The sequence below is a fragment of the Strongylocentrotus purpuratus genome, unplaced genomic scaffold (genome assembly GCF_000002235.5).
Source record: "Strongylocentrotus purpuratus isolate Spur 01 unplaced genomic scaffold, Spur_5.0 spur5_scaffold_1, whole genome shotgun sequence".
NCBI lineage: Eukaryota > Metazoa > Echinodermata > Echinoidea > Camarodonta > Strongylocentrotidae > Strongylocentrotus > Strongylocentrotus purpuratus.
In genome coordinates this window covers 51,340,509-51,412,597 of record NW_022145594.1, presented here as the reverse complement: position 1 = coordinate 51,412,597, position 72,089 = coordinate 51,340,509, and the positions used below count along the sequence as shown (strand labels likewise).

General features: G+C 37.6%; 1 long non-coding RNA gene across 1 annotated transcript; it reads left to right on the top strand.

The window, feature by feature from the left end:
* Positions 1–16,330: 16,330 nt before the first annotated feature.
* LOC115921210 lies at positions 16,331–45,628 on the top strand. The gene is made up of 4 exons (XR_004062812.1): positions 16,331–16,932; positions 17,808–17,925; positions 31,714–31,836; positions 45,516–45,628. It is a non-coding gene; the product is annotated as an uncharacterized LOC115921210 (long non-coding RNA).
* Positions 45,629–72,089: the final 26,461 nt, after the last annotated feature.

The window sequence follows — 72,089 nt, the reverse complement described above, 5'->3', positions numbered from 1 at the left end:
AGAAGGGGCACTTGTAAAAATTAATAGGGGCACTTTTAAAAGTAAAAGAGGCAATTTGCATGTAAAAAGGGGCCATTCATACAAAGCGAAAGGGGCACTTTTCCTGTGTAAAAAGGGGCACTTTTGGGGTTCTTGAAAAGTTGGGGGCACTGTGCCCCCCCCCCCCCGCCCCCCAGGAGTGCCCTCTGAATATATGCATATTGAAACGCTAGATGGCGGGGGGGGGGGGAGGGGGTAGGTTGTTGTTCTCTTATGTACCTGACTGGTCTGTTCACGATCACGATTTTCACAAATACGGCGCCTCTAATTTCAATGTACGCCGCTATGAAGTATGCAATCCCTGATTTTAAAGGCAGTATCTGCTATAAGGTGAACAATTACAATTGCTTCAAAAATTGAATTCTTGATATCAAGAAATAGGGATAAAATTAATGTTAAAACGGCTTGCCATGGACACGCAAGATCAGTGGACGTTCACGCCGTTCTCGTCCACTCAATCTAAAAGTCCCTAATAAAAGGGTTTGATCAAACTGTCTGGTGTTCTAGAGGATGTTTCAATAATTCCCATTTTATTTGTAGATTTGAAAACATGATAATTAACATTTGACGTTCTCAAGCTGAACGCTCCTTGAAGGAATGAAGAGTCGCCTGCCTTGTCATTATCTTCGGTTCATCTTGATAACAATTATTCAGTCATTTTGACCACGTGACCAATTTGATGTTGTATGCTTCATGTTGTATTCAACTGAATGGAGGTGGCGCAGATCGGTTAAATTTGGTTATCCTTGTCTAACATTTTATAAACAACACTTTGATTTCTTGATGGATTAAGATGATGAAAATTGTGCAGCAAAAAATATAAAAATAACAGCTTTCGTCAAAAGCAAAATTTCTTTTTTTTTTTTTTTTAATTAAATTAAAAAAACGTTAATGGACATTTATATATATATATATATATATATATATATATATATATATTTGTGTGTGTGTGTGTGTGTGTGTGTTTTATGTGTTGGTTTGTGCGTGTGCGTTTGTGTGTGTATTTTGGACAAAGGTGTGAATTAAAAATTGATTTCTGATGTATTTCTTTATAGCTTACATGCTTAGTTTGTTTCATTTCTTGATAAAGGATATAAATCAAATTTATATTGTACTTTTTTCGAGGCACATGTACAATTATGGATCTTCAGAGACTGGTCCCTCAGAAACAAGTGCTAAGTCAGTCACAGAGAATTTATGATTTCAACTGAACCCTGTCAGTGCATGGTAATTTGTTATTTGTTTTTCTTCACATTTCATTTTGGAATCTTTCCATATTTGATCAATATGGTGTATTGGCATATTGGCGACGGGTGCGGTGAACAGCTTCAATTCCAGATAGATACAAATGCAGGTACATTAAAATGTGAAATAATTAAAGATCAATGATAAATCAATTTTTGACGTTGATTGATACGTTGAATGTGGTCACTTGTTGATTACGAACGGCAAGCTTCGATATCTTCTCAATCTATCAAATTATACGAAATCTAGCTGAAGTTAATACACAGACAAGAAATTTTTTAAATAAACTTTCTAGACTGACTGACTGACTTCTTCTTTTCTTTAATAAAAACATACATAGAATGAGCTGTAAAGGGTACTTTCTTAAAACTGAAATATTAAATCACCATTTAAAAGGGCCGAGAAGTGAAACTTTTTCAAAATGGTAGATTGTTTTTATTAACATGCTAGATTCAACCTTTATAGTGTTTTATCCAGCATGTTCAAAGTGGGAATCTACCATTTTGAAAGAGTGGTCACTCCTCGGCCCTTTTAGATAGTGATTTAACACTCAGTTTTTAGAGTGTACATGAGCATTTGTCTAAATCGATAAACCACTTCTTGTGATGGCCGAAATTAAACTGAATGAATCTTTGCGCAGCACAAAACGTACAACCATTCGGTACAAGGGTCTGAAAATCAGACTACTTAATAAAACGACTGCAAACCTTAAATTAGATTCGACAACTAGCATTCGTTATTTTCCCACAAAAAGACATTTTAAAGCCCTTTCATTTTGATGAAAGTTCTAATTTGGTATTATCTTTCAAATGCCATTGGAATTTAACCTTTTTATTTTTGGCCTGCAAATGGGACAAATTAGGCATACTTTAAACGACTACATGATTTTAAGATCTAGTTTTCTAACAATAACAGAAGTAAGCTTTGTCTACTCTAGAAAATGTAATGAAATATAATAAGAAATCATGGTGGAAGTAGGATTTACTTTGCTTTAATACATTTATCAAACATTATAGTCATATTGACTGATATGAGAGGCAACGCTGTGTCTATAAGCTCAGGGGGTGTTAAATCCTGCTATCGACCCGAGGCGCGCCTGGGCGGGTAATGCACATGACAGCCATTATAGAAACAGCATATTTATAATTTATGTTTTACTGTTCTTATTTTATTTCTTATTACATAAATTTCCAAGGAATTTACATGTTTTGTTAATTTCGTTAGTAATGTTAGTAATGTTTGATCTTCTTGGTAATTTAAGTAATGTTAATTCGTTAAGTTATGTTAGAAATATATTTTATCTTCTTGTAAATTTAAGTAATGAACATTTGTTAAGTTATGTTAGTAATATTTTGTTTTCTTGGTAATTTGAGTAATGTTAATTCCATTAGTAACATTGATTTTTTGTTTGAAGTAATTTTGATTTGTGTACATGTACAGCGCTTTGAAACTTTTGTCACAAGCGCTATATAAATTTGTCATATTATTATTATTATTATTATTATTATTATTATTATTATTATTATTATTATTATTATTATGTTATTATAGTTGTAATTTAGCATATTATAATATTGTATTATGTTTTACTGTTCTTATTTTATTTTCTTATAACTTTGTGTTATTATATTTTAATGTACTGGGTATAATTTAGCATATTTATAATATTGTATTATGTTTTATTGTTCTTATTTTATTTCTTATTACATTATGTTATTATATTTCTAATGTACTGAGTGTAATTTAGCATATTATAATACTGTTTTATGTTTTACTGTTCTTATTTTATTTTCTTATTACATTATGTTATTATATTTTTAATGTACTGGGTGTAATTTAGCATATTATAATACTGTTTTATGTTTTACTGTTCTTATTTTATTTTCTTATTACATTATGTTATTATATTTTTAATGTACTGGGTGTAATTTAGCATATTATAATACTGTTTTATGTTTTACTGTTCTTATTTTATTTTCTTATTACATTGTGTTATTATATTTTTAATGTACTGGGTGTAATTTAGCATATTTATAATATTGTATTATGTTTTACTCTTCATTGTTCTCTATACGAGGGAGGTATTACTTCCTGATAGGAAACCGTTTCGTTCTGAGAACGAACCGTACAACAGATTTGTGTATATTGGACTCACTCTTTTTTAAGTATTCCATTATTTTTACCGGTTGAGATTCGTTTATTTCTGTTAAAAACATAGCCCTTTCTATAATATAGGAGTAGGGCAATATACTAAAAAGTGTTTTATTGCCTCTATTTCATGGCATCTATTACAAAAACCAGTAGCATGAATTCCCAATCTGAGGAGATCCCGATTTAGTGCAATGATTCCAAAGCGGAGGCGATGAATGACTGTTGTATTCTGTCTCTCTAATGAACATATATATTGTTTATTAACATCTTTTTGAAATGTTTTCAAATACCAGTTTGTTTTATTCCACTTTTCTTGCCAAAGGAGTTTGGAACTTGTAATAATTAAGCTTTTCATTTCTGACCCCACCATTGTTTAAACATAATAATTAACATTTGACGTTCTCAAGCTGAACACTCCTTGAAGAAATGAAGAGTCGTCTGCTTTCTGGAGGAAAGACTACGCTCTATACCCATGTTATTCCACATGAATGAGATGGTGAGGTCTTAGTTTAAAGATTTTTTTTTTAAATAACCGAGTCTGAAGTAAAGACTACACTCTAATCCCATGCTTTATTGCCGGGTCTTAATTTGGAAGATGGAGGGGTCTTAGTTTAAAAGGTTTTTTTGTTGTTTGTTTTGTTTTGTTTTCTTGTTTTTTAACTTTTAAGTAACCGGGTCTGGAGGAAAGACTACGCTCAATACTCTTGTTCTTCCACAGGAATAAGATGATGGGGTCTTAGTTTTGAAGATTTTTAAAAAGTTTTGAAATAACCGGGTCTGGAAGAAAAACTACGCTCTAAACCCATGCTTTATTACCGGGTCTTAGTTTGGAAGATGGTGGGGTTTATTTTTTTTAATTATTTTTTACTTTTGAATAACCCGGTCTGGAGGAAAGACTACGCTCGCTTCTCATATTATTCCACAGGAAAAGGATTATGGGGTCATAGTTTTGAAGATTTTTTAAATTGTTGAAATAACCGGGTCAGGAGTAAAGACTGCGCGATATACCCATGCTTTATTACAGGGTTTTAGTTTTGAACAAATTCGACAAAATATCCCTTCAAATTTATTTAATTTGTGGGTAAAGTCATTATAACATTTGTGGGTGATTCAAAATTATTACATTTGTGGGTAAAGTGGTTATTACATTTGTGGGTAAGTGTTATTACATTTGTGGGTAAAGTGTTATTACATTTGTGGGCGTTATTACATTTGTGGGTGTAACAGGGGGGGGGGTGGTAGTGAGCACTACTTTTTTCATTTTTTTTGCTCCCGCAAGTTGAAAATCGTGTATGTATAACTCCGGAGAGTCTTTGCATTTTAGAGTTCCTAGATAATATGCTTTCCATAAGACTCTCATTACCTTAGCCCGCTTATACACTCTTTCAATTCAATGGACTTGAAATTTCTCTGTGCATTAACCTGTACAACTATAATTACTTCAACCTCATTTATCTCTCATCTTTTTTTTGAAGAGCACCTAAAAAGATTGTAAAATAGGTGTTTGTAGTAATATTTTAATCATGAAGTTTGTATCGTTATGCACATAATCAAGAAACTAAGGTTACCTGTTTACGATTCTATTCCATATGGTGTTTTAATTATTATGATAATCAGAAAGATTTGATTGCCGTGCACTAATCAAGAACCCAAGGTTACCTGTTTACGATTCTATTCCATATGGTGTTTTAATTATTATGATATTCAGAAAGGTTTGATTGTCGTGCACTAATCAAGAACCTAAGGTTACCTGCTTACGATTCAATTCCATATGGTGTTTTAATTATTATGATAATCAGAAAGGTTTGATTGTCATGCACAATTTTTTAATCAAGAACCTAAGGTAACCTGTTTACGATTCTATTCCATATGGTGTTTTAATTATTATGATAATCAGAAAGGTTTAATTGTCGTGCAATAATCAAGAACCAAAGGTTACCTGCTTACAATTCTACTATTCCGAACGGTGTGTTTATTGTAGCTTGTTTTATATGCTATTAATCCACCGGAGTGAAAACATGATTGGAATTAGTACATACAATCCATGATTGTGCAAATCGATATCTGGGGGCAGGCAACGTTCGATCAGATTTTAGCTTTATATTCAAACAACGTTTTGCGTAACTTTTTAAAGTTTTGTTAACAAAAAAAAACCTATAGACGCCCTGCATATTATTTGAAATGTTGGTTTATTTTGCTGAGAGAATATAAACAAATTGTTGCTGAGACATGTTGAAGAAAAATGGTCTAATGGAAAAAGGAATAGATTACACTTTCCTGCTCATTATTGAATACAGGGAGGGGAAGTCCACCCTGATATTAAGTTAGCTTCATTAGAAGCAGAACAATAATTTGGGTTTTCTGTTGTACGCAGAATTTGTTTGTATTCTTTCATCAATATTCGACATTTAATAAACGCATTTGTTTTGAAAACCCTCGCAGAAATATGTCTTAAATTAGACCCTCTTTCACATTATGATACGATTTGAGTAAAGTTTTACCATCAAACTTTGAGGCTCCCAACGCTTGAGAAGCTCTACACCAGGCGCAGATCCAGGATTTCTTAGGGGGGCCCAAATTTGAAATTATGCGACCCAAATATCGGTACGTAATGGTGACCTGCATTGACGTAGTGGGGGGGGGGTGCAGGGAGGGGCGATTTCCCCCTCCCTCCTCCGCAAATCGCCGAAGCTTTGACGTGTCATTAAATTATTAGACAAAGAAGACGATTCGTTGTACCATTCTCGAAAATAATCCTCGTCTGAATTCAGTTTACCCCTCCCCCTCCCGCGCGAAGCACCCAAGTTTTTACGTTTCATTAAATCATTAGAGAAAGAAACCGATTTGTGGTACCGTTCTCGACTCTTAATCCTCGTTTGAATTTAGTTTCCCCCTCCCGCGCAGAGCGCGGAAGCTTTTACGTTTCATTAAATCATTAGAGAAAGAAGACGATTCGTATTACCATTCTCAACACTTAATTTTTGTCTGAATTTGGCTCCCCCTCCCCCCCCCCCCCCCCCCCCCCCCCCCCCATTCCTGCGCGAAGCGCGGAAGCTTTTACGTTTCATTAAATCATTAGAGAAAGAAGTCGATTCGTATTACCATTCTTGACTATTAATTCTTGTATGAATTCAATCCCAATCCCCCCCATCCTCCTGCGCGAAGCGCAGAGGCTTTGACGTTTTATTAAATTATTAAAGAAAGAAGACGATTCGTTGTACCGTTCTCGACTCTTAATCCTTGTCTGAATTTCAAAAATGTTTTTTTGTCTGCTCATTTTTCTTTCTACGTCCTCTTCTTTTTCTCCCCTCTTTTTTTAGCCGGTTTTTTTTTTTTTTTTTTTTTTTTGGGGGGGGGGGACGCGTCTGCAGTCAGATGAACATATTTTGATACCTTGTCCGCTCCCGGAAACTCAGGGGATTAAAGCAATATATTACGGTCAGATAAGCATTCAGGGGCCCGCCTTAGGGATCGAGGGTGCGGAAACCCTGGAATCGCAGGGGTTTTAGGCATTTGATTAACAGTCAGATGAATATATTTTTATACCTTATTTGTGACACTGGCAGGACACTGATTGGCGTGAGGTCCAGCGGGCGGAGCCCCCAGAGGCTCAGGGGTTTTATGCATTAAATTACCGTCATATTAGAATCCAGGGGTCCACCTTCGTGCCCTAGGCGGGGTCCAGGGGGCAGATCCGTCGGAAGCTCAGGGGTTTTAGGCATTGATTACGGTCAGATGAACATATTTTTATACCTTATTTTTGACACTGGCAGGACACTGATTGGCATGGGTCCAGCTGGCAAAGCCCCCAAAGCCTAAGGGTTTTAGGCACTAAATTACGGTCAAATGAGTATCAGGGGGCCCGCCTTAGGGCCGTTGGTTGAGTCCAGGAGGCAGAGCCTCCGGAAGCTCGGGAGTTTTAGGCGTTTAATTACGGTCAGATGAACATATTTTTATACCTTATTTGTGCCACTGACAGGACACTGATTGGCGTGAGGTCCAGCGGGCGGAGCCCCCAGAGGCTCAGGGGTTTTATGCATTAAATTACCGTCATATTAGAATCCAGGGGTCCGCCTTAGGGCCCTAGGCGGGGTCCAGGGGGCAGATCCCCCGGAATCTCAGGGGTTTTAGGCATTGATTACGGTCAGATGAACATATTTTTACACCTTATTTTTGACACTGGCAGGACACTGATTGGCGTGGGTCCAGCGGGCGGAGCCCCTAGAAGCCTAAGGGTTTTAGGCACTAAATTACGGTCAGATGAGTATCAGAGGGCCCACCTTAGGGCCGTTGGTTGAGTCAAGGGGGCAGAGCCCCCGGAAGCTCAGGGGTTTTAGGCGTTTAATTACGGTCAGATGAGCATTTGTTGATACCTTATATTGTTGTGACACTGGCAGTTAACTATTCTTTCTTTCTTGCTCTTTTTCTTTCTATTTCTCTTTAATATACTTTGTCAAAAAAGTGTGAGGGGGGGGGGGGGGGGGGGGGGGGGAGGTGGAAGCTCCCGATTCCCGCCGTTCCGCGGGCCCTGACATGTAGGCACCTCAAGAAGCATATTTTTTGCCTGGATGTAAATTTAGGAATTGTTCATTTTACAACAAACGCATAAAATGTATAATTTACTAAAAAATGAGGAAATATCTCAGAAAATTATGTCATTTCAGCATTATGTGTAAACCACCGTAACGGTTATGGAATCAGAAATAAACCCCCTCCCCGATCAAAACGCCAGTGCCCCCCCCCCCCTGATCTACACTTTGTTGGCGGAAAAATCGCGACTTATCTCCCCTACCTTTTTTCTTTTTCTTTTTTTTTTTTCTTTCCCTAATTTCTCTCCACATTTTTTTTTGGCCCCGGAAATTGGAAAAATTACGTCGTCAGATATTTCGTTTAGTGGCTTGGGGGGAAGGGTTACTTCCCCCCTTTTTTTTTCCTTGTTTTATTTTTCCTTCTTTTTTCCTTCTTTTTTTCCCAAGGGGGGGGGGGGACCGGGCCCCCGGACCCCCCCCCCCCCCCCTGGATCCGCCACTGACCAGACCACCGTCTTTGTGCAATGTGCAGCAACAAAGCATATGCAACGTCTCGAGACGTGACAGATCACTTTTCTCTAACCTCTAACTAATCAGAAGGTCTCGTTTTTTTTTCTCTCCAGGAAGTGCAGGTGGACATTAATGCGCATAATGTGGTTCTCAAATTGCAAAAGATCCCTACTCTTAGAGGGGGTAGGAGAAACCAATTTTACATTTCATTACCTTAGCCTGCTTATATACTCTTTCAATTCAATGGACTTGAAATTTCTCTGTGCATTAACCTGTACAACTATAATTACTTTTACCTCATTTATCTCTAACCTTTTTTTTTTAACAGCACCTAAAAAGATTGTAAAATAGGTGTTTGTAGTAATTTTTTATTCATGAATTTTGTATCGTTATGCACATAATCAAGAAACTAAGGTTACCTGTTTACGATTCTATTCCATATGGTGTTTTAATTATTGTGATAATCAGAAAGATTTGATTGCCGTGCACTAATCAAGAACCCAAGGTTACCTGTTTTCGATTCAATTCCATATGGTGTTTTAATTATTATGATAATCAGAAAGGTTTGATTTGATTGTCATGCACAATTTTATAATCAAGAACCTAACGTTACCTGTTTACAATTCTACTATTCCAAACGGTGTGTTTATTGTAGCTTGTTTTATATGCTAAGGAGTATAATCAATCCATCGGAGTGAAAACATGATTGGAATTAGTACATACAATCCATGATTGTGCAAATCGATATCTGGGGGCAGGCAACGTTCGGTCAGATTTTAGCTTCATATTCAAACAACGTTTTGCGTAACTTTTTAAAGTTTTGTTAACAAAAAAAAAACCTATAGACGCCCTGTATATATTTGAAATGTTGGTTTATTTTGCTGAGAGAATATAAACAAATTGTTGCTGAGACATGTTGAAGAAAATGGTCTAATGGAAAAAGGAATAGATTACACTTTTCTGCTCATTATTGAATACAGGGAGGGGAAGTCCACCCTGATATTAAATTAGCTTCATTACAAGCAGAACAATAATTTGGGTTTTCTGTTGTACGCAAAAAAAATGTGTATTCTTTCATCAATATTCGACTTTAAACGCATTTGTTTTGAAAACCCTCACAGAAATATGTCTTAAATTAGATCCTCTTTCACATTATAATACGATTTGTCAACTTATAAGTCCATGGTTTTACCATCAAACTTTGAGGCTCCCAACGCTTGAGAAGCTCTACACCAGGCGCGGATCCAGGATTTCTTAGGGGGGCCCAAATTTGAAATTATGCGACCCAAATATCGGTACGTAATGGTGACCTGCATTGACGTAGTGGGGGGGGGGGGGTGCAGGGAGTGGCGATTTCCCCCTCCCTCCTCCGCAAATCGCCGAAGCTTTGACGTTTCATTAAATTATTAGACAAAGAAGACGATTCGTTGTACCGTTCTCGAAAATAATCCTCGTCTGAATTCAGTTTACCCCTCCCCCTCCCGCGCGAAGCACCCAAACTTTTACGTTTCATTAAATCATTAGAGAAAGAAACCGATTTGTGGTACCGTTCTCGACTCTTAATCCTCGTTTGAATTCAGTTTTCCCCCTCCCGTGCAGAGCGCGGAAGCTTTTACGTTTCATTAAATCATTAGAGAAAGAAGACGATTCGTATTACCATTCTCGACACTTAATTCTTGTCTAAATTTGCCCCCCCCCCTTCCTGCGCGAAGCGCGGAAGATTTTACGTTTCATTAAATCATTACAGAAAAAAGACGATTCGTATTACCATTCTCGACTCTTAAGCCTTGTCTGAATTCAGCCTCCCCCCTCCTCCTGCGCGAAGCGCGGAAGCTTTGACGTTTCATTAAAATTATTAAAGAAAGAAGACGATTCGTTGTACCGTTCTCGACACTTAATCCTTGTCTGAATTTCAAAAATATATTTTTGTCTGCTCATTTTTCTTCCTATGTCTTTTTCTTTTTCTCCCCTCTCTCTTTTTTGCCGGTGTTTTTTTTTTTTTTTTTTTTTTTTTTTTTTGGGGGGGGGACGCGTCTGCAGTCAGATGAACATATTTTGATACCTTGTCCGCTCCCGGAAACTCAGGGGATTAAAGCAATATATTACGGTCAGATAAGCATTCAGGGGCCCGCCTTAGGGGTCGAGGGTGCGGAAACCCTGGAATCTCAGGGGTTTTAGGCATTTGATTACGGTCAGATGAACATATTTGTATACCTTATTTGTGACACTGGCAGGACACTGATTGGCGTGAGGTCCAGCGGGCGGAGCCCCAAGAGCCTCAGGGGTTTTAGGCATTAAATTACCGTCATATTAGAATCCAGGGTCCACCTTAGTGCCCTAGACGGGGTCCAGGGGGCAGATCCCTCGGAAGCTCAGGGGTTTTAGGCATTGATTACGGTCAGATGAACATATTTTTATACCTTATTTTTGACACTGGCAGGACACTGATTGGCGTGGGTCCAGCGGGCGGAGCCCCCAGAAGCATAAGGGTTTTAGGCACTAAATTACGGTCAAATGAGTATCAGGGGGCCCGCCTTAGGGCCGTTGGTTGAGTCCAGGGGGCAGAGCCTCCGGAAGCTCGGGAGTTTTAGGTGTTTAATTACAGTCAGATAAACATATTTTTATACCTTATTTGTGCCACTGACAGGACACTGATTGGCGTGGGTCCAGCGGACGGAGCCCGTAGAAGCCTAAGGGTTTTAGGCACTAAATTACGATCAGATGAGTATCAGGGGGCCCGCCTTAGGGCCGTTGGTTGAGTCAAGGGGGCAGAGCCCCGGAAGCTCAGGGGTTTTAGGCGTTTAATTACGGTCAGATGAGCATTTGTTGATACCTTATATTGTTGTGACACTGGCAGTTAACTATTCTTTCTTTCTTGCTCTTTTTCTTTCTATTTCTCTTTAATATACTTTGTCAAAAAAGTGTGAGGGGGAGGTGGAAGCTCCCGATCCCCGCCGTTCCGCGGGCCCTGACATGTAGGCACCTCAAGAAGCATATTTCTTGCCTGACTGTAAATTTAGGAATTGGTCATTTTACAACAAACGCATAAAAATGTATAATTTACTACAAAATGAGGAAAAATCTCAGAAAATTATGTCATTTCATCATTATGTGTAAACCACCGTAACGGTTATGGAATCATAAATAAACCCCCTCCCCGATCAAGAATCCAGTGCCCCGCCCCCCCCCCCCCCCGATCTACACTTTGTTGGCGGAAAAATCGCAACTGATCTCCCCTACCTTTCTTCTTTCTCTTTTTTTTTTCTTTCCCTAATTTCTCTCCACAATTGTTTTTTTGGCCCCGGAAATTGGGAAAATTACGTCGTCAGATATTTCGTTCAGTGGCTTGGGGGGAAGTAACACTCCCCCCTTTTTTCCTTTTTTCCCTTCACCCCCCCCCCCCCCCCTGGATCCGCCACTGACCAGACCACCATCTTTGTGCAGCAACGAAGCATATGCAACGTCTCGAGACGTGACAGATCACTTTTCTCTAACCTCTAACTAATCAGAAGGTCTCGTTTTTTTTTCTCTCCAGGAAGTGCAGGTGGACATTAATGCGCCAAATGTGGTTCTCAAATTGCAAAAGATCCCTACTCTTAGAGGGGTAGGAGAAACCAATTTTACATTATATTACTCAAGGAAGTGTGTGAAAATGCGACTAATTTGTGGTTATAAAGTTGCAAATGCTTCCTACTATGGATATATATATATATATATATATATCTCAGCACCCCCGGTGAAAAAATCGTTCCCAGGGCTCTGGGGTGAACTGAATTCAGACAAGGATTAAGAGTCGAGAATGGTACAACGAATCGTCTTCTTTCTTTATCAATTTAATGACATGTCAGAGCTTCGGCGCTACGCGCGGGGGAAGGGGAACTTCATTCAAACAAGAGGGGTGAACTGAATTCAGACAAGGATTAAGAGTCGAGAACGGTACAACAAATCGTCTTCTTTCTCTAATAATTTAATTAAACGTCAAAAGTAATTGAATTTAGACAAGGATTAAGAGTCGAGAACGGTACAACGAATCGTCTTCTTTCTCCAATAATTTAATGAAACATTAAAGCTTCCGGTGAAAGAGGCTGTAAGGCGTATTCATCTGCGCGCGATGTATTGTTCAATTTCTTCAAAACATTTAATTTCTGTTCTTTACTCGGTAGCAAAACTACGGGGGAATTAGGCAATTCCCAGCCCCCCCCCCCCCCCCACATCGAAGTAAATAATTTGAAAACACTAAAATGAACTTTACAAATAACATAGAAATTGTCCTCGGGGGTAATTTTCCAGGGGGTTATTGTCCTTGGGGGGTAATTGTCCTCGGGGGGTAATTCTCCGGGGGGTAATTTCTGGGGGGGTAATTGTCCTTGGGGGGGGGGGGGTAATTCTCTGGGGGGTAATTTTTCTGGGGGGTAATTGTCCGTGGGGGTAGTTTTCCGGGTTGTAATTTACCGTGGGGTGATTGCCCAGGGGGTAATTGTCCTGATACGCCATGGTGGAAATGGGGAGGGGGTTATCGTTTCTAAACGTTTTCCCAGCTTGCTTTGTAATCTATATCCAAAAGGTTTGTTTACGTTTTTCCCCTTCAGGTATTGAAAATGCCAACATGGTTCAATGTTTTTCAACAACCGTACGGATGATTCGCCCATCTTTCGATGTTTTGTCGATATTTACTTGAAAGCATTTGTCTTCTTATGTCCAAAGGCATTTCCCCCATTTCCACCTAAGGAGGTTAAAGGTACTATGTCCCTTTTGCAGCCAACCTCAAATTCTGTAGAACTTTGCAGGAATTATGAATATGTCATGTATGTCCTATCTGTGAAATTTAAACGTTAGCAGTGTCCTCATATTCAAATTATGCAAGGAAACCTGTTTACTTGCTAGACTTCACTGTCAGACACTATTGAGTGACTGACTGGCTTTTTTCTTCTTTGGTAATAAAATACATGAAAATAGTTGTAAAGGGTACATGAGCATTTGTCTACATCAATAACCCACTTCTTGTGATGGCCAAGATTAAACTGATTGAATCTTTGCGCAGCATAAAATGTATGACCATTCGGTACAATTGTCTGAAAATCAAGACTATTACTTTTGGGCTCTATAGCCCTAAAGTCGATTTGACAACTAATAGTCGTTATTTTCCCACTTAAATACATTTTCAAACCCCACCTTTTTTAGGGAAGTTCTAAATTAGTATTATCTTACAAATGCAGTTGGAATTTAACTTTTTCATTTTTTTGGCCTGCAAATGGGACATAGTACCTTTAAGGGCAGCCCACCTGCGCATACCTTCAGTGCTTGGTATTAGACAGAGTCAATGGCCCGAAGGAATCCCTCGCAACCGGCTCCAGTGAGACTTGGCCTACCTGGCTTAGCCTCAACCGCCTAAGAACTGGCTACGGTCGATGCAGAGTCCTAATGCAGAGGTGGGGTCTAGGAGACGAACAAACGGCATGTGAATGCGGCCAGGAACAGACAATGGAACACCTGCTAGTCTGCCCACTCCTGCCAGAGCCATGCACCCAAGATGACCTGGAAGCCGTGAATTGCCGTGCCAAAGCCTGTGTGGACCACTGGACGGGACTTGTGTAGTGACTCGATAAGAAGAAGAAGAGTCAATGGCTTTTTGGTGGTAGCAGCTACACTGTCATACACCTCACATCCGTAATCAAAAAGAGATCTTATAAGTGCTCTGTACACTATAATAAGTGATTTCGAGGAGCTTCCCCAGTTTGTTCCAGTTAGACATCTTTAGATATTTAATTTTCTTTTACTTCTCGTGATTACATTTTTGATATGTGGTTGCCAAGTTAACCTTTTTATCAAATATAACCCCTAAAAAGCGATGAGATTTTTCGTACATTAGCTCATTTCCATTCAGTTCTATATCAGGCGGTAAAACGGCATTCGAGCTTTTCGTTAAAAATACGGGCACTGTTTTGACAGGTGAGAGTCGAAACCCCCACTCTTCAAACCAACAAATTAAAAGATTCAAATATTTCTGTATTTTTCAGTAATATGTACAATGTTCCTGCCTGATATCCATATTGCGCAGTCATCTGCATACATAGATATTCTTACATCTTGTTCTGTCAGTATATCACCCATCATTATGTCATATAAAAGAGGACTTAAAACACTCCCTTGTGGTAACCCGTTATGTGTTTTATAAGTTTTAGATGCTGTATTTCCAATTCGTACTAGAAAAGTTCGTGCTTTTAGATAATTTTCTATATACCTCAGCATGTTCCCTTCTATCCCATTTTTTGCTAATTTAAAAACCAGACCCTTTTTCCAAACTGTATCGAACGCTTTCTCGACATCCAAGAAAACTGCTATTACATGTTCGTTACAGTTTATGCTCTTTTGGATGTCGTTTTCTAATTGTCCGTCACACTACGACTTTTCCTAAATCCACTTAAAAAATTGGGTAATAATTCATGCTTTTCCCATTCGTTCAATAATCTTGGCAAAACATGATGTTAAAGCAATTGGTCTACAGGGCGTATCATAATAAAGGATATTGAAGTTTAATGGCGATTTATGTGAAAACTACTGATTTCATAATCAAGCATTTTATGTCTGTTGTAAAGGACAGAATGTCCTCTTTTTAATGACACCCCGATCATACTACTACTGTCACAGTTGACTGAATAACAAAGCATTGCTGTCCACCATGTGAAAGGTGCACTGTGCCAAGTTTGATAACATTTCCTTCTTAGACACATAATCCACTCATTGTTCAGCATTTCAATATGTCTGGGCTGACACAAGCACTAATCTTTAGAATTTATCTGTGAATGCTAACTTGTCACGGTGCACCTTTCACATGGTGGACAGCAATGCTTTGTTATTCAGTCAACTGTGACAGTAGAAGTATGATTGGGGTGTTATTAAAAAGAGGACATTCTGTCCTTTACAACAGACATAAGTGCTTGATTATGAAATCAGTAGTTTTCATATAAATCGTCATTAAACTTCAATATCCTTTATTATGATACGCCCTGTATAAGAAGATGTATTTCTAGGATCTTTTCCATGTTTGAGAATAGGGATTATTACAGAATGCTTTAGTTGAATTGGAATTTTCCCGGTTTTCCATATTAAGTTGATATTCAGCATGATATCCTTGATTGCTTTTGGCGGGTTTTCATACACAACGTATGGTATATAATCTTTTCCTGGGGCAGTCCTTTTTCGCGATTGCACTGCCTTTTCAATTTCTGTTATAAAAAAGGGTTCATTAATAACATGATCAACATTCAAAATATAAATGTCATCGTTTGGTGCCTTCGGTAATGCCTTATTAGTATCCCTGTCTTTTATTCCTATTTTTTTAAAGAAATTTCCAAAGGCATTTGCTTTCTCCTGGTCGGAGACAATATCTTTACTATATGCCAGTGAAGGAGTGGTTATACATAAATCTAAGCATGACAGTTTTCCTGTTCGTGTATCCAGTCTGGTTCCTTCGCCATCATTCAAAACAGTTAGATTATGATGATTCACAAATTGTTCTATCACTTGTCCATTCTTGTCTGTTTTGTCACTTCCCCATATGGTACCATGAGCGTTAAAATCGCATACTATAATAACTTTATCATTTTTATTCAAGAACTTATTTGAAGAACTCTATTTTCCTGCAACCATGTGTCTTGTATACATATCAAATCATACCAATTCTTGTGTGTATTCAAATACTTTATAAGTTCTTTTCCATGCCCTAGTAATCCTTGTGTTTCTTCAGAATTAAAGGAAAATAATATTTAAAATGAACAACAAATACAACCCCCCCCCCCCCTCCATTAAGATTCCCACAGTATGTGCGTATGTGTGTTCGTGTGTATTTTGTAGAAAGGTGTGAATTGATACTTGATATCTACAGCTTCATAGCTTACATGCTTAGTTTTTTTTTTCATTTTTTGATGAACGATGTCAATCAAATATACTGTATTTGAACTTTTCGAGGCACCTGTAAAAATCATGGATCTTCAGTGACTGGTCCCTCAGAAATAAGTGCTAAGTCAGTCACAGAGAATTTATGATTGGAACTAAAGCCTGTCAGTGCATGGTAATTTTTTTTTCTTTCTTCAAATCTTTCCATATTTGATCAACATGGTGTATTGGTATAAATTATGGGCTATGGTTGGAGCGACGGATGCGGTGAACAGCGTTTATTCCTGATAGATACAAATGCAGGTACTTTAAAATATGAAATAATTAAAGAGCAATGATGAAACAATTCTTTGACGTTGATTGATTCGTTCAATTTTATATGAATATGGTGACTTGTCTGTTACGAGCAGATGGTCATGGCAGGCTTCGATATCCTATAAAACTGGAAGCTATCTAGACAGTAATGCAACAGAAATCTGGGTAGAGACACTTTGCCACATCAAGCTACGAGAAAGTAATCATCATCTCACAGAATTCTACTCAAAGACCGCATCGAAATCAGGTAGGACCAACATCCCTTACGTTATGCTTGTTGCACATGAAACGTCTTTCTGATCCTGTCAGTTTGTAATTGTATTCAAAATGATATCGAATATTTAGTAGCGTTAACACACAAAGTACCTTAACGCTTACTAACTAACAGAATGTGAAGAGAAACATAAAACTATTTGATAGGTGAATCATACTTTATTACTGAGGGAAGAATTATGTTTTAATGGATCTTTTGAAAGTGGCAAGACAGGACGTCAGGTTAATTATCTTTCGAAGCAGCCACTATAAAGCGTTTTTCGGTAGTTGAGATTCTGGATTTGGGAAAAATTAATGTATATTCAGTTGTTTAGCGTAGGTCTGCATTTCTTCAGACATTTGTTCGCCCCTTGTGTAACGGGCTTTTAGTGCGTATTAAACGCGGGAGATCCCGGGTTCGTAACATTAGAGGGTGCTTGTGTCTTTTAATAAGGCGTTAATCCTCATTACTCACACAGACTTACACCTGCCTTCCGAAATTGTTAATTGCTTTCGAAATACTAACTGTTTTCAACTCTAGTTTGGGCATGAGCCATTATTAATGCATGTTTGTAATTAGGTAAAATGCACCAAAACTTGGTTAAACATTTAGTGTTGGTTTTATTTCTTACCCAACAAACATCTGTGGTCCTTTGTAGTTTTATAGTTTTATATGTAAAATGTTAATATGCAACTGTTTTAAAGAGGGAAGTCTACCATGATATTTAGTTGGTTTTAGTAAAAGCGACACAAACAAATTAGCAAAATTTGAGCACTATCCTATGATTTTTTTTATAGAAAAGTTACACATCTGTTTTCATCAGTGAAACACAAATTTGCAACAGTGTTTTTGTCGATCCTTGTATTTAGTAGCCGTTATCTAACGCAGTCATGAAGTTACTCATCTTAGCACTGGTGGTGATGATGGTGGTTTGTGTTCATGCTGATTCCAGTGGAGACTCATCATCTAAGTCTGAACCTGAAAGCGGTAAGATAATTGTCAAGCACAGACTTTATTGAGCCATTTAAAGTGTTTTGATTTGTTTCAGTAATAAATGTCTAAACCAGCTTGCAAATAGCTACAAGGGGCAGGGCTGAGTTGATTGATGGATGCGATTGCAAGTTGATCGTGATCAGAGGTCAATTCATGGAGCTCCAAATAGTTCCTTCCCATAAATACTGTATGTCTGTGGAACTATTTGGAGTTCCTTTGATCGCGTAAGTGTGCGCTTGTGACAACTATCTCTCTCAGAACGCATGGTTTAGACCATCCTGCATGTGTTACACGTTATAGCTGACACGGGTTGTGTTTACAAACTTACTATTAAACACCGGGCCCCCACTTGAAAACAAATATAAAACACTTTTATATTTCACCTGCACATTATTACCCTGATGACGACAAAATACAATATATAAGTCATTAGCCTCTAATTAGAAGCAACTATTGTATTAATATTATATTTTAAGCCACCGCACATGCGATTTGATTATAACATTCCGGAAGAAACTGCATAATATATATTTTCTTTTGAATTCTTCCTAATTGATTCAAATATCAATGTATATTTACAATAAGCAATTCAAGAAAGAGCCCCATCTGCTTCAAATTGTAGTGATAGATTGCAATAATAGCAACCCATTTTCGTATAGAAAAGATAAAGATTCACCACTCAAATTTTAAAAAGGTTTCAAAACCTGTATCACCAAGAATTATTTTTCATTTTTATTTTATAAATTGAAACCCAGTTACAATTGGATACAAATAATTAGCGTATTTAACCTATTCATGTTAGAGTTTTGAACTGAATTACATGTATCCCTAGTAGTTTTGTGTTTAGTTTTTTTCCTATTTTTTCCCTATTTCCTTCAAGAAAATAGAAACAAAATAGTCCTATTTTTTTCCTATTTTCAAGCACAAACTATTTTTTCCCTATTTTTTCACCTATATTTTTTTTTCAGACTATTTATTCCTATTTCCTATAAGAAAATAGGAAAAATATAGTTCTATTTTTTCCTATTTTCGAGTACCAAACTATTTTTCCCCATTTTTTCACCTTCATCTTTTTCAGACTATTTTTTTCCTATTTTCTCCAAAAAAATATGAAAAAAATAGGACTAATTTTTCCCTATTTTTTCATCTTAATCTTTTTCAGACTACTTTTTCCCTATTTTTTCACCTTCATCTTTTTCAGACTATTTTTTCCTATTTTCTCCAAAAAAATATGAAAAAAATAGGACTATTTTTTCCCTATTTTTTCATCTTAATCTTTTTCAGACTATTTTTTCCCTATTTTTTCACTTTAATCTTTTTCAGACTACTTTTTCCCTATTTTTTCACCTTTTTCTTTTTCAGACTTCTTTTTACCTATTTGCGAGTACTATTTTCTTCCTATTTTTTGCACTTAAATTTTGTATGACATGATACAAATTTGTAAACTATTTTTTGTCTATTTTCTAAACTTGCATATTTTCATTGTTTATGACTGGCATCCTTTTCAAAAAGCCCGCTTCTCCTGCCATTATCTCTGTTGTTCATTTTGCGACTTATTGGTGGTTTTTACTTTTTAGCTGTGGGGTCACATATTGAATAGTGAGCTCAAAGATGACCATAAATAAACAATGTGAAAAAAGAAAATGTACGAAATTTCAATTTTGTTCCTTTATTAATATTCTTGATTTTATTTACAAACTATAGTAGTGACTAGTGCACTCAAAGATAACCATACATAAACCATGTGTAAAAAGAAAATGTACACATAGACATTTCAACCCAAAAAAAAAATCTCCTTTATTAATAGAAAAAAAAGCATTCGATCGAGATATTCCCGTTCTATGTGTGTGCAAAGTTTCAACGTAGAGGACAGTACGCAAGTACCCGTACGTAATTTGAAAATGACCCGTTATTTGAATTAGTGCGCATCGGACTTTTGCTGATTTTCGTTCATCAAACGTCTCCAAATCACACCAAAATGTCTTCCAGCAATTATTCTAGCGATGAAATTTCATCAAGAGATAGTGACTCCTCATACTCCGATGCCTCATTATCCCATTTTAGTGATTCTTCCCAAGAAAATAAGCCCGACAAATTTTCAAAATATTACTAGTCCCACTCGTAGAGAAACGAGTTTGTTGTCGAATGACGGACCATCGACGAGCGGAACTGGCCCCAGAAAACAGCTGAAAAGGTATGTTTATTTCTGAAACTTAATTATATTATGATATACATATTTTTATTGTGTCTGCTGTTGAATATATTGCTACTTCATAGACATAGTAGGCCTATAGAATGTTATTTTACGTATCAATATTGAAGTAGACTTGGGAGCTACTTTATAGACACCATAACCAGACATGAAATACTCACTGGAAATGTATCAGGCAATCAGGCTTGACATCCTTAACTTCCAGTAAAGGTACGTCTGTTCGGTTGAGGTGTCGGTTGCATGAGAGAGAGAGTTCAGGTTGACTCTATTCCAGGGAAGCTTTCAATAGGAATAGCGCCCTCTAGTGGTGAGGGTGGCTATTGAAGACTGCTATGCTCTGCTACACTCGTAGTCTGCTAATGCAGTCTGCTTCGTGCTTGTAGTCTATATCATAAACTACTACATCCCCCCCCCCCCCCCGTTTTAAAGAACTCATCCCAGGGAGAACCTAAACCCTAAAAAAAAACTCGGGTACCATATTCAGTGTCTCAAACCCGCTAAGACCGGCTTTTGTAACAGCCAGGTCATGTCACAACATACAAAATTTATACAAAACGATGTCCCCGGAGGAAAAAAAAAAAATCTTTTTTCCCCTTCCTTTCCTTGAACAAAACCCTGTTCCCTTTGCCAATTACAAAGGGCAACCCCATTATACATCCCATAATAAAAAACATCACGCCCTCAAAGGGCAATTTCATTATAAACACAATATAATAAGAAAACATCATGCCGATCCCCTTTCTTTGTACTTAAAAAAACAAAAACAAGGGTGATCCAAACAGTATAGTTTTTGTTTCTAAAAAAGGAAAATCAGAAGCAAACAAAATCAAAGGGTGACACGAGTGCCAGCAATGTGCAATTGATTTAAACCAATGTAGTTCAAATCAAATGGCCTCGATGAAACCATACCCAGTTTGCTACATTTAAACAAATCAAAATATCCCAATAATCACAAACCCCGATATCCCAGAGGGAATCGTTCAATGAATACCCTGAAAGCCGAAAGAGAGATCGCTTACCCCTACCTCCCAAAGAACATGTGGAGTATACATCAACACCCCACTTAAAACATTATGGGGGGGGGGTCAGTCACATCGACACCCCTCTCAAATCATTGCAGGGGTCTATCACATTGACACCCCACTCAAAACATAGCAGGGATACTTATCGTCATCCCCCTTAAGTCACTTGAAGAACGAGGAAACCATGAACACAGGCATAAATATGGACCGTGCTAGATTTCTACAAACAAGCAGCAGTGCTATACAGGGATAAGGACATGGAGCAGGAGGCTATAACCATAGACGTAACTTACAGCCAACTTTGACATGTCTATGGCAAAGTCCTTACTTTACTACAAGAAAGCTGAATGAGAAACTCTCCACAGAAAACTACCCTAATTACAAAAAAGCTTGCCAAAAGGATGTAGAGTGAAACAGAGTAAAACGCACACTCCAAGTAAACTCACTCACCCCTTTTTCAAGATGATTAATGAATATGACCGACATGATTAGCATGTAGGACAGGTTTCACTCCAACGGAGAGATCCACATAAGCATTTTGACAAATTGTACTAATTCCACAAAACTAGGATTAAACTAATACACATCCATACATTCTGAAGTACATGAAGATCATATCTCCAGTATGCATGGACTAAGGAAATGTTTATGTGCTTTCATGTAGATAACTTAGAAGTGGACATGGTAGACATAAGAAGATATTTTTGTCTTAATCCTCTTACTAGATCACATAAATTTCACAGGATTCCCAACTATCCTGGAAATCATGGAAAAATCCATACCATACCCCCACCATGTATAACAGATGATACCAGGAACGATAAATTACTTATCAGCTCGAAGATGAAATCACCCATAAGGTAATCCAGTATCCAAGAAGAAGTTTACATGGTAAGAGGTAATTACATAAGAGGTAATTACATAAGAGGTAATTACATAAGAGGAAAAAGCCACTGCCACAGAACTAATATTGAAAAGCTTCTCGACATAAGCCTTTCCCTGAAATAGCAGGGAGGACCTCATCCATCCCTAACTTGTCGGCCAGGTACTTCTCGTCCGACCTTCGTCAGACCCCCGGCAGGGACGGTGAAATCCCTCGCGCCCCACCTAGAGCCTTGGCAAGGTTCTCCAGGTTTTTCTCCAAGCCGGATATCCGGATATCCAAACTGGTAGACAAACCAGATATCTGGCTATCCAATCTTTTCACCAACTCTGACATCCGGGTCTCAAGTCTGGAAGGGGAAGGGGTTGCAGGAGTGCCCCGCGCCAGTCGCAAGGCAATATCCACCCTTCACACCTCGGGCCCTCTGGTCTCGCCCGATTCGGTCGCCATCATTTTGGCCTGCCGGGTACAGCCGTACATGACCTTATGCGCGTGCTGAAACCAGCGGATTGCCTCCACTGCTTCTCCAACATTAGAGAGGCGCTGATTAAGGGCATGACACCCAGCATCGCTATCGATGCAGCCCTGACATAAACGCAATACCAGTTGCCGCTGCACGTAAGTATCTGGGACCCCAGGAAATGCCCGGGATGCAAGCCGGTGCAATTTGTCTGCCCATTCAGGCAAGGATTCCGTGAGACCCTGCTTAGCAGTGTTAAATTCAAGCAGGGTTGCCTCCGGAGGCTCTCGGTATCCAAACCGGCCCTCCAGCTGGCGTACTACACCGAAATAACCCATATTCGGGTCCCGCTCCTGAATCCCATCGAAAAACTCGCTTGCCTGGCCGTCCAGACACCAGCACAACTGGTTTAGGCGCTGTGGATAATCCCACTCGCAGGCATCCGCAAATGCGGATAATTTTCGGAAGAACGCGCGCCAATTCCCACGCCCATCGAATCCGATCGATTTGGGGAGTGGCTGATAACAAGCCCTCCCTCGGTTGCGTCCCCAATCTCCCTCCCCTCTAGACAAAGACGGTCGGGGGAATGCATCGCCCATTTCCGGGGGCAGGGTTGGAAAAGTCCGGGCCGGCCCTGGTAGGGAAGTATCTTCCCCACCTTCATATCTCCACGAATTCGCGCGGGAGAACCCGCCCGACTCTCTCACCGGGGGAGGATAACTGTCATGGGGATAAACCTGCCCAAGACTTCTTCCTCCGGATTCTCCGGATCCTCTCCCCCGGAGCGTGCTACTCCAAAAATCGCCCGTTTGGAATATTGCCCTAGATGGCATTCTGGGGGACTCTCCCCCATAATCCAAATGCGATCGGAAGTCAAACCAGCCTTGCAGATTGCCTACATCCGCAAACATAGCAGAGGACTCCAACAGCTCAGGAGTAATCCCCCATGCTTCTCCCGGAGTTCTAAAATACGCCCCGCTCGAACAGGGCTTACCCCGGGCATGGCCAGCAACTCCTCAAACGTACAACTATTAATAGGGACCTTCTCCATATCCCCACAGTGCTAGGTTAAATCCTTCAACAATAGGACAAAACCTACAATAATAAAATAAATCCCAGAATATGAATTGATCTATTCAGCAATTATAAACACCCTACAACCGCAGGTGAATAATTGAAGTTATTGAACAGAACAATATACCAGGATATATAACCACCAATAAAATAAATCCCAAAATAGTAATTAAACTACCCAACAATTATTAGTACCCATACAACCACAGGTAAATAATTGGATAGAATACACTAGGATATTTTAGCACCAATAAAATATATCCCAGAAGATTAATTAAACTACCCAACAATTATTAATACCCATACAACCACAGGTAAATAATTGGATAGAACACACTAGGATATTTTAGCACAATTGCAATCACAATCACAATCAAAACAAAGGAAACACAGACCCCTACTGCCCTAGATCAATTCACCGAACCGATATAAAATATCGACAAGGAGCCTACTTCACTCAAGAATGAGCTATTACTCCCCCGTCTGAGAGGTTCGATGAAATAAAAAGGAGCTACACCCCTCCTTGCGCCCTAACCAATACACCAGAGACAGGGTAAGATATACCCACCCCGGCACTGACTGTAATAAACCCAATGTCCTACTAAATTTAATCCCTAATACTAGTATTAAACTCTAAGTCTGTAATTATTCTTATATTCTAAAACAGTTCCTAAATATAAGAAATAACAAATACTATAATTGTATCAGTATAATGCAATAGATTCCCTAATCCTCCAACACTACAACTGCCCCACCTCCGCACCGCCAAGACTCACGACTACCCTGGGATAAAACTCCCAGAGCCAAGTCCTCACCCACGGTCACAAAAGTGCTATCTATTTATCTGGTATCTTCTGTTTCCCGGAAAACACCCCTACAACGGAGTTAAAACCGAACAGTCAACCAAGATAAACAAACAATCAAAAGCAATTCCAGTTATAGATTCACCAGAACAACATCACAATTAATACAGATTCCAACCAAAGCAAGTTATGTAATAAAATACAAGTAACCTAACCTAGTTAGTAGAGGTCTAGAGTCTAGCCTCTAGGTTCTATTCAATTCGCGAAGGGAATTATAAATACAACTCCCTCCACCAACTAAACAAACAGACCAACAAATCTGAAATATTTGCCCTAAACTAACCTAAGGAGTAAGGATTGCTAAGAACTATTTAATAATTGGAAATTGTTTACACCCTACAATTTGATTAAGTTATTTTATATAATATTTAATAGAATTAACTTAACCAAGTCTGCGAAGAAGACTAGAATCACCCCCTCCACAGTAGCAGAACTCATGGGAGCAGAACCCCCACGATATCCACTAAATCTAGATTTATTATCAGTAAGCTTCACGCCTCCGAAATAAATTAAACGAATCCAAACAAATTAAACGAATCCAAACAGCTTGTCTTCAACAAATAATCACTAGCTTTATTTGTCTCCTATTCCCCCTTTATTTTTAATTATTTAATAATTGGCTAAAACACAGCCCCTGGCCCCTACCACCAAGCGGGTAGGTGGGCCTAGACGGAACTGCTAGTAACACGAGCACTCACACACGTATACAGCCAGTCCACGTATCAAAAAATAAACGAAGGAAAAGCCCGACAAAATCGGGATAAAGGAGAAAAATCAATGATTAAAAGGCAAAAGCAACGGATTTCCTACCTTACGATCCACGAGAATCCCACCTCTCACAACTCCAAAGGTACTTGTAAGTTGAAGGAGTTTACGATTTTGCAGGAGCAAGACTTTTGTTTGTTGTTGACAGTCGAGTCAAAAAATAGATCGCAACGCTCACGCACCCAGATATCCTCCGCCGTTTCCGAGAAATCTCAAACTCTCGCACGTGTTCAGAAATTGAAACTTCTCAACACGTGAGCGAATGGGGACGTACTCCGGAGGATCTGGGTGGGCGAAATTCCGCCGCCCTGATTGGTCTATCCCCTCCAGCGAACGTGTGCGAATCTTGAATTCCATTCTCCTCAAGATTCACGCTCGGGGGGATATGAATGGAAAAACATAACCCAGCCTGGGGATATATATACAATCATCCCCCCTCGGTTATTCCTGGAATGTTTCCCACATTCCATTATCCATTGTTCTACAGATCACATTAATTCACGCCATTCAATAACAATGATTCCATAAACATTCAACATGGCTGACCATCTCATCCTGTTTAAGCCAACAGGTTGATAATGATATACCATCATTCCATCACACCCAACATTAAAAAAAAGAGACATAAAACAGGACACCCACACCACTAGTATTAACACTAGCCACAAATAACAACATAACATCCACTCACGGGAGATAAAGTACCATATTTCACCGCAGCCATCCGGCCAGTGGGCCTACCCAGCTCCCACCGAACCTGCCAGCCCTTCACGGCACTCAACCCCCGTAACGGCACAGAAAATTTACCCACTGAAAAAAGAATGGTCAGCCGGAACTATTAGCGGGCAACGCCCACCACTTCCACCCGGAAACCCCGTTTCCACTAGGAACCAAGCGAGCATCATCCCGCACAGCCCCAAGCACAACCCGGCAAATTTATGTCCGTGCCCCGTTTTGACAAAATAAATTGACAAAACAACACAACAAGTTACCCCAAAACGGTGCATTTCGAGGTCCTAAAAGTCCGTGACGCCAATGAAGTAGACTTGGGAGCTACTTTATAGACACCATAACCAGACATGAAATACTCACTGGAGATGTATCAGGCAATCAGGCTTGACATCCTTAACTTCCAGTAAAGGTACGTCTGTTCGGTTGAGGTGTCGGTTGCATGAGAGAGAGAGAGTTCAGGTTGACTCTATTCCAGGGAAGCTTCCAATAGGAATAGCGCCCTCTAGTGGTGAGGGTGGCTATTGAAGACTGCTATGCTCTGCTACACTCGTAGTCTGCTAATGCAGTCTGCTTCGTGCTTGTAGTCTATATCATAAACTACTACAATATCCCCATGTAGTGTTGAGGTTGTAGACTAACTCCGGGAAGCTCCAACACCGGCGCCGCAGGCGTCGGAGCTTCGGGTGGTTTCGTTGGTCTCTCGTGGGGGCTAGTAAAACAGTCGATTGGGTGATATTATCGTTAAATCTGCAAAGGGAGTACTTACAATTTTTACATCATAGGGTGCACGACTCCTCAGGGCTCAACTCCAATCACTTGAATGTATAATTTGAAGAAGTCTTCGATGGGAAAAAAAAGGTTAATTCGGGGTACTACACCAACGATTCTTCCATGTCGCAGCGTTGATTCAAAATAGCGATGAGAAGGTACGCATGCGCGGCAGTGGCGAAGAAAATATGAATATTCATGCTATCGAGCGCCGATCGCTCGAAATCGCTGAATATGGGTCTGCAGATAAACATGAAGTTGTAGATCATGCCATGATCTACACCAGCTTCTGCAACTAATAGATCTAGACCCTTTTACAAAGTTATTCAAATTTATGGATGTTTCTTTCCTGGGGATAGTAACAAGGGATTCCATTAACTAATGAACTTCAGTACTTGCATGGAATCCAAATTGCATTACTTGCTGCTATGTCTGGCAAGCTTTCAGGTTCTCAAGAACAACCTTTTTTTTTAAAGTATGCATAACATTTGAATATGTTAGTGAAAAGGTGTATTAGATCACCTTAAAATTCTTGGAGAAAGCATGTTTATATTATATTCAATTATATTTTTACTTATTGAAAGTGTATGCCTTTCTATGTTTAAAAAAAATAATTCTTGGCTATAGATAACAAAGTATTTGTTATCTTAATTTCTTTTCAGCATTCACACTGAAGGTGCGACCCAACGAGTCGTCGCCCTCCGTTCTTCGTCAGGCCATGCGGGTGAAGATAGAAGGCGTTAAGTATAGACACAATAAGAAACATAACCTGTAGATATCTAACCTTCATCCTCCCTTCCATGTAGTTATTAGTTATTAGTGTAATTAGTAGTAGAAATTTACTTGCCATATAGCTCTTATCTAGTATACTTTTTAAAAACTACTTTACACATGATAGATATGTTTGAAATTTATAAAGATGTTTTCTGTTTACTATCATTATTCCCAAAGACCAGCTGACATGTTCTGCCTTTCTTAGCTTGCCATGAACAGGGTATTCATGTATTGCAACTTGTATATATATATTGTTTTTACTTTTGATGTGGAGTTTAAATACCAGAAGAAAAAAAAATCACTATTTCCAAAGATATGCAGTGTTATAAGCTTGATATATTCTGCCTTTTTATGTAGAAAATTTACTTTGCCATACATTAGCTCTACCAAGTACTTTGTTTATATGATAAATATGTTTGAAAGTTTGAGAAAAAAAAGGTTTTTTATTACATGTATGTTAATGTTTAGTGCATATTACTATCTTGCCCCCCCCCCCCCCGAAAAAAAAATATCAGCCGATGTGTTCTGATTACAGATACTTGCCAAAAACAGGGTATTCAGTGCAACTTGTACATTCATATATATATAGATATATATATTTTTTTTAACTTCTAACATAGAGTTTATACAATCGGTACAAAATATCATTATTGCCAAAGATATGCATTTATTGCATTGTACCTATCAGCTTGATTCATTCTGCCTTGTCTTTGTAGAAATTTACATGCCGTACAATTTGGTCCTATCCAATACTGGATATTTGCTAACCTATATGATATGATATATACATATACGTATACATGTATCATTGCCAAGGACACCAGGTGACATTTTCTACCTTTTTATACACTAGCTTGCCATGAACGGGTATTCAATGCAACTCACACTTAATGCTAACATACATGTATAGTTTATTTATATATTTTAAAAAGCCATCTTACGTATAGTTGTTGTTGTTTTTGTACTAGCTTGCTTTAGTGTGTTCTATTGCATATTGTTATACCTTTTGTTTAAAGTAAAGTTTAATGTGATTCTTTGTTGTTTTGGTTTTTTTTTTTTAGCTTTTGTTATCATAAATCAGGTCGGCTATTCTTGATATTATAGTGTTTGCCTGTCTTTGTAAGTATACTCATCATGTAGCAGCTACGTGTTTCATATTCTACCTCTTCCATGTGACTGCTTGCCATAAAATTAAATCATATAACTGCACCATATAACTGCATATAATTTTTTACGAGTATAATGAAGCTGACAACTCTTAATGGAGATATTGGAAATGTTGGTGATTGTGACATCATATACCTTAACATTGTACAATAATTGTTTTGTTATTAAATTCCTTTTTTAACATATAATTTTGTTTCTCATTCTATCCATCAAGACGTTTATAGATTTCAGTGATCAAGAGACTGCGTGATCGATTCTGAGAGTATCCATTTGCACAATGACTATGACAATGAGAGAATGGTTGACTCTGAAGTGGTGTACTGGAACTGAGAGAGTGGTTTGAGAAGTATCTTTGAATGGATCAATGTTACAATGTGTGTCAATCCATGAACAACAAATACAACAGCATACATCACTCAGTAACAAAAATAGAAGAAAAATAGATTTAGATTTCAAAAATACCTTTCTTTTAAAAAAAAATAGGGGAAAAATAGGTTTGTAACTAAAAAATAGAAAAAAAATGTATTTTGAGAAATATATTTTTTATATATTTTGCGAGGCTCCTCTATTTTTTTGCTATTTTTTACTTGTTCCAAAACATATAGGCCAAAAATATATTTTTTTTTCTATTTTTTTCCTATTTCCAATATATTTTTTTACTATTTTTCGACTATTTTTAGGGAAAGAAAATAGATAAAAAATATATTTTTTTAATATTGTTTTTGTCTATTTTTGGTCTATTTTTTGACTATTTTTAAAACTATTTTTTTACTATTTTATTTTGACTATGTTCACATCTTTGAATGTTTATGTCTATAGTGCAACGTTTCAACAAAATTTATAAAAACTTCCGAACCAGCCAAAGATGTCAGTTGAGTAACACGTTAAAGAATACAGTTGTTTATTATTTAGGAAATAATAAATCTAGTAGAACTTTGCTCATAGATACATGTCACGTTATTCGACGATATACATTGATTCCTTAATGATTATGCTCTCTCCTCTATGAGATATATGTCAACTATACATGACCTTCATGCAACTCACCTTGGACAACTAGATACACTTCTAGACAAATACATTAAAAAGTGGATGGGCATCCCCCGGTGTGGTGCCAATATTGCTGTAGTTCATGCCCCAAGGGGGCTTAATATTCCCACTATCTCTGAGCTCTACCAAACATGTCATTGCCTTGCCTACAGTAGATCGAAAGTTAAAGGTGACGAAATGGTAGTTCATGCCCTAGATCAACAACTTGCCAGAGAGGAAAACTGGACCAGAAAGTCATCTACAATCCAGGTTGCATACCAAATTCATCAAACCAGTTTACAAACGAATTGGAAAGATACTAACAAATCAGTCAAAACGAACCTGAAAGAGGAAAGCAGGAAAAAGTGGGAAAATGAATTAGAACCTCTCCTAGTCCAAGGTGAATTCATGAAGGTACTAGAAATAGAAAACTGTGACTTGTCCTGGAAGTCCATCATCTTCGAACTACCACAAGGAGTTATGAAATTTGCAATAAATGCAGCGATTGATAGTCTGCCGAGTAATAAAAACTTGTATAGATGGGGTAAGCGAATAAATGACTTGTGTAGTTTATGTCAAGCCAAAGGTACTTTGCATCACGTAATGAATAATTGTCAGGAAAAGTTAAATAGATACGCGTGGCGTCATAATAACATTGTACATAATCTGCTAGAGAGCATTAAACAGAACGGCCTTGATAGTGATCACCAAGTATATGCTGACGTGGAAGGGGAGACAATCAGTGGAGGGACGGTTCCCCCAGCTATTGTTCCAACACAACAAAGACCTGATGTATGTTTCATTTATTTTAGAAAAAAGGAAATACTAGTATTTGAGTTGACAATTCCATTTGAAACCAACATTCAACAGGCCCACCAAAGAAAGCTTGACAGGTACGCCGGACTAATACATGATATCTCAGAAGCCGGCTGGACTCCCAAATTACTGTGTTTAGAGATAGGTTCCCGAGGTTTGATAACTCCTGACAACAAGAAAAGACTTATAGATATGTTGAAAACATGTAAATGCAAAGTAAGGTATCCACAACTGAGAAATGAAATCTTGAAAACCGTACTGTTTGGGTCGTATGTTATTTTTTACAGCCGGTCGGAACGCACCTGGCAATCACAACATTACTTGGGCGTGTAAGTGGTTTAACTACTTGGTATGACTTGCAATAGCGAGACCTTTTTCTCTCCCTCTCCCTCTCTCTCTCTCTCTCTCTCTCTCTCTCCCTCTTTCTTTCCCTCTTTCTTTCTTTCTCTCTCTTCCCCCCCCTCTCTCTCTCTCTCTCTCTATCTCCCCCTCTCTCTATGGGGATAGGTTCTCGTGGTGTGATTACGCATGCTACTATATTGACAGATATGATGACGGTACCTAAATGTAAGGTGTGGCATAATTATGTAATTGGGAAAAGTAATATTTCAAAAGTATATTCTGTGTGTTTATATTGTTTTTTACAGCCTGTCTGAACTCACTTGGAATCACTACAACAGTTGGAGGTGTAATTACTTTAAATTAGGATACGTATGTAACTTGTTATTACGGGACCTCCCTCTCTATCTCTCTCCCTCTCTCTCTCTCTCTCTCTCTCCTTCTCTCTCTCTCTCTCTCTCTATCTCTTTCGCTCTCTCCCCTCTTCAACTCTCTCTCTCTCTATGGAGATAGGTTCCCGTGGTTGATTACTCATTAAGAAGAGATTGATAGATATGCCCACGGTATGTAAATGTATTATGAGGCATTGCTAACTAAGAAAATAATCATTATTTTTGTTTTTGTTATTTTGTTAGGAATTATTAATGTTTTCATTTAAAACACTGACGTTATATTGTTCTCTTTTTCGTTTTGTTACTGTGTATTGTAATTGTTTAACCCTGCGTGAGATGCATCTAATGTAATACAAATCTCTGTCCTGGGTTTTATGTCACATCTTTATTATCATGTTTTATGTATACTTTCTTGAATAAAGATGAATAAACAAACATTCTACCGATAGGGTGATTACCTTTATATCATCATGTTATTATATTTAGTTGAATCGGGAGACATGGTGACCGATGACGTCGAGGAAAACCTTGGTCGATGTACGGAGGAATTCAACCGTTGTGGAATTCCGTGCAAAGCTGCATGTTTGGAGCATCTCCGACATGGCGGGAGTAAGAATTATTAAGATTTTCCATGAATTATACTCGCATTTCGAATAACTGTTAGCTCAACCTGTATATGATATGGACGGCTTATCCCGAAAGGGTGGGGAGCGGCGCGTCGCGTTGACTTGAACGCGATCATTCGTCTAAAGCGCCCCCCCCCCCCGGCTTTGCCAAAAGGATGCGTTGATTAGTCTACTACATCAGTCGTTTATATTAGAATTTAAGGAATACAAATTTTAGTCGTTTAAATTTAAATAATCAAACTAGAAACAGATTAAAAATTAAATAAAACTAGTTCTTACGTAGTCTTACTGATCAGGCGTTTATGAGAATTAAATCAATAAATAAGAAACACAAGAAACACAAACAAATAATTTATTTTGATATATAAAAATGTCAAATATAGGTGTTTTCCTAGTCTTGCATATCAGTCGTTTGTTTATTAAAATAATAAAAAATAGTATCCACTTCTGTCTATGTATGGAATTCAGAAAGCCCCGCCAGCTTATCCCGAAAGGGTGCATCAAGGCTAGGCCTACTCCGTTGTTTTTTTATTTTTTCATTATTTCATTTGTAAAGCCTGTTATGCAGGACTAATTTACTTAAAAATGACTTCTATACATAAAAATGATGATAATAATCATACTTAATATTTATTAGGCGCTTAATACGGGTGTCTCGAAGCGCACCATAGTCTGACTTAAAAATTATATACCCAAACTTATGATAAACACACAACTTATACAACTGTTCTTTATTCAATAAATCATGCAAACAGTATATAATAATAACAATAAGAGTGAGATGAAACAAATATAAGGTCGAATATAGGATCAAACATAAGTTCGAACAAACAAGAAATAAGACGGTGTACACCTCCTTTGACCGACTCACAACTGCAGAATATCATTCATGAATTAAAAAGGTGCGTTTTCAGCAAGGACTTAAATTGGTCAAGAGAATAAATATTATGAAAATGTGCTGGTAATTATTCCAAAGGATAGGGGCATTTACTGAGAAAGCTCGATCACCATATTGTGTAACGGTACGATGTCCAAGGGTTAAATGCTAGGTTGATGATGATCGAAGAGGTCTTAAAGAACTAGAAGAACGTAAGTAAATCAAAACTAAAAGCTATATTTAGGGGCTTGGCCATGGAGAATTTTGTATGTAAGAAGAAGAACTTTAAATGTTAAACGATGGTGTATAGGGAGCCAATGAAGAGAACGCAATATTGGGGTTATGTGCTCAAATTTTCTCGAGAGAGTAACAAGCCTTGCAGCAGTATTCTGAATTCTTTGAAGTGGAAGTACGTACGAATGCGGAAGGCCAGAAAAAATTGAATTACAATAATCAAGGTGGGAGGATACAAATGCATGGGTTAATTTTGCAGTTGTGGGCCGGTCATGTAGTTTCCTCATTTTCCCAATTTTAAAGATTCCAAAACATGCCGATTTACAGACGTTTTTAATATGCTGCTGAAATGTGAGATTTTTGTCGATTAAAAGACCAAGGTCTCGTACGCATTCACTACCCTTCAGTGAACCATTTCTGGTAACCAAGTAATATGGATCATTTCAGATGTTCGTTCAAAGTCTATTGTTAGAAGACCAGAACCTAATGTCTTCAAAGCAACTGCCAAGTTTCCGAGCCGCATCATCCTTCCCGTTAGGCTTAAGATTAATATAAATTTATTTATTTATTTATTTATTCCGTTTTATTTAAACAGGGTAGCCCCGTCAGTAATCACAGTACTGTTTTCCAGGGGTCCCTGTACACAAATGCAACATATATGAAGATACAAACTACTTGAACAATATATACATCATGGAAAACATCAATACATAGTAACATACCACAGATACCTCGCTGGCATTGGATCTCCTAACCAAAGGCGCACTAACACCTGCCTAAAGGAACGGATGAAGCAGGCGACAGATGACAGACACATGCTACACGGATACTTACAACCCCACAAACGACTTATATCCCGACACAGCTTCCTCGATTCTTACCCACCACCTGAACAGAATCCTCCACCATCAGTCAAGCCCGTACTCATCAAAGGTCTTAACCTGAAGTGGCCGGAGTGGCAATGCCTAAATCGAATGCGGACGAGAATGGGACGGTGTAAGGTCAATATGGCAAGATGGGGCTATGCCCATGAAGGAGATACTCTCTGCGACTGCGGAGAGACTCAGACGATGGACCACCTCTTGCAGTGCGGCGGAACGGGTTGCACAGATGAAGACCTGTCACTTGTTAATGAAACGGCCATTGCAGCAATCGAGCGATGGAAGAACTTAATTTAATTTAATTTACTTCTAAGTTAAGGAACTTTACATTACTATCTTGATCTAAGGAGACACGAACGAACGAACCACAGAATGAGTAAAGAATAAGAGTAAATAATGAACAAAGATGTAGTAAGAATGATAAATTTCAATGAGCAATTTCAAATCGATAACAATATAGGCCTACTGTTGTTATTAATGATCTGTTTAGATTTTAACAAATTATTATATTGACAAATTTATGTAAATATTCATGAAAGAAATACATTTTTAAAAAGGCAAATTTATCTTTATCATCGCTGCTTAAAATAGAGAGAGCAAAAAGTATTCTTGGTCGGGGCATTTCGAACTGAGTGGGGTAGGCTATTCCACCGAAGAGTACCATCAACTGAGAAGGCACGTTTTTGCCACATTTTGTTTTAATTCTTGGAATAATAAGGCCAAATTGTCAGCATTCCTTGTTGAGTATCTATAAGTATGGGCCGACAGGGTGAACATATCATAATGATGGGGCACTATTATTCATGATATCATACATTAATTTACTTTTATTGAACTCCCATCTTTTTTCCATGTCAATCCATCTGAGAGTACTGAACATTTCGGATGTGGGAGTCAAAGTATTTATTTTCAGGACAATTCTTGCCATCTGCTTGTGTTGCTTAATCAAGATATCTTTTGTTCTTTTATTACAAGTACTCCATGAGACACTACAATAGTCATAGTAAGGAAGGATAAGAGAATTGGCAAGTAGTTTGGCACTATCAATTGTGATATATTTCCTGACTCTACGAAGTAGGGCCAACTTAGAGGCAATTTTATTTGAAGTGTATTTCACATGATCCTGCCACGTCATGTGCTGGTCTAGACAAACTCCCAGATATTTTACACTTTGAACTTGCTTGATTGGTACATTAGAAACGTTTATTGCGATTGGTATTTATTGCAAGTTCAGCAATTTCTGCGGTGTTCCAAAAATCATGAAGCATGTCTTGTCCGTATTCAGGGTAAGTTGGTTTCTTTCTAATCACTTTCTCACACAATCCAAATCATGATTAAGACATGTTTCGATTTCCCTTGGATTTGAAGAACTGTACATAAGAGCAGTGTCATCTGCAAACATAATCACTTTACCGTGCTCGATGACTGATGGAAGATCGTTCATGAAAAGAGTGAAAAGGAGGAGCCCCAATATGAATCCCTGGGGGGGGGGGGGGGGACTCTAGACTTTAACTTTAGCACGTCAGATTTTTTACCTAGCAAGGAGGTACATTGCGCCCGGTGTACAAAATATGATTCGAACCATGATAATGCTTGTCCTGTAATGCCATACAGTTTTAACTTATCTAGTAATAATCTATGATTAACAGAGTCGAATGCCTTTCGTATGTCAAGAAAGACTATACCAGTTATTCTACCTTTATCCATGTTAGTCAACAAAGAATTGCTCAAGAATGCAAGTATGGTGTTGGTTGAATAACCTTTCCTAAATTCAGATTGGTGGGGGGTTAGGAGATTATTATCTGACAGATAGTCTCGAAGTTACACGTTAACTGCCTTTTCTAATATTTTCATAATGGACGGTATAACAGATATGGGACGATAGTTGCTAACATCGTCCCTATCCCCACCCTTGTGAATTGGGGTAACTCGTGCCTGCTTCCAGTCAGCTGGAATTTGGCTGGTTTGCAGAGAAAGATTAAACAGATGAGTAATAGGTGTACAAACAACGGGTGTGGCCAACATCAGGAGACGTGCACTAAGCCCTTCTAGACCAGTTGCCTTATTAATCTAGATAATCTAATAAATTAGATGAAATCATAGTGCGATTGAAGAATTATGATGATCGCTTGTTAAAATTGGAAACAATATCAAAGGAAGCTAATAAAGAGAGGTGTGACCTTCGGGCGCACATTACTGAAAGCAGCAATCGCATCGGTACGCACTGCGACTTGCTTGAGTTTAGTGTTTTGGATCTCCAAAATGACAAGGACTCCAGTTCACGTCAAATCACATCAATGGCAAACAATCTGGAAATAAAGTCTGACGAATTATGGGATTGCATCGCCAGATTAACACACTCGAGCAGTACTCTCGAAGATCATGCATTCGCATCTTCGGCATCAAAGAGACACCCAACGAGAACACAGACGAAACTGTAGTATCCGTCGCCAGTAAGATGGGAGTGAACATCGGGGTGAATCAAATTGACAGAAGCCATCGCGTGGGAAAAACTCCAAAGGACCAGAAGAGGATTCGAGGTATTATCATCAAACTCTGCTCTTATCGCACAAGACAGCTTCTGATTCGCAATCGCCGAAAGCTAAAAGACACAGGGATTGGTATATACGAAGATTTGACCCCATCAAACATTCAACTACTCCATGAAGTGAAAAACTGTGAAAAGGTGACTTCCTCCTGGACATCTGATGGAATGGTCTTCGCGCTGACCACAGCACCAAATGGAAGCACAATGAAGCACATCATCCATAGTAAGAAAGATTTACTTAAAATATGACATTGATACACTTAATGAACATGATTGCTATCATGATACATGTACATGTACTTTCACGGTGTGAAAGAGGATGTTTGTACGTTATCCAATATTTTTCCCCCGTCTAGTGAAATAATATGCTCCAAGCGGTATTTTACACAATGTATTTTTCTACCCGTGTATTTGTTGATTCTTTGTACATTTTATCTTTGCATATGTGTGATGTTTAAATAGTATATTTCTGTTTGTTGTCATCTAGTTTTCAGGAACGGTCTTGTGTCTTCTATATAGTGTTTTTTAAATGGAGAGGCAGACTATGGGGTGCTGTTTTATTATGTAACACATTAAACATCACAAGTCTATACATCTGTCAGATTTTTTACAATTACACTATCATATCAATAGATGGAAGAAGTTGTTATAGACTGTAAATACTTTGAGGCAAAAGATATCATAAATCTGGACTCACCATCCCTATCTTGTGTGCATTGTAATGTCAGAAGCTTGAAGAAAAATTTTGAGAATTTGGATTTATGTATAAAATCATCAAAAATAAAGTTTTCAGTTATAGGTGTCACTGAAACATGGCTAACGGAAAATGAATTGCCCTTGCCATTAAACTGCTTGCCAGGATATAACTTTTTAGGAAAAGGCAGAACAAGTCGCCCTGGTGGTAGTATGGGAATTTATGTTAACGAACTATTTAGATACAAATGTAGAAACGATATGCAAATATTCACTTAAAATGTTGAAACCATCTTTATTGAAGCGTTCATGAAGCCAGTAAATGTAATAATTGGAGTTATTTATAGACCTCCAGGGAGACCTGTTCGTGATTTTATTGACTCTATTGAACCAGTTCTCTTCAAAATCATAAATGAAAAGAAGCAGTGTATTTTAATGGGAGATTTTAACGTTGACCTTCTTAAAGCGAGCTCTTCTGGTAACGAAAATGATTTTTTGCAATTTATGAAATCTTTTTCGTACACACCCTTGAATACAAAACCAACAAGAGTTACAGGTCAAACTGCAACCCTCATTGACAACATTTTTGTTAATGATATATGCAATATTCATAGTTCAGGTATAATTAGTCAAGCGGTCGGTAATCATATGCCTGTATTCATGGTATCACATTTACATGCTCAAGTTGATGCATGGCAGTAATGGAAAAATGGTCCGTGATATTAATGATGTAAATATGTATTCTTTTTACCGGGATTTAGAATGTGTTAACTGGGAAGATGTTGTTGAAAATGATTCCAAAAATGTAAACGTCTTATACGACTTATTTATCGAAAAATTTACTTCTTTATTTAATAATCATTTCCCTCTTCGTAGAGCTAAAAATTGTGTAAAGAGAAAAGAAAAACCTTGGTACAACAAGAAAGTTAAAAAATCGTGTCAGAAGAAAAACAGGTTATTTAGAAAATTCTTGAAGAATCCTAGTCAGTATCGTGAACAGGTTTACAAACAATGGAGAAACATTGAAAGTGATGCTTTGAGAAAGAGCAAACGTGAATATTTCCACTCTAAATTTAATACAGCACATAATGATTTAAAAGCTACATGAAGAGTCATAAATTCCATTTTGAAAAATAAGGTTGAATGCATGTCTTTATCTATTGATGGTAACATTATACATGACCAGAAGCAAATAGCGCAACTATTAAATGAATACTTTGTTTATGTTGGCATAAATATTAATAAATATATACCTTCAAATGATATAAATCCAGGTAAATACTTACATGGTGACTATCCTACTTCATTATTTTTTTCTGACATACGGACGGTCGATGTTGTAAATATAGTACTAGCACTAAAAGATGGCAAGAGTCCAGGATATGATGATATTGACTCCAAAGTTCTCAAGAAATGTATACATATAATTGCTATGCCTTTAACTTGTATTAATAATGTATCTCTACAAAGTGGTCACTTCCCCCGACAAGTTAAAATTAGCAAAAGTTTTGCCTATATATAAGGGTGGAGAAAAGAATCTAAGTTCAAATTATCGACCTATTTCTCTTTTGTCCATTTTAGCCAAATTCTTTGAAAAATTAGTTTATACTAAATTGATGTCTTTCATAAATAAATATAATATTCTATATAATAGACAATTTGGGTTTCGCTCAGGACATTCTACTGCCCTGTCGTTACTAGAATTTATTGACAATATAAATAATGCCTTTGAAAGTAAACATATTGCCTTTAGTATCTTCCTTGACCTTTCTTTAGCATTTCATAGTATCAACCATGTCATATTATTAAAAAAATTAGAATATTATGGAATAAGGGGAGTATGTCTAGAATGGATAAGAAGCTATTTGAATAACAGAAGTCAGTTTGTTTACTTGGATGATATCAAGTCGTCTTTACTCAAGATTTCTGTAGGTGTACTCCAAGGTTCAATATTAGGCCCCCTTCCATTTCTGCTTTACATTAATGATGTTCAATATGTTACTCAACTCATTTGCCCTTCAATGTTTGCTGATGACACTACTTTGTTTTTAAAAGGGAAAATTATAAATGAACTAAATGCCATTATTCGTACAGAAATTCCAAAAATTGACCAATGGTTTGCAGCAAACAAGCTTATGATCAATTCAAAAAAGACTCAATGCATGGTGTTTAAGAAAAAAATAGACATCTTGATGATGAAATTGAGGATATATACATCAATAATTACAAGATTGATAAAGTATACTGCATAAAATTTCTTGGAATTGCTGTAGATGATAGCCTGACTTGGTCTTGTCATATTGATGAAATCATGGGGAAAATAGCACGTGCAATTAGAGTATTGTATAGAATTAGGCCTTTCATTCCTCTGAGAATTTTAACCAATTTATATAACACATTGATCTTGCCATACCTTTCTTATTGTAATATAGTATGGGGGAAATGTTCAAATACTTTAATAAATAAGCTATATGTATTGCAAAAAAGAGCTCTACGTGCAATAACTAACTCTCATCCCTGAACACCAAGTGATCCTCTTTTTAAGAAACTTAAAGTCTTAAATATGTTTGACATTTGTAAATTGCAAACTGCATTATTTATGTACAAATATTTCAACAACTTGCTGCCTGAGGTTTTTAATAATATGTTCATGTTAAACTCTGAAATGCATCAGTACAGTACCAGATATTCCAATAGACCACGTGTTCAATTGTTAAAGTATGAGTCGTCCAGACAGACGGTCCGACACTTGGGACCTCAACTATGGAATTCATTATCTGATGACATAAAAACAGCCCTTCGCTTGCCTCTTTCAAAGGCAAATACAAACAATATATTTTGAAATGTTAAAATATGTTGATTTTTTAAAAAATAATTACTACACCACCTGAATTATTTATGCTCAAATATTCTTTGTGTATACTTTTCCATCACACAGACCGCCTGTTTCCCTTTTGTTATGTACTAAATTATGTTCTTTACCTACCAATATATTTTTAATTTATTCCTGGAGACCAGCCCTTGACAGGTCAATGGCCTTTGTTGGCTCCTCCACGTTCTCAAGTATAAGTTCTAGGTGCTTAAAATTCTTTTAATATTGTTAAGTTATTTTCTTGTTTTGTTTTGTTGTATTCAATCAGATATTGTATGTAAATTGTTATATGTTTTTTTATGAGAAGTGGAAAATAATTTAAAAAAAAAACTGAATAGAGTGCAATTCTCTTCGTACAAAATCCTCAGAAATCAAATTCAATATAAAGACAGATCGAATAGCGTCCTGAGATAATGACAAGATCACAGGTTCAACGTAGGAATGACTGGCAGCAAGCAGACTACACAATCAACATCAAGGTTCAAAGTATTGGGAACACTTTTGGTGGAAGTAGGGGCAATTTGTTTAAGCATCTTCCAAAGTTCTGAAGGGTTCCTTTTGTTTTGAACTATTTGTTCATGACAAAAAGACTTTTTCAAAGTAACTCTTAGATTATTGACATGGTTACGGCAGGATCTGAAAAGACTCCAATCCCGTCGGTCCTTTGAATTTTCAGCTTTCTTCCTAAGTGCATCTCTATCATAGCACAATCGAGTGTACTCAGGCGTGACCCATTTTGTCTTCATACCCCTAACCCTCAAAGAAATCTTAGGGCAATGTTCATCACAAATACCAATAAAATTAGTCTTCCATTTATTCCATTCAATTTCAATATCATTTCCTTCCATAATTTCTATTCTAGCATTTAATAATGCTTCACAAAATAACGTTACGTTTAACCGTCTGTAAGCTCTTGTATGTATAATCCTAGCTGGAGTTTTCGGTTTAACATGTTTGCTAACAACATACACTAGTCTATGATCACTCAGACCATGAATGACAACATTTTTATCAAGTACATTGTTTGGTCGATTAGTTAGAATTAAATCTAACAATGTAGAACTACTCTCAGTAACTCGAGTAGGATCGTCAATTATCTGTTTCAGGTTATACTGATTACACCAAGTTTTAACATTTCTTGATTCTCTGTTATTATACATGTTATAGTTAAAGTCGCCAAAAATATAACATTCCATGCCACCATTCGCAATCTTGGAAATTGATGTGTCCATCAATTCGGAATAGGAAGTGTTGGAGTTTGGGGGACGATAAAACACACCGACCATCAATGGGCTACTGTGTACTAATTTAACTTCGATCCATATGTTTTCAATGCCAAAATACTCAAACTCCGTAGTACGTTTGTATATAATGCTGTTCCTAGTGTAAATGGCCACTCCTCCCCCTTGACGTTTTCGGTCCCTTCTCTCAAGAGAATAACCCTCAATATAAATTTCTGCATTACCAATAGACTCATCTAAATAAGTCTCAGAGAAGGCTATTATGTCAAATGGGTAATTAGACATTTTTTCTCAACAATCTTAGGATAAAAGCTACATATATTCAGATGAGCTATTTTAAGTCCTTTTAATCTAATGTCAATGAAAAAGCCATGATCATCTGATTGATTACTATTATCAATATCATCAAAGTTGTTCTCTGGAGTAGTGGAAGAGTAAACAGTGTCATCTTGTGGTGGTGCTAAGTTGAGGGTGCTTCCAGGAGCCTTGATCCCATGTTTTCTCGGAGCTCTACGAACTCGGTGGGTCCTCTTATTGCGTCTAATGCCAAGCTTGCAGATGTTCATCCATGCGTGGTGATTAATCAATTGATGTGGTCTGGTGTTGAGACTATGTAGAGTGGCCGCATCGTAGCAGAGCCGGGTTTGTCTGCGAGTGGCATGCTCATCTTGGTTGTGTTGGTATCTGTTGTTCTCTTCCTGGGTGGGGCCTGAATTCGGATGGACGTCACCAGACAATAGGATAGCGAACTGGAAGCAGGCAGTGGGTCCCCCTATGTACTTCACCTCATTTTCCCTCTGTTTGTGCTCTGAGGAAACAATGACTGTCTTGTCACTGCTAATAGAGAAATGTTCATTACCAGGAGCTGAAAAATACTAATCAACGCACCCTTTCGGCACAACCGGGGGGGGGGGGGGGGGCTTTGGACGAATGATCGCGTTCAAGTCAACGCGACTCAACGCGACGCTACCCACCCTCTCGGCATAAGCCATATGGACTGGCCTTGAGGGAGATACCACATATTATTACCCGTATCAGACATCTGAGCTGGCCATTTACAAAACCGTATTGCCCTAGTTTTCACTAGCAGTGGGACCGGAGGGGTATATTCTTTGTATTTTCCTTGGTCTCCCTGCGCGTATTGATTTTGCGTGTAAAGACGAGTGAAAATATACCTTGGAATTTTCCACGGTCTCGCATCCGGGCATCTTGTATTGACCGCGCCGTATTTTGTCATTTTCATTGCGCATCTATTATGCGTACGAGAACCTGCGCACTTTGCGCGCACTCTATTGTGACGAAATAATCACACCAAAGGCACACTGGCTCGGGAAGTTAGTAGCCCCGAGATCACCTCGGCGATGATAGTTTGTATTATATACCTCACTTAAGAAATCCAGCCATCTGATTGGTCGAAATTGCATTCATAAACTTTAACTATTCCTGTAAAATTCCCGGTAAAATTCCAAACCCATGTAATAGTTCTAAAATAATAGAGATTGCACACATCCCTATGCATTAATTGCGCACTCATGAGATTCAAACTAATATTGCTCGTGATCCTGAAGGTTATACTCGATGAGTGAGGTGTCATATGAAAGAGCAGGTTTTTCTCCATATTCCCCACAGGGCCGGCTCACCCCAAAAATTGTAAAAATATCTTCCTTAGACTAGAAGCTAGATCTAGTCTACTCGATCTCAAAGATACACTCAGTCATAGTCATAAAAAACAACCGTGCAGATAAACTAGAGAAAGGCCAATGTGGTGTCATATGTTGATTTTTTTTTTCGGCATATAAAAGTATTAATGACCGCTTTAATATTCGAGAAATAGTATAGTATTAATGATATTGCCCGAGGCGTGCCGAGGGCAATAGCCCAATTGTAACCTTCCCGAGAGCGTATATAAAAAAAAAACTATTTCTCGAATATTAAAGCAGTCATTAATACTTTTATATGCCGAAAAAGGTCAACTTATGACATCACCTTGGCCTTTCTCTAGTTTATCTGCACGGTTGTTTTTTTATGAGTGTATCTTTGAGAGTATAGACTAGATCTAGATTCTAGTCTAAGCAAGATATTTTTACAATTTTGGGGGTGGGCCGGCCCTGTGGGGAATATGGAGAAAAACCTGCGCTTCCATATGACACCTCACTGTATCACCTTCAGGATCACATCAGATAATGGTTTGAATCTCGAATTGAAAAAAAAAACTTGATTTTTTTTTGCATGGTCGCGCAATGCACGTAGACTGCATAGAGACTGCATTGCGTGCAATCTCTATGGGAAGATCTATAGATCTATTTTCGTCTACGTCTATGCTGGTACTCGTCAAAAGCATTTTCAGCAACTAAACGAACATGTTTAAGGATAATTTCACGTGCCCTTTTTGTTGTTCTAATTGCTGTCAGCGAGTCTTGCATTTGATAAGTTGAAATCTTGGGAGAGTTTCTTCAGCCATTTTTGTCTTGTTTGGAATTGTCTTGTCTTGTATGAAAATACCGACCAATTCTTCGCACACGTACGGTATCCTCGATCGCTCAAACCATTTTTAACATGTGAACCTATGGGTATTTCACCAAGACTGAACTATTTTCCCAGTAACCATGGTAACTGGGATTTTAGAACTATTTTTGGGAACTATTACATGGGTTTGGAATTTTACCGGGAATTTTACAGGAATAGTTAAAGTTTATGAATGCAATTTCGACCAATCAGATGGCTGGATTTCTTAAGTGAGGTATATAATTGTTTTTATACGCTCTCGGGAAGGTTACAATTGTGCTATTGCCCGAGGCGTGTAGCAGTCATTAATACTATACCATTACCCTCGTAGTCGATTAATATTTGGTTACTGATTAGCTCTTTTAGGATTACAACAAGTGTAATATGATTTTGTAAAACCACTGCTCCGATATCTAATACGGGTAATAATATTATTTGTTTCAATTTCTTTAGCTACGGGGTAAAGATGGACGTGCCCCATCCATCCATCGTGTAGTGACAATGTAGACAAATCCAGAAAAAGCAAGAAAAGAGACAAAATGAGAAGGGGAAAGAACGAGAAAAGAAAAGGTCTGGACCATCTTCCAAAACACGATAGATAAAGATTGATGACATCTAACGAGAAGTAAAAGAAAGACACATTTATTTTCATATTCATAATAATGTATTGTTATGATGTGTAACGATCGGTAGCCCTCAACGTCATGTCATGAATATTATCGACCCTCCTGAGGCTGAACCTAATTAAGAATCTTAAGCTCACCAGTTGGTAGCTCTCCTAGGATTATCTTTCCCTTGTTCATGCACATTGTATCATTATTATTACTATAGTGTACACTGTCGCTCATATAGTTGGAATATTTTTGTTTTACCCCAATTTATGGAATTATTTTAAAAATAATTTTAAAATAATAGATCTAGATAATAGTATACATTCTCAAATTTAATTAAATATTTATTTGACAATGTGTGTTTTGTGTTTACGCTACTATGCTTATGAACTAGGGGACCTACGCCATTAAGTCATAAATGACAGTAATGAGGATTAATGCCCTACAAAAGGGCACTAATATAGCACATTGTCACTGACTCATGACTGTACGCAGCAGGGGCTAGGATAGGGGGCAGTTTTCATAAATTTATTTTTGAAAAGAGAATCCAATACATTTTCAATCATTTATTGCATTTTACCCTGGTCCACAACATAAAAAAATCCTCTGGACGGCCATGCATTATGGCTCAAGGCATGGGCACACTGAGGATTTTTTATGTTGGGAACCGGGGTAAAATGCAATAAATTATTGAAAATTTATTGCATTTTTTTTTTTTTTTTTAAATTTATGGAAACTGCCCCCAACCCTAGCCCCTGCTGCGTATAGTCATGATTCAGTGACAAAGCAATGGCCTCGTAACTGTGAGGCCCCAGGATCAAAACCGTGTCGACGTGCTATATTAGTGCCCTTTTGTGGGGCATTAATCCTCATAACTGTCATTTATGACTTGAGGGCGTAGGTCCCCTAGTTGATAAGCATAGTAGCATACACATGCTTTAGCAGTCACGCAAAACACACATTGTCAAATTATTATTCAATAAAATCTGAGAATGTATACTATTATCTAGATCTATTATTTTTAGATTATTTTTAAATAATTCCATAAATTGGGGTAAAACAAAAATATTCCACCTATATGAGCGACAGTGTATTTATTTTTCAAGCGCAGACCTTTACGTTTCATGTAACAGTTAATATTCTGCTGATTAACTATGTCATTTTCATGTGTGTTTTTTTTTGTTACACTTTTATTTCAAGGCCCCTTTCGTAACGTCTAGTGGAACTTGTGAAACAACACATCATCATCGTACAATCAACGTCACTCTCATTTCATCCATGACAACGGAAGCTCACCGTTAATGTGACAGCCGCCAACCTCCCTACCCCCCCCCTCCCTCCCCCCGAAAAATATATATTAAAGGTAAAGACCAGTTTTGGAAATGCCCCCCCCCCTTCTCAAATGAAATGAAAGCTCTTATTACCCATCATGTGAAAGATGTTTTTTGACTAATAATAATAATTGATAAATAGTAGTGAACATTTATAATGCGCCATGTCTATCAAAAATGACACTCCTAGCGCAGATGTGTGGATATTGTATAATTGTGGGCATACGACCCTCAAGTAATCCAAGAAAGAAAGTAAAATACACATAAGTTAAAGTTTAACATACTTCAGGACATAATTTGCAATAATAGAATAATACAATACAAAGCATATTACAGTAATAAAAGTTATATAAGGGTAATACAATGTAAGACATTATTAAACAAATTTTGCCGGGAAACTGCTTACTAATTGATATATTTGGTAAATTATTTTAATCCGGACTGGATAGATATCGCAAATGCACTTCAACATTGATTATGTGGGCACATATTTCTGCTTTTTTGCGAATTTAAGTTATAGTATTCCCATCTAAACCTCTGTCAAGTCAATATTAAATGGATATTTTACACCCAAAACCCTTGAACAGCAATTTGTCCACTACCGGTCTATATATTTAAGAGGTGGACTGTATTTCAAACAGAAATCGCCAAATTATTAATTAATGTTATTTATTATACTAAGTATGCAACGATATAGACACCCCTCTCTGTCTACCGTTATTATTCCAGTGAATAATATGGGTATCAATTGATATCAATTTTGATTACATAATTGCGGTTATAAATAAAGTGTGTTTACACAACTAATACAATTATGTGGTTTGTACTCTTCATTCATCTTCAATGCTACAGGCACTGTTATGGTAAAAGGTAAAGTATACAGTCGACCCCCTCCCCCTCCAAACGAAAAAATTGGGGAGCATAACGTATTTCTAGCCCCCCCCCCCCTCCCCCACTCCGTTAAAAGTCCACCCCCCTTCGAAAAAAATCATCAGTAAAGGAGTAAAAAATGATTTCTTTTTTCCAACCAAAAAGAAAAAAATTATGAAACATGAATTGAATCAAAACAAAAATAATATTCCATTTAAAGAAAGGGGAGGAATGTTATTAAATTTCCGAAACATTCCGCATGCCCCTATATTCATCAACAGTTGATTTGGTAATAGCGATACGCGTATATTGTGAAAATATTGTGAGAGGATGGGAAAGCGTGTGTGTTTTTATTATAATAATAATAATAATACATAACATTGATTAGGCGCTTAATACAGGTGTTTCTAAGCGCACCATTGTCTGACTTAAAATTACCAACTAAAATTTGTAATAAACACAAAAAATATAAATCTGTTCTTTATTCAATAAATCATGCATATAATCAGAACATCAATGACGTAGCGCTCATCCGCATCTCGCAACAACAAATATCGTAAATTTTATGTGGTACACTTTTGAACTGGTCAAAAAATAAAAATTTGATGCCCTGGAAGGGACATAATTTCATTTGTTACAAATCGACCACCATTACTCTAAATTTATATTCGCTAGTACACTTATCATTTCTTGATATTTCCTATCATTTATAAAATTATTATATTTTTGCCAGATTGGGCCACCAGCATAAAAAATAACTGTGAGCATTGTTCTACCATGGACCCTACTACCATAGTTCTACCTATCCAAAGTGTGTGTGCAAGGGGGGTATGCAGTGTGATCGCCATGCCTAGGCCTATCCTGGCCTTGCGCTAGTAGCGGCTGGGAGTAGCGCTTTGCCGAAAACAAAATGCGTTTTGAACATTTAATTTTCAACCTCTCTTTTCTCCTCTTTTTAAACCACAAATCAAGTGTTTTCTGTGAGGGATCAAATTTGCAAATAATCCTCATCCTTTTATTTTGCACAAAACTTTAAAATGAAATGAAGGAGAAGAAGCATATTTTTGTTATTTTTGGAATAAATTTGCATAAATAACCATAATTAATGGAAAAAATGTCATAATTCTGCGTAGAGGTATAGTGTACCAAAGTTGGCTCTATGATATAAAGCAAATCAAATGCTTCCCGTACCTGAAAAGGGGAACTTACTACAGATTTAAAAAGGCACTTATGAGAATGGAAACTTGACACTTATTGTTAAGGGAACTGGGAACTTGTCAAAGGAAAAGGGATACGTGTCAAAATAAAAGGGGCACTAATCAGAGATCGAAAGGGGAATGGGCACTTTAAAAAATAGTAGGGGCACTCGTCAAAGTAAAAGTGGCACATTTCCTATGTAAAAAGGGGCACTTTTGGTTCTTATAAAATTTTGGGGCACTGTGCCCCCCTGCCCCCCCCCCCCCCCCCCCCCCCGGAGCGCCGCCTCTGTGACATATTCATATTTCCTGCAAAGTTCTACAGAATTTGATGTTGGCTGCAAAGGGGACATAGTACCTTTAAAACTGGCTACATCGCTCGATAAGAAGAAGAGCTGAAATCTGTGAAATGTCCCATAAGATTAACTCCCTCTATACTTAAAATAGGGATCATCCCATCAATACAAACCAGAAGCGATGAAAGTTCATATTCATGTAAAAGATGTCAGCCACGTGGAAAAATGATTTATACCAATGAATATATGCATATTAAAACGCTAGATGGCGCGGGGGGGGGGGGGGGGGGGGGGGCTTGTTGTTCTCTTATGTACCTGTCCGGTCTGTTCACGATTACGATTATCACAAATACGGCGCCTCTAATTTTAATGTATTACGCTATGCAGTATGCAAGCCCTGATTTTAAAGGCAGTATCCGCTAGTGAACAAGGTCCAGGCGCGAATACAGGGGGAAGGGGGGCAAACGACCCTGCCCCCCCCCCCCTGTCAAAAAAAGGGAAAACAAATGATTGTGACTAGAAACTTTCCCCTTTTTATTTTGCTTGGGGGGGGGGTGCAAATATGTTGAGTGAAATAGCGGCGGGCCAGATTTTCAAATTGCCGGGGTCAAAATAAAAAAAGTGCTCACTCCCCCCCCCCCCCCCTCCCCCCTGAGCGATCGGCCAGCGCGATTTTCACTTTCAGCACCCTAAATTTCAAATTAATTTCAAATTTGGGCATCCCCCCTCCCTCTAAGAAATCCTGGATCCACACCTGACAAGGTCATGTAAAATAGCTTTCCACATTTAAATCGAAAAAGATAATCAAAAAAGTAATTCAAGAATAACTCGATTTGAAAACACCATACGGCCTGCTTTTGCAGTTGATCTTGCCATTGCCCGACCTTCATAATTTATGAGCGTATAATTTTTTTAATCTATATCGTTGTAAAGCGCATAGTCATGCCTGCCTACAATGGCTCCAACGATAAAATAGAATCGCACTGAATAATGGATAAAACAGATAGGAAAGCAAGAACATAATATTGATAAGATGTGAAAAGGTTGCGAGAGAACAAAACTGGGTGAAATGGTTAGATTATACGGAGGTTATTTGGTTGCACGTACAAAAAATTCTAGTTTTGTGTCAGAAAATCATTTCCTCTTTTCATTCAAAAACTAATGGTCTTCAGGGTTACACAAATTAATATGAAGAGAGAAAGAGTGGGAGAGGGAGAAGGAACATGAGAGTCAGAAAGAGAGACACAGAATGGTTTGGCGAGAGAAAGAGTGAGTAAGACAGGGAGAGAGGGAGAGGAAAAGAGAGAGAGGCAGAAGGAGAACCAGAGAGAGAGAGAGAGAGAGAGAGAAGGAGAACCAGAGAGAGAGAGAGAGAGAGAGCACTAGAGAGAGAAGAAAAGCAAGAACATAATGTTGAGAAGATGTGAAAAGGTTGCGAGAGAACAGAACTGGGTGCAGTGGTAAGATTATACGGAGGTTATTTGTTTGCATGGAAAACGAATTTTTAGTTTTATGTCAGAAAATCATTTCATCTTTTCATGCAAAAACTAATGGTCTTCAGGGTTACACCAGAGAGAAAGAGTGGGAGAGGGAGAAGGAACATGAAAGTCAGAAAGAGAGACACAGAGAATGGTTTTGCGAGAGAGAGAGAGAGAGAGTGAGGAAGACAGTGAGAGAAAGAGAGGAAAAGAGAGAGAGAGAGAGAGAAAGAGAGAAGGAAAACCGAGAGAGAGAGAGAGAGAGAGAAGAGAGAGAGAGAGAGAGAGACAGAGACAGAGACAGAGACAGAAGAAGTACCCGAGAGAGAGAGAGAGGAGAGAGAGAGAGAGAGAGAGGAAAGAAAGAGAGAGAGAGAGAGAGAGAGAGAGAGAGAGAGTGAGAGAATGACAGAGAGCCATATGCCACATCGTCACCTATAATTTCTTTGAAGAGCGGATATCACAATACAATCCAGCTCAGACTGTTCAGGCAAACTCATAAATTACATAAAATTATGTCCTAGAGCAGATAAAGGCCTTAGGTCTCCTAGTACCCCAGTCCCACCGATGAGAACAACACCAGACAATGTCACACCGATAACATACCAAAGAATACGTTACTCGTTACGTTACTCTGGATGGCCTAGAAATCGGTCGGCTTGGAATCGGTTGGAAGTCGGTTTAATGTAATTGAGGTATAAAACCGGGTATGTATACCGCGATCACAAGACCGACACAAGACAGACACTTAACCGAACAAAAACTGTTTGACCTGGGGGGTGTTTCACAAAGATCCTAAGTAGAACTTAACACTAAGTTGGACTTAAAAGTTATGGAAAGCCATTAGCATCCTTGAAAATATTTTGTAAAAGTTATTTTAAAAGGCATGAAATGTTGATTCAAATCATTCATATTTTCTATCATCTAGGAGATTTCATGTTCTTGATGTGGAATTCATAAAAAGTCTAAAATACTTGAATTTCTGCTTTTGAATATATTTCATTTAAAGGCTCCAATGGCTGTCCATAATTTTTAAGTCCAACTTAGCGTTAAGTTCTACTTAGGATCTTTCTGAAACACCCCCCCCCAGGAATCAGTGGCGTACGCAGGATTTTTTCAAGGGGGGGGGGGGGGTTAAAATCGGGTCCAAAATTTCGCAACCACTCAGGAAAATTTGAAAATCGCGCCGGCCAAAAAGTCGCTCACTTGGGGGGGGGGGGGGGGGTAAGGTCACCTTTCTTAGGTCAGCCATTTTTTTTAAATAATTTAAAAAAAAAAAAAAAAAAAAAAAAAAAAAGGGTTTTTTTTTTAAAGATTGTTTTAGGGGGGTTTACACACATTAAAATACCAAAGGGGGAGTTTAACCCCCCAAACACCCCCTCTGCGTACGCGCCTGCCTGGAATAGCCTATCATTGATCGGATTTGATTCGGTTTTTAATCGGCTTGGCAGTGTGACTAAGGTAGGGCCAACATAGCGGGTCTCAAATTTCGGTATTCATCCTCTTTATCAGCATAAAATACTTATATTAACCTTTTTAACCTGGTTACATCAACAAGACTGATTGCAGACCGACTACAGCATGAAAAATCTTCCCCAAACTACCTTAAACAGTTTTTCTTTAATTAGTTTGGCGGCGTGCTCAGGTATGACTGTGTCAACAGATTTACATGTCATGATTCAAATATTTACAAAGACATTTTTTATTGTGTTCTTTTTAATCCTTAATGAACACAAAAACATTTTCCATAATGATGATCGATGGCTTCCTTCAATAGCGCCGTTGTCCTCCGCTTGCTGTACAATGTCTCAAGTGTTCAAATCAAGATTATTTTCCATTATCCATTGTGGCATCGTTGAGATGATGTCGCACCTAGGAACCATAAAGTCTTGAGGATCGACATGATTTTTTTTTTTTTATGAATTTTTATTCAGATCAAATCACGGAGGACCGACATGATATATTCAGCCCTCCTGATAATAATGATAATAATAATAATAATAATAATAATATCGAATATTTAGGAGCGCTAAAAACAATATGTACCATAGCGCTTACAAATACAAATATATGAAAAGAGGACAAAAAAGTACAGTACAGGAAGTATATCACATAGATCATTGATAGATCGTGAAAGGTTATTCCAAAGCTGAGGTCCAGTAAAAGGGTCTGTCACTCCAAGCTGTACTCAGCATGAAACCACTGCTCATAGGCGCCGGAAGTGGGGGGGGGGGGGGGGCAAAACGCATTTTTGCCCACCCCCCCCCCAAAAAAAAAAAAAAAAAAAAAAAAAAAAACGCCCCTCCCCCTCCAAAAAAACACAAAAAAAACGCCCCTCCTCCTCCAAAAAAAAAAAAAAAAAACAGTAATGGAGTAAACATGGTTTGTATTTTTAATCCAAAAGAACGTAACGATAATAAAAACCTGAATTAAATTAATTATACAATTCCATTCAAAGAAAAGGAAAGTTCACAGGAATTAATACGGTATTTATCAATTGAGGTCTCTATAATAGCAATACACGCATATCGAGGACATATTGTGCGAGAATGGGAAAGCGTGTCCGTTTTTGTTTTTTTGTTATAGGGGTGAGAAGATATGAGCCTCTGAACGCTGGCGTACTGATGGAGGGAAGGGGGGGGGGGGTTATATATTTCTTATTCGAAACAAGTGATTTACAAATTTTGATGTTGTGAAATGATTTTCCGGCATTTTTTCTCCATTATTTTTCTAAGTCTTACCTTTTTATGCGTTTGTTGGAAAAAAGGAAATTCCCAAATTACGGTCAGGCGAAATACGCTAATTTATAGAAGCCTTTGTGTCATGGTCTGCAAAGTGGCTGGGCTCGAGCCCCCCTCCCCCCCCCCCCCTCCTTTTGAAAAAGTATGTTAAAGAGAAGGAAAAAAAGAAAGACGGAGAAAAAATAAGTGACCTAAGCTAATGTCACAAATAAGGTATACAAAATGCTCATCTGACCGTAATTAAATATATAAAACCCCAGGGCTCACGGGGGCTCCGCCCCGGACCCCAACAAGGGCTCTAAGGCGGGCCCCTGGATGCTCATCTGACCGTAAATAAATACCTCAAACCCCTGAGCTTCCGGGGCTTTGCCCCCTGGACCCCACCAAGGGCCCTAAGGCGGCCCCCTGGATGCTCATCTGACCTTAATTAAATACCTAAAAACCCTGAGCTTCCGGGGGCTCTGCCCCCTGGACCACACCAAGGGCCCTAAGACGCAGGACTCAAATTAATTTTTTGTCCACGGGGGCTCTTATTTTAATACAAATTTCCATTGAATTGGTACCCATGAAACTCCTATTCCTTGGTATTTTATCATTATCATTTATTTAAGTTGGCATTTTCCCTCTTAGAAATTTACTTGTGACATAGCTGTATACTTTTATCCCCGTGATCAGTGGCGGATCCAGGGGGGAAAAAAGGGGGGAAAAGAAGGGGGAAAAAAAGGGGAAAGATTATTTTTTTTTGCTGTTGAAAAAAAAGTGTTCCCATCCCACTTGTATCACAGAAAAACAACAGTTTAAGTTAAGTCTAACGTTAACGTTAAATTTGTTATTAAAATATAGAGTACAGCCCTTAGCCTTAGGCCTAATTTAGGTCGTAACTGTTACTGTTTGAAAATCTAAAGTAAAATTAGACGGTTTTCATGGTTATAGACCTAGTTATTGAGAAAAAAAGTTTTACCCGTCACTGAGACCAGGTCAATCAATCATCTAGATCCATTTATTAGGGGATTACGTTAGTAGATATAATGTAGATGCAGGCGCGGATCCAGCGGGGGTGAGCGGGCCTTACCCCCCCCCCCCCTTCCGCAAAAGAGAGAGAGAGAGAGAGAGAGAGAGAGAGAGAGAAGGAAAAGAAGGGAAAAGGAAAGAGAAGGGAAAGGGAAAGAAAGAAGAGGAAGAAGAAAAGAAAAGGGGGAAGAAGGAGATCGGGGGTGCGAAAGGGCCTTGCCTCCCAGGCTGTTGCCTCCCCCCCCCCCCGCCCCCGCTAAAAAAAGAGAGAGAGAAAGAAGGAAAAGGAAAAAAAAGGAGAGCTAAAAGGGACCAAAAAAGAGGAAGAAGAAAAAAAAAGGGTGAAAAGAATTTCGATGCGGTGTTCGAGTAGAATTCTGTGAGATGATGATATACTTTCTCGTAGCTGGATGTGACGAGGTGTCTCTATCCAGATATCTGTTGATAGTATTATAGAATATAGAAGCCTGAAATGACCTTCTGCTCGTAACCGACAGATCACTGCATTAAAATTAAATTGCAAATAGTGTTCAACAACACGATGGTGGATGAAACTTTCTAATATTCGAAGATATATGACCTTCAGACCATATTGTTTCATTATTTTTGATACAATCAATCAACGTCAAAGAATTGATTTATCATCGCGCTTCAATTTATTATTTCACCTTTTAATGTACTTTCATTCTTATGCATCACGAAAGAACACTGAATTGGATTCTTCAATGTTTGTTTTGATTAAATTCCTCCCTTTTCCTTTTCCCTGTTTAATACTGATAAAATTTCAATTTTTCTTAATCAAGGCAAAATATTATTTTCATATTTTCTTTATGCAAGACAGGAAGAGAGAGAGAGAGAGAATATGTTAAGTGAGAATTATCGAGTACAACTATGAATTGCATCCTTTTCAATATTATTCAATTCGCTGAAAATATTCAGAATATGAATATGATAAATCCTCATAATACACCAACGCTGTTCAACGCATCCAACGCTCCAACCATAGCCCTACGCCAATGCACCATACTTCTCAATATGAAAACTTTTTTAAATGAAATTTGAAGAAAAATCAAATTTACAATGCACTGACAGGCATCAGTTGAAATCATGAATTCTCTGTGACTGGCTTAGCACTAGTTTCTGAGGGACCAGTCACTAAAGAGGAAATAAAGGAAAGGAAAATTGAGAAAGAAGTAAATAAAAGAAGGGGGATATCAGTTGCAATTTTCCCGCCAACAAATTGCGGATCGGGATGGGGGTGGGGCAAAAGGCCTTTGCCTCCCCCGCCCCCGCTAAATAAAAAGAGAGAAGGAAGGAAAAGGAAAAAAGGAGAGCTAAAAGGGACCATAAGAGAGGAAGAAGAAAAAAAAGGGTGAAAAGAAGGGGAGATAGAAAACCTAAAAGAGAGAGTGAAGGAAGGGAAAGGAAAGGGAAAGAGGAGAGAAAGGGAAATAAAAAAAGAGAAAGAAAAAGCGTAGAGGAGATCAGTTGCCAACAAAGCGTAAATCAGGGGGGGGGGCACTGGCGTACTGATTGGGGAGGGGGCTTGGGGGAAATAAAATTCAAACGTGGTTTATTTCTAATTCCATAACGGTGGTTTACACATAATGCTGAAATGACATAATTTTCTGAGATTTTTTATTAAATTATACTTTTTTATGCGTTTGTTGTAAAATGACACATTCCTAAATTTACAGCCAGGCAAGAAATATGCTTGTTGAGATGCCTAGGGGCCTACACGTCAGGGCCCGCGGAACGGCGGGGATCGGGAGCCTTGAGGTCCCCCCCCCCCTCCACTTTTTTGAAATAGTATATAAAGAGAAATGGAAAGAAAGAGAGCAAGTAAGAAAAAATAGTTAACTGCCTGTGTCACAACAAAATAAGGTATTAACCGTAATTAAACGCCTAAAATCCCTGAGCTTCCAGGGCTCTGGCCCTGGATTCAACCTTATTTACATTCTTTCTTTACTTTTAGTCTTTACCATATCCTTCCAAAACACGGGGGAGGATCTAGCTTTTTGCTAAGGGTGGGGGGGGGGGGTAAACCAAATACGATGTGGAGCATCGTCCACGAGCCGATAAGCGGCGAGGCGATTTTTTGGTGCTATTTTGAACCCCCGTTCGTGATGTTTTCCTGGCATCTACTGAAATCTACTACTACTGTGTAGGTCTGGACACATGATAGCATTTTTCTATGCACATCACATTTTCACTTGGCAGCCCAAGGAGGATCGGGGGATTAAACCCCCTAAACCGCCTAGATCCACCCCTACCGCATCTTTGCTGATCTTCTTCTCAATATTGATTTATTGGTCGAGTTACATTATTTGCTGGTCTTTTAGAACAACCAGATTTCAGAGGATTCACACTTTTCACAACGAAAAACTTCTCCATGTATCAGTCCTTGCGCGATCGTCTCCAGCTCTAGCAGATATTGGGCGTCAGCGTGCACACCGGTACGTACTACCGGCGCAGTATGACGGCCGCATTAGCTGTGCACTGCGAGCTTCCGTTGTTTGTATCGGTAATACTCATAGAGATGGGATGGAAAGCGCCATCTAAGTTCCATTTCATTGGTTTAAGGTTTGAAAATTGATACTCAATATTGTGTTAAAGTTATATAAGAAAAGATAATCTTTTTTTTTATAATTCCACGGGGGCGATTTTTTATTTTGCAATCGCCCCCGTGGGCAGCCTGACGGGGGCGATTATAGAGCTCACGGGGGCGAATCACCCATCGCCCCCGTGTATTTTGAGCGCTGCTAAGACGGCTCCTGAATGCTCATCTGACCGTAGTTAAATATTAAAACCTCTGAGCTTCTGGGGGCTCTACCCCCCCCCCCCCTGGAACACGTCGATTGCCTTACAGAGGGCCCCTGGATGCTCATCTAACCGTAATTAAATACCTAAAACCCCTGAGCTTCCGGGGGTTCAGCCCCTTGACCCCCTGCCGAGGCTCATGCCCTGGACCCCACGCAAATTTACGCTCTACCTGATCGATAATACTCCACTTTGAAAAACGTTCCGCGGGACCTGCATGTAACGTTTTAGACTGGTGGTGATGCAGATTTTTCGTCTGCCCCCCCCCCCCTTTCGAACTTTTTTTCTCATTACGTCACTGCCCCTGGAATGTTTGCCCCCTGGAATGTTTACCCACCACCCCCCCCCCCCCCCCCCAGTCCCAAACTGCTTCCGGCGCGCCTGCGACTGAGAAAAGGTGGCACGGATCGGGATCGAAATTATTTAAGTTAAATTTGGTTATCTTTGTCCAATATCTATAAACAATACTTTTAATCTCTTGTCATGGATTAAGATGATGAAGATTGTGCAGTAGAAAATACAAAATACCAGATATATTTCAACAAAAGCAGCATATAAGATGTAATTTCAAAAGCGTTAATTTGTAATATATATATATATATGTATATTGTGTATTTGTGTGTTTTTCCGTGTGTGTGTGTGTGTGTGTGCGTGTGTGTGATTGTGTGTATTTTGTAGAAAGGTGTGAATCGATACTTGATTTCTACAGCTTCATAGCTTACATGATTAGTTGTTTTTCATTTGTTAACCCTAATAAGGCCGGGGGCCATTATGCCCCCCCCCCTCCACAATTTTTCTGATTGCTCGAGAACGCATATGGATGGCGCCCCGCCACTCGCTGAATTTTTTCTTTCGAGTCTTGCGCAACTTTTAAAAGAATTTTTTTGAAAATCGGACCTAAGTTTACAAGGTCACGTGACCTTTTGTCTTTGCATGTCAGCCCGAAAATCGCTCATTTTCGTGATTTGTGTACAAAACATATGGAAAAGTAATTTTTCCTAAAAACAGATCAAACATGGGTTATTGGATCTTTTTTAAAGTTTAGGTGGAAGTTTTGGGTTTCAAAATAGTTGAATTGTAGTAAGAAATGAAATAAAACAACAAAAACAATAAAATACATAAGTAAAAAGAAACAATGAAATATATAAGAAATTATCAAAACAAGGGATAACATAAGGAATAAGCTGGCTCTTCCAAATTTTTGTGTTGTTTTATTATTCAGAATGGTCTAATGAATATATGTAGTGAAAAAGAATGTCTAATTATGAATAATATATGTAGTGAAAAAGAATGTCTAATTATGAATAATATATGATTTATGGGTAAAAATGTGAGTTTTATGTCTTTATTTGCATAAATTACCATAAATATGCAAATGAGTGATTTTTTCAAAATATTGAAATTATCATATTATTCTATACACTTCACTTAAGGGGGGCCAAAATGCCCCCCCCCCCCCGGCCATACTAAGACCTCAAATAGCCCGGCCTTATTAGGGTTAAAGAAGGATGTCAATCAAATGTACTGTTTTTTCGAGGCACATGTAAAATAATGGATTTTCAGTGACTGGTCCCTCAGAACCTAGTGCTAATCCAGTCACAGAAAATCCATGATTTCAACTGATGCCTGCCAGACTTTGTTAATGTGATTTGTCTCCGAATTTCATTTAAAAATCTTTTCCTATTTGATAAATATGGTGCATTGGCATACGGGCTATGGTTGGAGCGTTGGATGCGTTGAACAGCGTTGGTGTATTATGTGAATTTATTTCATGAATATTTTCAGCTAATAGAATAATGTTGTAAAGGGTGCAATTCATAGTTGTAAGTGATAATTCTCACTTAACATATTCTCTCTCTCTCTCTTGCAGAAAGAAAATATGAAAACAATATTTGCCTTGATTAAGAAAAATTGAAAATGTTATCAGTATTAAACAGGGAGAAGGAAAGGGGAGGAAATTAATCAAAACAAACATTGAAGAATCCAATTCAGTGTTCATTCGTGATTCATAAGAATGAAAGTACATTCAAAGGTGAAATAATAAATTGAAGAGCGATGATAAATCAATTCTTTGACGTTGATTGATTGAATGAAAAATAATGAAACAATATGGTCTGAAGGTCATATATCTTCGAATATTAGAAAGTTTCAACCACCATCGTGTTGTTGAACACTATTTTCAATTTAATTTGAATGCGGTGATTTGTCGTTTACGAGCAGAAGGTCATTTCAGGCTTCGATTTTCTATATTAATAGAAGCTATCTGGACAGTTATTCAACAGATATCTGGGTAGAGACACTTCGTCACATCAAGCTACGAGAAGGTAAATCATCATCTCACAGAATTCTACTCGAACACCGCATCAAAAACAGGTAGGACCAACATCCCTTACGTTATGCCTGTTGGACATGAGACGTCTTTCTGATTCCGTCAGTATTGACAATCTTATCGATTATTTAGGAGCGCTAAAATAGAAAGTAATTTATCGCTTACTAAGTAACAGAATGTGAAGAGAAACATCAAACTATTAAATAGGTGAATCAAACTTTATTAATGAGGGAACGAGTATTTTTTAATGGGACAAGTTAACTATCTTCCGAAGCAACCACTATAAAACATTTTTTGGTCGTTGAGATTCAGAATTCGGGAATTATTAATATATATTCAGTTGTTGAGCGTAGGTCTGCATTTCTTTAGACATTTGTTCGCCTCTTGTGCAACGGGCTTTTATTGTACATTAATATTGTGCTTTGGCAATTTTGAGTGGGACGATGGCCCAGTGATCTCGTAAACGGGAGGTCTAAAGGGTGCTAGTGTCTTACAACTACCTTCATAAATTGGTATTTGAATATATATTGGTATTCAAAATACTAACTATTTTCAAACTCAAATTTGGGTATGAGCGATTATTATTATTGTACCAGAAATCGGTTCAACATTACCTAGTGTTGGTTCTTTGTCTTACCCAACAAACATGTAGGGTCCTTTTTGTTTACCTCCTATGTGTAAAATATTATCCAACTGTTTTAAAGATACTATGTCCCTTTTGCAGCCAACATAAAATTATGTAGAACTTTGCAGGAATTATGAATATGTAATGTATTGTATTGTATTGTATTTATTAAACTTAAGTGATGTACATCAATATTCTGTTTTACAGTAGGCTTGCGGGTACACCATGTGTGAGAGAGAGAGAGAGAGAGAGAGAGAGAGGATTGAGGAGTCCTGAAAAGGACTCTCGGTAATCTTTCTTGAGGGTTTAAAAATTATTGTTCTGATGTTTCCGCTGGCGAATTCAATTTTGCCGATGTTTCCGAAAGTACTGTTTTAAAGGAATTAAAAAACTTTTCTGTCAAAAAGGGTACAGGGCCAGATGAGATCCCAGCATTGTTTATAAAGATGATTTCTCAATATATTGCCAAACCAATGTGTCATATTATAAATATGTCTTTGACTCAAGGAATTGTTCCGCTTCAATGGAAAATATCACGTGTAACTCCCATATATAAAAAGGGAGATAAACGAGAAAAAAAAGCAATTTCAGACCAATATCGGTTATTCCAGTACTAGCAAAAGTGATAGAAAAGATTGTTTTCAAGCAGATATATGAATTTTTAAATGACAACAACTTACTATGTGATAATCAGTCAAGTTTTCAGCCAAAGCACTCAACGACTATTTCACTTTTAAATATCACAGACGATCTATTTGATAATATAGACAAAGGGTGCACAACAGGGATTGTTTTGCTCGATTTACAAAAAGCATTTGACTGCATTGATCATCACATCCTTCTGCAAAAATTAAGTTTCATCGGTATGTCTGAAAAAGTCACCAAATGGTTTAAAGGTTTTAAGAAAGTTTTTAGAAAGATTTTTAAAAAGGACATTAATAGTGATGCACCAAATATTTTATAATAATGCACCAAAAACCTATTCTTCGTTTCTTTGAAAAGCGCAACCCTGTGTATAATACGCGACACTCTTTTCATAATTTCGCATTACACAAAGGCCAAACGAATTATAAAATAGGGAGTTTAAGTTACAGAGGAGCGAAATGCTGGAACACAATTTTACAGGAACTGAAAACCATAGAGAATAAAAATGTTTTTAGAAAACACATCATGTCACCACCTAGATAGCGGGGGGGGGGAGGGGGCTGACCCTTGGGAGATAGCGGGGGGGGGAGGGGGCTGTCCCTTGGGAGGAGAGTCAATTAGACTCTTCGTTTACAATACACTTCTCTGTTAATTATCTACTTTTTAATCATTATTGTTAATTTGTATTTTTCTACATTATAAGAATTCATGTTTTCTTGGTTTATTTTTAGTTGTTGATTTGATTCGATTATTTCGCATATTTTTAAGTTTTGTTATCTTTTGTTACTTGATTTTGTTTTGTGATATAATTTGTATATGTTTTATTCAGTCACGGATTTTCTGAAAATCAACCGTTAAGGCTGAGAGTGACCGTGCTTAAATAAATAAGTGAAATGAAAAAGAGTGTGTAGTCCTGAAAAGGACTGTTTGTGTATAGTCTTGAAATAGACTGTTGGTCTTTCTTAGCTTATAGTTCTAAGGAGAACTATAGCGCTCGGAGAGGATGAGTGACAGGAGTGGCTCGACGTTTAGAACAGGTTGACTATCCGTCGTCAGGAGTTTATAAACATATATATCACTTTACAATGTAATGTAAACAATCAATATTCTGTTTGGAAACATATATGTAATATAAGTCAATTTACAATGTAATGTAACGAATCAATAATCTGTAAACATATATACCGTATAAATCAATTTACAATGCAGTGTTTATAGCAAAACGGAAAGAAAATTATATCTAGTAGAAACACTCTTTTTTCTTTTAGTAATAAGATGACATAATGCATATAGTAATATAATGTACCATAATACATCCGAAGATTTAGATATATAAAACATAATACAGCACTTCTCTAAATAAATTATAACTCATGCCATACAAAATAGGTAAATGAGGTACATGGAATGCCTAAAACAAATGACGTAATAGTACTTATACATTACTGCGAATAACTGCAGAATTAAAACAAAAGCATAAGATTGTACATTTCTACTTTGTTATAACATTGTATCTAAAAATTACCCCTCATTGCAATTATTTTTTTGGTGAACGAAGAAGAAGTATCAATTACAACTTTATTGTCTAATCTCATTATAAATATGAATTTTTCTTGACTTTCCAAATTACTAAAATTTTCTTCCAGATTACTAATTTTTTTTAATAAAATCTACTCGTAAATCTTTATACTTGTCACATTTCACAATTATATGGAATTCATCTCTTATAAGATTCATATTGCAGTCTTCACAGAATGGTAGATTTGGGGCGTTTTTTCTGGTCTTTTATATCTTCTCGTTTCATGTATGTCCTTTCTGTGAAATTTAAACATTAGCAGTGTCCTAGTATTTAAATTATGCAAAAAAACGTTTACCTTCTAGACTTCACTGTCAGACACTATTGAGTGACTGACTGATATCTTTGTATTTTGGGTAATAACATACATAACATGAGCTGTAACAGGTACATGAGCATTTGTCTACATCAATAACCCACTACTTGTGATAGCCGAAATTAAACTTATTGAATCTTTGTGCTGCACAAAACGTACGACGTACGACCGTTTTCAAGCCCTTTCATTTTGAGGGAAGTTCTAAATTTGTATTGTCTTTCAAATGCCGTTGGAATTTGACCTTTTCATTTGTTTGGCCTGCAAATTGGACATAGTACTTTAAAGGGGAAGTCCACCGTGATAATTTTAATAGTTTTGATAAAAGCAGAAAAATGAGACAAACAAATTGGTAAAATTTGAGCAATATCCTATAAAAAAAATAAATAGCAAAATTATACATTTTTGAAGTTGTCATCATTGAAACACAAATTTACAACACTGTTTTCCTTGATTCTTGCATAAAGCAGCCGTTATCAAAAGCAGTCATGAAGTTACTCATCTTAGCACTGGTGGTGATGATGGTGGTGTGTGTTCATGCTGATTCAAGCGGAAACTCATCATCTACGTCTGAACCTGAAAGCGGTAAGATTATTGTCAAGCACAGACTTTATTGAGCCATTTAAAGTGTTTTTAGTTGTTTCAGTAATAAAGGCTTAAACCAGCTTGCAAATAGCTACAAGGGGCAGGGCCGAGTTAATTGAGGATGCGATTGCAACCTGACTTGAGCTTGATATCATGGACCATAATGCATAATCTGGTATGCATTATTTAATCAGTTGTAGAGGCATGATTTCTAATTTTTTAATGAAAAAATTATGATAGACGACCCTTACTCTTAACCTACCTGGTACTGTGTACTAAACATAACGTAGAAAATGAGCTGCCTCATCTAAATTACGTTGGTAGCTATTTTTTAAAACGTGCCTCTACAACAGTACTGATTAAATATAGCCTACCTGATAGCCCTTTCTAAGGCGATATATATTATGAAGCTAGTATGCCTATACATCTTGGTTAGTTTAGACCATAGCATAGAGAGAGAGAGAGAGAGAGAGATGTGACACACGCATACGTACGCGACCAAAGTTCAATTCATGGAGCTCCAAATAGTTGCATCCCATAATTATAAAGACTGTAAACTATATGTGTGGAACAATTTGGAGTTCCTTTGATCGCGTAAGTGTGCGAGTGTTACCACTATCTCTCTAAGAACGCTATGGTTTATACCACCCTGCATGTGTTATACGTTATAGCTGACACGGATTGTGTTTACAAACTTACTGTTAAATACCGGGCCCCCACTTGGTTACAAACACTTTTATACTTCACCTGCCCATTATTATCCTGATGACGACAAAATACAATCCATAAGTCATTAGCCTCTAATTAGAAGCAACTATTGTATTAATATTTCTCTCTCTCTCTCTCTCCTCTCCACTTCCCTAAAGCTATTTGTAGGTATTATGATATTTATATGTATTATCTGATTGTAATACTCACTGTATGTTTTCCGATTGTTCAAATAAATAATAATAACAATAATAATAATAATAATAATAATAATAATAATAATAATAATAATAATAATAATGATAATAATAATAATAATAATAATAATAATAAAAATATTATATGTTAAGCCACCGAACTTTGCATAATATATATTTTCTTTTGAATTCTTCCTAATTGATTCAAATATCAATGTGTATTTACAATAAGCAATTCAAGAAAGAGCCCCATCTGCTTCAAATCGTAGTGATCAATAATAATGGCAACCCATTTTCGTACAGGAAAGATGAAGATTTCACCACTCAAATTCTAAAAAGGTTTCAAAACCTGTATCACCAAGAATTCTTTTTCAGGTTGTTTTTAAACTTGAAACCCTGACTTGAAGTACCAGCATAATTATATATTATTACAATTGGATACAAATAATCAGCGTATTTAACCTATTTATGTTAGAGTTTTGAACTGAATTTTGTATTTTCTCACTGATGTTGCTGTTGTTGTTGTTTGAGTTGATTTTTCATTCAGAAGTGAATATTAATGCCTCTTCTTTTAGGATTTTTATCTTTTAAAATTAGATTTACTTTTTATAATAATATATAGATTTGGATAAATTGGACTTTTAAAAGTTAATATTTTTATTTAATGCTGAATAATTCAGTGACTCGCGAGCAAAAGGCATATTGGCTATACAGACGCCCAAGGACTAGCTCGGACACGGTACGTTGTGACAAAGTTCTCAACTCAGCCTAATGCTGAGCCTAAGCCGACGTCCACCAATAAATCTAGTCGTCTCCTCCGCGTTTCTTCAAAATTATGTCCGAAAACCAATGAAAAACAGATCATATACATAAAGATTCTAAATGTTTATAATAGGCAGTTCTCTCTTCTAATTTATTTTTATTTTTATTTTTTTCTCTCTTCTTCTTCTTCATGTATCACTCACTATAACAAAAGCGAAACAAATGGGTTCAAATAATTATGCGGTGCAAGGTGGTTAGTAGGGTTACATGTGTACCCTTTTAGTTCAGAGCCTGCTGGTGGTTAGTAGGGGTACAGGTGTACCCTTTTAGTTCAGAGCCTGCTGGTGGTTAGTAGGGGTACAGGTGTACCCTTTTAGTTCAGAGCCTGCTGGTGGTTAGTAGGGGTACAGGTGTACCCTTTTAGTTCAGAGCCTGCTGGTGGTTAGTAGGGGTACAGGTGTACCCTTTTAGTTCAGAGCCTGCTGGTGGTTAGTAGGGGTACAGGTGTACCCTTTTAGTTCAGAGCCTGCTGGCTGTTAGGAGGGGTACAGGTGTACCCGTTTAGTTCAGAGCCTGCTGGTGGTTAGTAGGGGTACAGGTGTACCCTTTTAGTTCAGAGCCTGCTGGTTGTTTGGATGGGTACAGGTGTACCCTTATAGTTCAGAGCCTGCTGGTTATTAGGAGGGGTACAGGTGTACCCGTTTAGTTCAGAGCCTGCTGGTGGTAAGTAGGGGTACAGGTGTACCCTTTTAGTTCAGAGCCTGCTGGTGGTTAGTAAGGGAACAGGTTTACCCGTTTAGTTCAGAGCCTGCTGGTGGTTAGTAGGGGTACAGGTGTAACCTTTTAGTTCAGAGCCTGCTGGTGGTTAGTAGGGGAAAAGGTGTACCCGTTTAGTTCAGAGCCTGCTGGTGGTTAGTAGGGGTACAGGTGTAACCTTTTAGTTCAGAGCCTGCTGGTGGTTATTAGGGGTACAGGTGTACAGGTGTACCATTTTGAGGTGCCAGACAATTTAGAAGTTGTTTGGGCCAAATTGCGCCCTAATCGGCTGCCCCGATCTGTATCCTGTATATTTTGTGCTGCGGTCTATTTCCCCCAACCTGACAACACGGTCGAAGTACAACTGGTTGAACACCTCCTTGCAACCATTGACGACCTCATCACCCGCCATCCGGAAGCTGCAATCATCGTAACAGGTGACTTCAACCAAATGGATATTTCCCCCCTAACTGCTGATCCCCGTTTTGAACAAGTTGTAAGTCAACCGACAAGAGGAGATAGAATCTTAGATAAGATTATAAAATATGCAATATAGGTGACAGATATAAAGATGTGCTTATTTGCTCCCCCGTAGGACAATCTGACCATAACTCAGTACTATGGCTCCCGCGAGATCACATAGTCCCCACCAATGCTAGCCGTTACCGTACAACTCGTCCAATGCCCGATAGCGCTAAACGATCCTTCGGCAGGTGGCTGAACAGTGTTGATTGGTCTGAAGTTGTGAACATAGTAGATATTAATGAAAAGTATGATTTATTCCTCCAAACTCTTCAATCAGCAATAAATAACTTCTTTCCGGTTCGTAGGGTTAAACTTCATAATGGTGACAAACAGTGGATGACTACAAGAATAAAACAACTCATCAATGAGCGACAAAGAGCCTTCCACCGAAATGACGTGATAGCTTGGAAGAGATTAAAGAAAACTTTGAAAGTAAGCATAGAAAACGCAAAAAAGGAATATTATGCATCACGTGTTCAACGCTTAAAGAAAAGCAATCCTTCAGCTTGGTTTAGACAAATCCGAGTGATCACTGGTAACGTAAAGGACCCGAGCCCCATTTTCGTTCCTGACATACCATCAAACGATGAGTTTGCAATAGCTTCTGCAATCAACAATTTCTTTGCTTCCGTTGCATCTGATATCCACCAATTCAGCCCAACTGATCTTCCATCATACTTACCTTCTAGGAGTCCATGTCCGACTGTTTCATCTTGGGAGGTTTACAAAGAACTGTCAAGAGTGCAACAGGCAACGGCTGGCGGTCCAGATAATATATCAGCTAGGATCATCAGGGAATTTTGTGTAGAACTTGCGACCCCACTTGCAGACATCATTAATACCTCTTTCAGCCAAAGCAAGGTTCCAAAGGACTGGAAACGAGCCATCGTTATTCTGATCCCGAAGACTAACCCCCCTACGATTGACAGACTTCGCCCGATTTCTCTTACCAGCCATTTCGCCAAAATTGCTGAAGGTTTTATGGCAAAGTGGATTCTACAAGATATAAGATCCAAAATAGACCCTAATCAATTTGGTAATAGAAAGTTCCTCTCAACAAACCATTACTTGATAAACATGCTACATCTCTTATTCCAAAATGCGGATAAACCAAAAGCTACATCTTCGGTAATTGTTACTGATTTTACCAAAGCCTTTGATAGGGTTGACCACACGATAGCCATTAGAAAGCTTATCGACCTTGGCACCAGGTCTGCCATTATTCCATGGATTGCAGATTTCTTATGTTCCCGTCAGCAGTGTGTACGATACCATTCAACATGTTCTGATTGGGTTTCATTACATGCAGGTGTTCCTCAGGGAACTAAATTAGGTCCAACAATATTTCTAGCAATGGTAAATGACGTTAATCCATCTTTCCAGAACTCAACTACCTTCAAATATGTGGATGACCTGTCAATTGTTGAATGTAGGAACTGTAACCAACCATCTGAATTACAAAAGTCTATAGACTATCTTCTAACCTGGTGTGATCATAATCATATGAAGTTGAACCCCCCAAAATGTGCTCAAATGAATGTTTGTTTCCTACGGGTTCCCCAAATCGATCCTGCAGTTTCTACCGGAAATCATGAACTGGCTACTGTGAAAGCCACCAAAATATTAGGAGTCATTATTCAGAATGACTTAAAATGGGATCAAAACATAAATAATATCATAAAGAGAGCAAACAGTAACATTCATATGCTTAGACTATTGAAACGTCATGGTCTAACCTATGATGACTTGTTGACCATATACATGTGCTACATAAGACCTGTCATTGAATATGCAGCCCCTGTATGGAATGGAGGCCTCACCAAAAACCAAATCACCAGGTTAGAAAGAGTCCAAAAGAGAGTTTTGAGAGTCATTATCGGTGCCCGTTACTCAACTTATGACACTGTCCTAGATGAATTGAAAATCGAATCTCTCTCTGATAGAAGAAAGAGTTTGTGCTTGTCGTTCTTCAAAACGACCCTACTCTACACTGATCAATTCAAACAGTATTTCCCTCCGGAAAATAATACTAGAACACTGAGACGTAAACCCCAAATTCCTGAACTTAGATGTAAAACTAAACGAATGCAAAATAGTCCAATTCCGTACCTCATCCGTGCACTTAACCAAAGTAAACGATGAACTTTCCTCCTTTTCTTGTACCCTTCAGGCTCAGCAATTTCATCACCCTTTTGTTTTGTTTTGCTTTGTTGTTCTTTGACACGCCTCTTTTTCCTCTTCTTTTTTCCCCTTTTTTCTCCTTTTATTTCTTCTTTTCTTTATTTCTAGACTTATTTTCTTCTTTTCCTTTTTTTTATTTCTTTCTTCTTTCCCTTCTCCTTCTTATTCTTCATTCATTTTTTTTTATTTGATTGCCTTGCCTCTGCCTGTGTTTACACTCTTACCAATTAAGTATTGTATTTGTTTCATGATTTTTAAAGTATTTTTTTTACTCCATTTTAGTCTAGTTTTACCATAGTGAATTGAACTTAATTGAATTTAACTGAATATGTCATGTGACAATAGTTTATCACCCCTCATCACCACCATCTCTTGTCTACTTTAGGCATGGTTGTATATTTCCACTTTGTTTTGTTCTCTTGCCCTTTTAAGTCTTTTATCTTTATCTCCCCTTTCTCTACTTCTTTCTTTTCTCCTTCCATTTCTTCTCATTTTTCTTCTTGTTCTTCTACTTCTTCTTTATCATCATCGTCTTCTTCTTCTTTTCCTTTCTTTTCCGTATCCTCTTATATGAATTTTCCATTGTCACTTTCTACTCCTACTTCCTATATCTTTCCCCCTCTCAGCCTTTTACCACTCTCCCTCTGTAAATCTCTCCCACTCTTAGTTACAGTGTATTTGCAAACGTTACTCCTTACCTTTCAGTTGTACTCTCGTTTTTTCCACCACCTGCACTTGTTCCGTTTACCGCTTATTGCCTACTTTAGTCCTTCTTTCACATGATTTCAGTGCTATTTAACGCTATTTAATTCAGATTTCTTACTAAATTATGTTCCCATATGTTGCAATAAGCTATATTTCTCGTATTTATACTGATTTATTTTGCAAATTCAATATATCATGTTATGCTATGTTATATATTACATTGTGTTATTAATTTTGTTTGTAAACTTTTGTAATTCGGCTAAACGCCGCGATGAAAGTTTTATTTGAAATAAACCATTTTGAATTGAATTGAATTGAATAGTTTAGAGCCTGCTGGTGGTTAGTAGGGGCAGGCGCTTACACAGGGGGGGGGGGGGTATTTTTATGTGTGTAAACCCCCCCCCCCCCCCCCCCCCACCACCACCTCCCTACCCCCCCCCCCCTTTGGATTTTTTATTTATTTATTAAAAAAAAAAAAAAAAAAATTCCCATGGCTGACCTAAAAAGGTGACCTTACCCCCCCCCCCCCCCCAACGGAGCCAAATGTCAAATTTTCAAATTTCGAGACCAAAAAAAAAAAAAAAAAGTGTCCCCCCCCCCCCATTAATCCCCATTAATCCTCATTACTGTCATTTATGACTTAAGGGCGTAGGTCTCCTAGTTGATAAGCATAGTAGCATACACATGCTTTAGCAGTCACGCAAACAAATTGTCCAATTATTATTCAATAAAATCTGAGAACGTATACTATGATCAAGATCTATGAATCCTATGACTGGGGTAATAATATATATATCTGTAAAGCGCTTTGAGAGGGCCTTCGGTCCTGAAAAGCGCAATATAAGAACTAGCCATTATTATTATTATTATTAATTATTATTAAAATAATTCCATAAATTTGGGTAAAACAAATATATTCCAACTTTATGAGCGACCGTGTAGTTGCATATCATTTTGTAAATAATAAATCTATCCGATATTTGCTCAAAGATATACATTCAACCAACAGGGTATAGCTGATTGCCTTTATATCATCATATTATTATTATTATATTTAGTTGAATCGGGAGAAATGCTCATCGCTGCCGGCGAGGAAAATGGGGACGACTTACCCTGTTGCAGTCTCCCGGGGGCAGTCAGTTGTGATCATGACGTTGAAAGCTGTTGTGAACATTCGTGCTAACAGGCCAAGAGACTTGCGAGTGAGAAAAGTAAGATTTACCATGAATTACTGATAACGTATTCCTCGCATTTTGAATTACTGTTAGCTCAACATTATTATTTGTAACCATTTCTTCAGCTACGTGGTAGGGATGGACGTGCCCCGTCCATCCCACCGGGTAGTGACAATGTAGAGAAATCCAGAAAATGCCAGAAAAGAGAGAAAATAAGAAGGGGAAGGACAAAAAAGAAAAGCCCTGAACCATCTTCCTGACCATACCCATATCAGTAGGCTTGTAAAGTTACTGAAAGCTAGCACACAAAACAAAAATCTTTTGGCACAAAGATTGATAACATCTAACGAGAAATAAAACAAAGAAACAGTTATTTTCATATTCATAATAATGTATTATAATAATGTGTAACGATCGGTGGCCCTCGACGTCATTTCATGAATATTATCGTCCCTCCTGATGCTAAGCCTCATTAAGAATCTTTAGCCGACCAGCTGGGAGCTCTCCTAGGATTATCTTTCCCTTGTTCATGCACATTGTATCATTATTATTGCTATATTGTATTTATATTTCAAGCACAGACCCTCACGTTTTCATGTAACAGTTAATTTTCGGCTGATTAACTACGTCATTTTCATGTGTGTTATTTTTATACTTTTATTACAGACATCTCTTCGGAGTAATTGGTAACGTCTAGTGGAACTTGTCAAACAACACATCGTCATCGTACACTCAACGTCACTCTCATTTCATCCATGACAACGGAAGCTCATCGAAACTGTGACAGCCGCCAACCTCCCTTAACCCCCCTCCCTCCCCTCCCACCTTTTAATATATACATATATAATATATTATATTAAAAAGTGGGCTGTATTTCAATTCAATTCAATTTGATTCAAGGTTTATCAAAATATATCTTCGCAGCCATTGATGGCTGCAATGCGATAAGGTTCACAGATAAAAACATGCAAAAAAACAAAATAAACATATCAATTACAGTGAACATAGATTGGCATACAGTTAAAACGAAATAGAAATTAGAGTACAGAATTACAATTGAAATTCTACTTAAAATAATGTGATATAGATTCAAAGCAATATATGTCGAAAGTATATTGTAAAATATATAAACAGAAAACTAAACAGGTTCAAATGTGAGTTCCAGAAAAAAAAAATCATCAGGAGTTTAGTGATTATTTATTTGTTTATGCTCTATTGTTTGGTTTAGCTGAGAAATATATAAGATAATTGCAAATTGTCCAAAATAGTGCTGCAAGACTTGTTGAACGAGCAAGGGGGAGAGATCCAGTTACACCCATGTTAACTCGCCTTCATTAGTTACCTGTAAAAGAAAGAATTGTTTATAAATTTCTTATGTTGTGTTACAAGGTAATGATTCTTAAATCTCCGACTTATCTTCATTATATCATTTGCTCTTACATACCCCGTAGAAATCTCCGCTCCTCAACAAAGAATCTCCTGACTGTCCCTACCACATCAACCCAAACATATGGTTCTCGTGCCTTTTCAACGGCAGCGCCTGTCTTGTGGAATCGGCTTCCTGACCAGCTTCGAGTTATTGGAAGCATTGACGGCTTTGGAAGAGCCCTGAAAACCTATTTGTTTTCAAGGCTCTCCTCCTAGAGTTGATTTGTCCGTTGCTGGTTGGGAGGCTGATTCGACATGATGAGTGTCTGTCCGTTTGTTGAATTTGTTACATGTAATGTCAATTCATTTAATAGGTGTATTATAGGTGCATTAATTGGTTTACTTTGTCATAAATATTTTTTGTCATTTGCTTATCTATTTTGTTATTTATTGTTGTATTAGTGTTGTTTATACATTCAAATGTAAAGCGCATAGAGAAATTTACAATTTATTATGCGCTACACAAATATACTCTATTATTATTATTATTATTATTTATTCAAAACCATTGTAAACATCTAAAGACAAGACTAGAAATCGCAAAAGATTATATTTCAAATTAAAAACTCAAATTTCGAGTGATATAAGATAAATTTGTTCTATAGAAGTAAATCATCGATTTACAAAGACATGGTAATAAATTAAATGTATTGCACACATTTTTTAGGAAAGTACACACGCACAAAAATTAAAAAGAAAGAGTTTAGGAAAGTACGATTATATAGATATATCGAGAAAAAATTGTCTTCTTAAAAAAAAAAATGATTACATAATTCAAACAATGACATTTATAGCAACTTCTAATTAACATGTTATGTATAAGAGATTCAAATTCTGTATTTAATAGCCGGACTGTGTAAGATATTTCAAACAGATATCGCCAAATTATTAATTAATCAATAAATACTCTTATTTATTAATGTACATATGCTAATATACAAGTGATATACAACCTTCTCTGTGTACTAATTATAATTCCAGTTCGTGATATCAATTTCGATTACATAATCGCGGTGATAAATAAAGTGTGTTCATACAAGCAACAGAATTATGTGCTTTGTACTTTCATTTTTGTTCAGTGCTACAGACATTGTTTTGGAAAAACGTGAAGTCGTCATTTCCTGTCGAACTGTGAAAAGTGAGAAAAAAAAATTATGTGTGTGTGTATGTGCGTGTGTGTGTGCGTGTGTGTGTTTGTGTGTGTTTCTTACAAGAAACATATAGTACAGTAGAGATAGAAGAGCGGTGGAAACAAGATTGGGGAGGGCCAATGTTTTTTAGTCATGGGTCAAACCATAGTAGAGGGGTTCTTATTTTATTTTCTAATCATTTAGATTTTGAAGAAGAAAAAAAATAAAGCAGATGAAGAGGGGAGATACATTATTTTTAAAGGTGAAATACAAAGGGTTAAAATACTATTGGTTAATGTTTATTTTCCAACGAGAGATAAAGAAACTTTACAAATTGAATTTTTGAAGAAGTTAGATGAAAGTATTTTTGATCAGTGTGATCGGGACTATT